Source organism: Arachis hypogaea, chromosome 6 (genome assembly GCF_003086295.3).
Source record: "Arachis hypogaea cultivar Tifrunner chromosome 6, arahy.Tifrunner.gnm2.J5K5, whole genome shotgun sequence".
NCBI classification, from domain to species: Eukaryota; Viridiplantae; Streptophyta; class Magnoliopsida; order Fabales; family Fabaceae; genus Arachis; species Arachis hypogaea.
Genome location: NC_092041.1, coordinates 74388710 through 74460798, shown reverse-complemented (window position 1 = coordinate 74460798; position 72089 = coordinate 74388710). Strand labels below are relative to the sequence as shown.

Here is a 72089-nt window from a genome sequence, read left to right as displayed (position 1 = left end):
AATTATTTAATATAATTAATTAAAATTTTATATAATTATTTATTTAAATAATAACTTGCCTCAAAGTCCCTGTTCAGAGGACCTGGTTCCTCTAGAAATTCGTGTGGGGACCTTCTCTCCTTTTGCTCCAATGGCTAGGACCTCCTTGTATCAGTAAAGGTAAAATTGGGACTCATGCATTGGACTTGCTCTAAGCACTCCTCTACAACCATGATTCTGCTACTATAATATTTTTCTGTATTTTTGTACTTCCACTGTCCTTTCTGTAATACTTTGATTTTAGAAGAAGAAAACAAGCACTATACCATCCTTATGCTTAGTCATTGTTGCAAAGGAAAACTTTAAATTTTGGAAGCATTACAACTATACAAAAAGAAGTAATTGGCAAAATCGAGGATAAAGAGTGAGAGCACTAAATCTGAATTTTTATAACATTCTTATTATATTTATCTTCTCTCTCATATTGTTGTATTGAATACTTAGCTTTTTAAGTTTATATTTATTTATTTTTAATAAAAAGACATATATTTAGAAATATTAGTAAAAGTCATTGAGAGAAAAGACAAAGAAAAATACTTAAAAAAAAGTTATTGAATATGTCAAACTCTTTTTATATTTTTTCTGTTTCGTGTCATGAATTTGAGAGGTTCTCCTTGTTAAGTTGGGAGAGCATTTAATATTGAAGTCTAGGCTAAAAAATTCGACCAAAACAAGCAAGTTTAGTTAAAATTTGTATGTTTTTTGATAGGATTAGGAAGAATTATAAAAAATTGGTATTTATAATTTTTGAAAATTATAATAAAAATTCTATTATTATTATAGTAGAAAATAAATATAAGTTACATTATAATAAATGGTTGAATCAAAATATATAGGGATACAAATTTCTCTTCTTTATTCTATTTTAATTTGTGACATTATGCGACAAAATTAAATTGTTTCTTGTATAATAATTTTAACCGACACTGCAGCAACTAGATTTCAAATATTATTTTAATGACTGAGTTTAAATGATATAAAAAATGGCCCTATATTCAATCCATTTTTTCTATAATTCATTGAGAACCTTCAAAAATAAAACATAAAAATAAAAAAATAGAACACCAACATAAAATTACATAAAATCAAATTTAGAAACTACGAAACATCGCCAAAACCAGACCATAGTTCTCACCTCATTTGTCATCTGTTTAATTCTTTCATTCCACCCCCTGATTAGTCGCATCTTTCATTCCTTTATTTGTAGGTGCACCTCCTTATATTCAACCTTCCAATTGGAAGCTCCAATACCATCTCTTCAGTAAATACCTTTATTAAACTATTTAGTTCTTTTTTGTCCTAATATTCTTCCAACGAATCACGTATATCACCACTCGAATTCCACACTAACACAACTTATATTCTTATTAAGATTTAGGAAAAGTATAGGTAAATAATGAAAATATTAAATAATATAAATAATAGATATATCGGATATTCATTTTATTAGTGTACGGATATTTATTTTAATATTAAAATTTAAAAGATTAATTTAGAAGTGTAGTGTGTTTTTATTTAATTGGTGGTTGTTCATATTGTTTAATAAAGTCATTGTCCTTGTAGTATTCTCCATATTTAATATGTGATTTTGAGTTGTTGGAAACCAAGAAAAAAGGGGAGGAAGAGAGATTAAGTTGTTGGTGTTGGTGTTCAATAATAGGGCAAAAAGAGGAATGAAACAATATCAAAAGTTAAAAAAAATATGAGTTCTTTTATAATTTTAATAAATAGGACATGGGGTACTTTTAATATTTATTTTAGAAGGTTAATGTTTAAATTCGTTTATGAAGGATAAGTGGTTTTTTAAATTGGTTCTTAAAAGATTTTGTCAATCATATTTAAAGGTAGAAAGAAGTAAGATCAGACTAAATTGTATCTTTTAATAAAACAGACTTGTAATGTAGTTAATTAATTTGAATTAGACATGCAATTTTTTATAAATTTATTTTTAAGTATTAAATTTAGTCTATTGTTAAATTTGGTATGATCTAAAGTCTATTAAGAGATTTGACATTTTTTTATAAAAATAATTTTTTTAAAAATATTATTTTAAATATATATCTTTTAATAAAAAAGTTACTTATGTATAACATACCAAATTTAATGTTTACAAGAATATTTAAACATTTAAAATATTTAGAACGTGCAATAGTATTTATAATAAAATATAATAAAATTAAAAGTTTTAATAAATTTTTAATCATAACAAAATTATTTACATAATTATTTATATTTTAATATATACATACAGGTCTAACAAGTTTATAAGATTAATTTGTGAGTTTGATTTTAGTCTATTAACAAGTTTAATTTTTTAAAATAATTTGGGTCTAAATTTTTTTATGATAAGTTAGACCAAATATAAATAAAGTTGTAGATTTATCAAAATTCACAAACTACCTGATTTATTTTTATTCATAGTCATATTAGTTCTTTAAAAATATAACAATAAGCTAAATTAGTGATTTTATTATTTAAATAATAATATGCTACCATAAATGACATAAGTTAATATCATGTGTCATATTTTAATTTTTTGTGATATAACAAGTTAATATCATGTGTTATATTTTAATTTTTTGTGACCAATCAATTTATTAATTTGTCATGTCATCATATCATGTAATATATTTTTTTAATTTTTTATGGTATCATTCAATTTAATAGACAAAAAATTAATTCGTTGTGAATTAAAATTCCTTTTAAAAATTTGTCGATAGCTTTACGTAATATAATATTTAACGTGAGTATGAATGGCAAAATGGACTAAGTCCGCTTGGCCAACAGGCCAAAACCTTAAAAAGACAGTTTGGATTAAGATTCTGAACCCATTAAGTCTAGCGGGGTTTTTTGTTCGGCCCATTATTTTAGACACAAATCCGAATCCTTAGTCATCTTACATTCTTATGAGTTATTGATCGTCGCATAGACATTGTTGCTCTCCGAATGTCACAACAACAATGCTCCTTACTTCCCTGATAACTTACTTGATCGAGGAAGACGTGTGGATAATTATTTATTAATTTTGGTCGAATGAAGACGATGAGTGGGGTCAGAGTTGTCTACTGACTAGTGTACTTTAGAGGATACTCGATAGTGGCTTTAATTAGTTTGGTCTTATTGGCCGATTTTCTACTTAATGGACCACTTTCCAATCCTATTATCATCATCATTGATCCAAAGTAAATAGCGTTACTCTCTATACCATACTCTCGTCGGATACAACCACCAACAACAAGAACCATCAAAATGAGTAGTAGCAGCAGTGAAGAAGAAAAAGAACAAGAACTGCAACAGCACTTCACCATTCGTGCCGTTGGCGGCACCGAATACAGCTGGTGCAAGGCAGTTCCCGGCGGCACCGGAATAACCGTCCTCGGCCTCCTCCTCTCTAAACCACCACACATTCCCAAACTCCAAACCGTACTCCGCAACCTCCAAAGTAACCATCCTATCCTTCGCTCAACAATCCACTTCGACTCCAACGCCAATTCCTACCACTTCCGAACTCCCCCAACCTCCAATATTCAAATCCACTGCCTCGATCTTCAATCCACCTCCGCAATCCTCGGCTGTAGTTCCGGCGACGGAGATACTGACTTCCACCTGATTCTGGAGCACGAGCTGAACCTGAACAAGTGGCGCGATCCTAGTGGCGATGGCTACGGCGTACTGTGCGTGAGTGTGTACGCGATAAGCGAGAGGCGATGGGGAGTGTTTTTGCGGCTGCACACGTCGGGATGCGACCGCGCGGCGGCGGTGACTCTGCTGAGCGAGCTGCTGGTGAAGGTTGGATGCGTCGGAGAGAGTAACGGAGAGGCAGAGGAGAAGGGAATGGGAATGGCGATTGAGGATCTGATACCGGTAGAGAAGAGGAACAAGCCGTTTTGGGCGCGTGGTTTGGACATGCTTGGTTACTCACTGAATTCATTCAGGCTTGGGAATTTGGAATTCGTGGATGCGGACTCGCCTCGGAGCTCCAAGGTTGTGAGGTTGCAATTGGACGCTCACCACACGCGCCAGCTTGTGGCTGTAAGTACCACACTTGTTTTTTTGTGTGAATATTATTGGTTTCGTTGCTAGTTGATTAATAGACAATCAGGTGATTCAGTGATTGATTATGTACCTCTTAATCCATTTTAGAGTAACTAGTGCCTGTGCTGCAAAGTTTTTCCTGCAAAAATAAAATAAAAGAACAAAAGGCAATAACAAAAATAAAATTAAAAAGAAAAAGAAAAAAATGAATAGGTTGTTCAAAAAGCAAAAATTATAATAAAGTACATATTATAGCATCTATAACTATAGTGATTACAGTGACTTCTTAATTTCAGCAAAAAAAGTGAATTTTTTAATTGTTAAAATTGTTTAGCTACTGCAACTACCATATCCATAGGCAACACAGATTCCATGTTAGAGTAAATAGATCTGCTTCAGTATTGTTTGTTCATAGGTACAAAAAAATGTAATATAACGGCCTAAATGGAAAGTATTTTCTTCGAAAAAGAAAAAAAACAAAGAAAGTTGGGTATTAGTGAAAAAGTTTAAAATGGAAAAATAAAAATTGTGTACTAGGTATGTATATATATAGTACGGATGATTAGATTAGATCAGTTTTGTCACACCTTGGATATCTAATGTCAAACAATATGGCTACTAATCTCTCGTGTAGGCCCTTTGATAAGTGGGATAATTGGATTGGAATTTTAGGTTTTTTCCTTCCTTTTTCTTTTCATATCCAATTCGAAAAAACATTTGGTTATGGAAGATAAGTTATTTTCGTGACACACTCTAAATTATCGTACATAGTAATAGAAATCCCCTTTAAGTGCATATATCTAGGTTTTAATTTTGTTTTTTATTTTTTAATCTTACGCTCATATAAACATAAGTTATGCATTTATTTCTGCTTTGATTTTATAAAGAGAATAAAGGGGGAAGAAAATTCTTGCTTCAGGGACGAGTTAGTTACTTCTTTTGTCTCCTTTCGTAACGTCGCTTAATTTTATTAGAAAAGAAAAACTGAAAAAGTGAACCACTAAAGGCAGTACGGGTTGGTATGGCTAACTTTGTTTTGATTGGAGAGTGCAATATTTTAGGATACGGCTTGCCTAACTGATAACGCTATCCAGATCCAAGTATGGCAAGATGTATTGGAGATAAGATAATAATACTCACGATGGAGACAAGTGTGAGGAACTTTGGGAATCTCCATTTTATTCTGGAATCTGGAGAAATTATTCCTTAGAAATTATTGGACGTGTATACCAATCCAACTGTCTTGCCATTTGGATGTGTTATAAATTGAAAAAGTCTAGGGGTCAGTAACTTTATTAAATTCTGGTCAGTATGTAAAGAGCAAATGAAAAGTTAAGGTATGGTGTGTTAGAGAACCACTTTCAAAAGAACTCAGTGCATGTGAATTGGTGTATATTCTATCCAAAATTTTATAGTTATGGCTTCTGGCTTTGGATTCCAATAACAAAGGAGAGACTCGTTCTGCAAGTCATGCTATGATAAATAAGGATTTTCTGTCTGACATTAAATTGATATACTAGTACTCATGCTCTTTAATCGACTACTTGATAATTTGATCAAAACTTTTCATAAATTATTCATATTTGCTGTATGGACTAAGATCGATGTTAAGATCAACGAATATCAGCTGCATTATTTTATTAAATTCTTTTCTATCACAGAGGATTCATGCATTTGTGAGCTCCTTGGCTTAATATCAGAAAATAGAAAAGATTTGATAGAGAATAGAATGGTGTGTGTAATAGTTGATACATATTTCTTCAGTATACGATGATCTGCTTCTTAGGCTACCAAGGATTTATATTCTGATTGGTATGAAGTATAATTGATAATTTGACATTCTGACTATGATTTGGTAAGGTCATGATGATTCAAAATATTACAATTAATTTTGCAAGATCATGTAGGAATGCAAATCAAGAGAAATTAAACTTTGTGGGGCACTTGCAGCAGCTGGAATGATTGCTGCCCGGGCCTCCAAAAAGCTACCCAGTTATCAAAAGGAGAAGTATGGTGTAGTAACACTCATTGATTGCCGCTCTCTTCTTGATCCAGTCCTTTCCAGCAACCATCTTGGTAATCTGCACTTTTCCGAATGTGTGTTTTGTTTTCATATGTTCTTGCTACCTCTAGACTTCTACATCTGGTTTAAAGAAAAGATTTTTTACTCTAATGGAAAAAAAAAAAGACAATTGTAGATGCACAGGAGGAGATAGTCTCATTTTAACGAAACAAAGACGATTGGTATATCATTGATTAATAAGACCAATTCTAGTTAATAAAGTAGATCATTGATTGGAGCTTGCTTCTTTTTGACATGAAAACTTTCTATTCCAAATTATTCGCTTCCGTCTGATATTAATAAGAGCTCTTATGCGTTCTATATTGGAATAATCCAGTTTTCTGTGGTCAGAATAATTTGCTTTAGTTGCTTTGTTATAATTATAACAGGTTCAGTTTTTGGGTTCAGGATTTTATCATTCTGCAATATTGAACACACATGATGTATGTGGAGAAACCCTATGGGATCTAGCAAAGAGAAGTTACATGGCCTTTGCAAATGCTATGAATTGCAACAAGCATTTCTCAGACATGTCTGACCTGAACTACCTAATGTGCAAGGCGATCGAGAACCCTGGTTTGACGCCATCATCATCAATGAGAACTGCTTTGATTTCAGTTTTTGAGGATCCTATCATTGATGAATCAGATAACATTCATAAAGAGATTGGATTAGAGGACTATGTGGGTTGTGCTTCTGCTCATGGTGTTGGCCCATCGATAGCCATATTCGACACCATAAGGAATGGGAAGTTGGATTGTGCTTGTGTATACCCATCACCCCTTCATTCTAGGGAGCAGGTGCAAGAACTAGTGGATCATATGAAGAAAATCCTTGTGGACGCATGTAACATTTAAGGTAAATCAAATTGAACAATAATCGGCTACTGAGCAAAGTTGAAAGCTGAAACATATCAGAGAAAAGTGGCAGGTGGAGAATATTATAAGGCTGAAATAAATTTTCATATTATTCGATCAAGGATGCTTTGGTACCATTTATCATTTCTAATTTTCGTTGCACTATAAGAGTAGACGGATTTTTTTTAAATAAATAAAATAAATGTTTTAATTACCTGGAGCATTTATACCGAAAAGTATCGTATCTTTTATCTTGTTTGCAGTGTACACGAAATAAGATAACATAAACAAGATAAGGCTGACGGAGGAAAAATGTCGTTAAAGATTTTTAAAAAAATATTGCGTTGCAAGTATAGTTCTAAACCGACAATTAAACCTTAATCAATATTTAAATTTTTTGTCACTTAAGCAAACCTAATAAAATTAACCGAATTATTTAAATCTCGGGTCGTCTTTTAAGGAATTGTAGGGAAATATACTTATAATTGATTATAGAAAAGTATATTTTTGAGTTTTTGAAATAAGAAAAAAATAACGTAAATAACAAGGAAGTAAAATAACAACTAAGAAAAGTTCTAACAAGGATTGAGAATTAGAATTCCTATCTTTATTGTCATTATCAATTGTGATGGTAATTATTTTTTGCTTTCATTTAGTTAACCTCTATCAATGAAGGAAAATCAAGTAAGCAAAATCAACTTAAGTTCACAAGTCCTAATCAAATATTAGATTTAGTGAAGCCTAAGCCAACTAACAATTCTCAATCACCAGTCAACAAAAGAGTTTTGATAACTCAAGAGTCTCTAATTAATCAATCCAAGTTAAGAACATGAAAATCTAATTAAAAATCCAACCAAGCGTTTTATCAAACACTTGGAAGGCATAAAGTAGAAACATAGGCTGCATTTGTTTCTAAGAACAGGACAGGACAAGACACTGAGAACAGGACAGGACAAGACATTGATGGACAGAGACACAAAATTTTGTGTTCTTGTATTCTATTTGGTGATAAACTAGAACAAATTATGAAAATTCAATTTATTCTCATTTTTTTTCATTCAAAAAGTTTGAGATGAAAAATATAACAATAAAAAATATAATTGTTAAAAATTAACAAGAATAATGAAAGAAAAAATAAAAAATAAGTTGTGTCCCTTGTTAGTGTCTCTGTGTCTTTCCTGTCAGGATGGATACGAAATACACTAATTCAGTGTCTCTGGACACATTGTCTATGTCCATGTCTCCTCTGCCAAACATGATTTTGTGTCTCAGCGTCCCTGTCTCAGTGTCCTGTCTCTGTAAACAAACGTAGCCATAGATAATTGATAAGACATAAGAAATTCTAAGACTACAAAAGAAAGGAAATAACAATGACAAAGCAATTGAACAACAAGAAACATGAAACATAAATTGTATTAATGAAAGTTAAGAGTAACACATGAGTTCATAAACTAAATTAGCAAAATAAAAGAATCAATAAGAGAAGTATATAAACTAAAGTAATAGAACAAATAAAAGTAGAAGAAACCTAAATTAAAGCAAGGTAGAAATATGAAATTGAGAAGAAATAAACCTAAAAATACTAAAACCTAGAGAGAGGAGAGAGCCTCTCTCTCTAGAAAACTACATCTAAACTTAACTAATGTGAATGAAAGCGTGTATGAGTGATCCCCCACTCTGCAGCCTCTAATCTGTGTTTTCGAGCTTGAAACTGGGCCAAAAACAGCCCAGAAATTGCCCCCAGCGTTTTCTGATATCTGTATCATGTAACGCTTTGCCACGCGTACGCGTTGCCCACACGTACGTGTCGCTTGACAAAATTTAGGTCACGCGTACACGTCATGTCACGCTTACGCGTCGCTCGTCTGCTGCACTGATCACGCGTACGTGTCGCTATCAGCTTCTCAAAACTCCACTTTCTTGTGTTCCTTCCACTTTTGCATTCTTCCTTTCTATCCTCTAAGCCATTCCTATCCTATAAAATCTGAAAACACTTAACACACATATCACGGCATCGAATGGTAATAAGAGAGGATTAAAATTAGCAAATTTAAGGTCAAAGAAGCATGTTGTCAATCATATCACAAAATTAGAAAGAAAAATGCAAAACATGCGAATTATATGAATAAGTGTGAGAATAATGGATAAAATCCGCTCAATTCAATACAAAATAAATCGTAAAATAGCGGTTTATCAATCTTCCTACACTTAAATTTTAGCATGTCCTCATGCTAAGTGTAAGAACCGCAATTAATCGAACCGATTAATTCAGTGGTTATGTTACCCAAATTTGATTCTAAAAAGTTAGAGTGAGAATTCAAGGTTTTAAACATTATTTTTGGACTCAGTAGGTCTTTCCGAGTCAGAAAATGTGTTTACTGCGAAAAACCGTAAAAAACTGTGAACCGACATTTGAACCGATTAAACCGGTTCAAATCTATTCAGTGCTGCGCGAGAACAAGTAGAAACAGTAAAAAACTTTAGAAAAACAGTAGAAATTGAAAACCGGGCATTAATTTTAAAGGTCTGACCCGAAGTTGGGCCAAATGGGCTAAAAATACTAACAGATTGAATCGGGCCCAAGTTGGGCCCAAGTCCAACATATATAAAGGTTCATTTAATGAACTCTAGCCTCATAAACACACACACACTTCAGAATTGAAAGAGGGAGAGAAGAAAAGGTGGAACCCTAATCACCTCAATATTCTCAAGCTCATATATTGAGTTCTAGAGCTCTGATTTGCGTGCCGTTAGTGGCTATGCGTTTCTTGTGAAGAGATCTACAAAACCCATCCAAGAAACTCTAGAGGTAAGCTCAAAATCTCCTCAGTTCCTCTCTCCAAAATTTTGGGTACCTAGGGTTTATGGCTAAGTGAGTTTTTGTGATTCTTGATGAATATGTTCACTATAATCCTTGCTTAGCTTTGGGTTTTGACATCCAAATCTGTTGGGAGAGGTAAGAGGCTTTGAACTCTTGTGAACTTTTGATTTATGTTGATCCCTAGGTTCATTTGTGGTGATTTATGTGTATATAGCTTGATTTTTGTGAGTTTGGAACTTGTTGGAGCTATATTGGTGGTTGGATTGTGGTTGAAAGCTCAATTGGTTCATATTGGGAATCGGCCAAGGTATGATTTCGGTTTCCTCTATGTAGTATATAATATTCATGGACACTTAGGGTAGTGACCTATAAGATATGATTGGATTTGAATGGTTGATGAGTTGTTGGATGTTGTTGTATATTGATATTTGATGAAATGATGAATTTTGATTGATAATGATGATTGGTAGTAAAAAGATGAGAATGAATGATTTATGAAGTTGAGCAGTGGATTATGTTGATAAATGTGATTTTGATGTTGAATGATTGGTAATATAGTTGAAAACTTGTTAATGAAGTTTGACATATGAGATATGTTGATGTTGATGTGGTGGATGAGGAAAAATTTGGTAATTGTGGTGTAATATGATAAAGAGGGTTGATTATGATGAGAGGGGGAGTTTGAACTGGGTTGGTTTGGTTTTGGTTGTGTTTTGCAAAGCAATTGTGAAAATTGTGATTTTGGGTAAAAGTGAAATTTTAGTGAACTTTGTCTGATCATAACTTTTGGCCTGGTTTTCAAAATTGGTTGAAAATGGTTTGAAATTAAAGATCTTTGAAAACCCTTTAAATCAATATAAAGTTTGTAAAATTCGGAATTTTGTAGAGGAAGTTATGATCAATAAAAAATTTATGTTGAAAATTGGAAATTTTGCAAAGATACAGAATTCTGAGTTTTCTGTTATGTGTGCACTACCACACTCTGCAAAAAATTGAGACCTGTGCGCACGCACATATCTGTGCGTTTGCACACGCAGATGCAGGCATCCTTCTTGCAGTGCTGGCACTGCCTGTGCGCGCGCACACCAAAGGAAAAATTGCAACCTGTGCATACGCACAGACCTGTGCGCACGCACACGTTGGTGAGGCCAGTCTGTTAGAGGCGCTCGCACAGGTTGTGCGAGTGGACAGACCCTTTTATATTTTAACACCTGTGCGTACACACACTTCTAAAAATTTCATGGGCGTGCGCACGCACACCTCTGTGCGGACACACACACCCTGTTTCTCAAATTTTGCTTTGTTTTCAACTATTTCACATTCCCCGATGAGGTTGTAAGCTTCTATGTCATCTTTTTAAGAATTTTGGGCATATTTTTGGGTGTTCAAATATGGGAAATGGTTTAAGGGTTTTAGAGACTATTATTTGAAAAAAGTCAGCAAACGGAGTAATAGGTTTCTGTTATACTGGGAAAGTTGATGATGTGTGATGAATAGTTGATGAATGAGATGTGAAAGCAAGGAAATGAAATGTGAAAGAACAGTGGTTGAAAGGAGTCGAGGACTCTGAATGAAGTGATGGATCCATCTTGTACTAAAAATGTTTTCGAAAACCACTGTATCACTTTTATTGAGATTATGAAACGCTATGCGCCCGGTAGGGGCCGAGGTTGGATCCCGCCTATCGAGGTAGCGGCGGTGGCATAAGGGCGGTGGTTTGTCCCTCTTGCGCTTAGATGTGAGGTCGGTGGCAATAGATCCCGCTCGCATCCCTTCGGATCATCAGAGCGTACAGGCGCAAAACCCTGGATAGTGATCTGAGCACTATATCTCGGGGGTTCCCACACCATGAATCCGAAGGGCAACATCTCTATGGAGATGTGTCAGGTTGGCAGTTGAACCGACAATGTGATATTACAGCCAGTAGGACAGGCATTCATCATATGGATTTTCTACGTCTTTGTATGCTTTGTCGACTTGATATTATTTTCACTATTTGTATAACATGTCTAATTGCTACTTGTTTTAATTGCTGTATATGCTTCTACTTGTGCCTTACTTGCATTGTATATATTTGTGCTTTGATGGAGCTAAGGAGGTTTGGAAGGTGGTGATGATGGGATTGAATGGCGGATCGGTTGGTGAAGGATGTGTGATGAGCGGATAATTTATACGCTTTTTGGCATTGTTTTTAGATAGTTTTTAGTATGATTTAGTTAGTTTTTAGTATATTTTATTAGTTTTTAAGAAAAATTCACATTTTAGGACTTTACTATAAGTTTGTGTGTTTTTCTATGATTTCAGGTATTTTCTGGCTGAAATTGAGGGACCTGAGCAAAAATCTGATTCAGGGGTTGAAGAAGGACTGCTGATGCTGTTGGATTCTGACCTCCCTGCACTCTAAATGGAATTTTTGGAGCTACAAAAGTCCAAATAGCGCTCTCTCAATTGCATTGGAAAGTAGACATCCAGGCTTTCCAGCAATATATAATAGTCCATAGTTTGTCCAAGTTTAGACGACAAAAACTGGCGTTCAACGCCAGCTTTCTGCCCTATTATGGCGTTAAACGCCAGAAACAAGTTACAAACCAGAGTTAAATGCCAAAAGCAGGTTACAAACTAGCGTTTAACTCCAAGAATAGCCTATGCACGTGAAAGCTTCAATGCTCAGCCCCAGCACACACCAAGTTGGACCCAGAAGTGGATTTCTGCACTATCTATCTTAGTTTACTCATTTTCTGTAAACCTAGGTTACTAGTTGAGTATAAAAACTACTTTTAGAGATTTATTTTGTACCTCATGATATTTTACATCTAAAATTGTACCTTTGACGGCATGAGTCTCTAAACCCCATGGTTGGGGGTGAGGAGCTCTGCAGCGTCTCGATGAATTAATGCAAGTATTTCTGTTTTCTATTCAATCTCGCTTGTTTCTATTCTAAGATGTTCATTCGCACTTCAACATGATGAATGTGATGATCCGTGACACTCATCACCATTCTCAACCTACAAACACATGCCTGACAACCACTTCCGTTCTACCTTAGATTGAATGGATGTCTCTTGGGTTCCTGGCTCACGAGTTTGATTGCCTCTCTTGACAATAGAGCATTCAGATCCGTGAGATCAGAGTCTTCGTGGTATAAGCTAGAATAAATTAGCAGCATTCCTGAGATCCGGAAAGTCTAAACATTGTCTGTGGTATTCCGATTAGGATCCGGGAAGGGATGACTGTGACGAGCTTCAAACTCATGAATGCTGGGCATGGTGATAGACGCAAAAGGATCAATGGATCCTATTCCAATATTGGTGAGAACCAACAGATGATTAGCCATGTACACGGACCCTTTTCACTGAGAGGACGGCTGGTAGCCATTGACAATGGTGATCCACCAACATACAACTTGCCATGGAAGGAGACCTGTGTGCGTGAAGAAGACAGTAGGAAAGCAGAAATTCAAAGGACAAAGCATCTCCAAAACTCCAACCCATTCTCTATTACTGCGTAACAAGTATTCATTTCATGCTCTTTTACTTTTTACAATTAAAACTAAAGAACCCTATTGATATCCTGAATAAGAATAATAAGATAACCATAGCTTGCTTCAAGCCGGCAATCTCCGTGGGATCGACCCTTACTCACGTAAGGTATTACTTAGACGACCCAGTGCACTTGCTGGTTAGTTGTGCGGAATTACATTGTGTGAGTGTAATTTTCATGCACCAAGTTTTTGGCACCGTTGCCGGGGATTGTTCGAGTTTGAACAACTGACGGTTTATTTTGTTACTTAGATTAGAAAAAATTTGTCTTTTTTGTTTAGAGTCTATTACTTTCTTTTCAAAAAATGTTTTTTCTTCAAAAATATTATTTTTCTTTATTAATTGTTAGTTTCTCATTGAGTCTAGTTGCATGTTTTAAGTTTGGTGTCCTTTGTGTTTTTGTCATCTAAAAAATAGTTTTTATCTGTTCAATCCTTGCATTTGTTGAATATGTCTATTTTCTTGGGAATAGTTGCCCCTTTGAGTCTTCCTTTCTAAAATATTTTTAAAAATAATTTTTATTTGATTAGATCTTGTGCCAAATTTTAAGTTTGGTGTTCTCTTGTTAATTTTTCTTTAGTTTTCGAAAATTTTATTTTGGTTTTCTAAAAATTTTAAGTTTGGTGTTCTTTCTTTTTGTTCTTGTTGTTCTTGTGAGTCTTCAAAGTGTTCTTGAGTCTTCTTTGTGTCTTGATCTTAAAATTTTTAAGTTTGGTGTGCCTTGGTGTTTTTCCTCCAAAATTTTCGAAAACAAGGAGCACTGGATCTAAAAATTTTAAGTCTTGTGTCTTTTGTGTGTTTTTCTCTTTCATAATAAAATTTAAAAATAAAAAATATCTTTTCCTTTAATTTCTCATAATTTTCGAATCCCTTGGGTTGACTTGGTCAAAATTTTTCAAATTATATCCTTTTAAGATTTTTAAAATCATATCTTTTTCAAAAACATCCTAACTACTTTCTCTCTCCTCACTATTTCGAAAATCCTCATAAAATATTTTCAAATATTTTTTTATTTATTTTAGTTTTTTTATTTATTTTTATTTTATTATTTCGGAAAAATATATAAATAAATAAATAAATAAATAAATAAATAAATAAATAAATAAATAAATAAATAAATATAAAATAAAATTTTTATCTACATCATCTCCCTTACTCTATCATCGGCCTAAGTGGAAATGAATAGTCCAGAAGGACTCTGGGGTCATATGCTAACCCCACTACTACTTCATATGGGAGTAGTATCTGTATACCCTCCGTCGGAGTTAGTAGTTTTGAGTTGAATCCTCAGTTCATTATCATGGTGCAGCAAAATTGCCAGTATTCCAGTCTTCCACAGGAAGAACCTACTGAGTTTCTGGTACAGTTCTTACAAATTACTGACACAGTACATGATAAGGAAGTAGATCATGATGTCTACAGATTATTACTGTTTCCATTTGCTGTAAAAGACCAAGCTAAGATGTGGTTAAATAACCAACCTAGAGCTTGCATAAAAACATGGAAACAGTTGTCAGACAAATTCCTGAATCAATATTTCCCTCCTAAGAGGATGACACAGCTAAGGCTGGACATCCAAGGCTTTAAACAAGAGGATAATGAATCCCTTTACAACGCCTGTGAGAGGTATAGAGAGATGCTAAGGAAATGCCCCTCTAAAATATTTTTTAGAATGAGTGCAGTTAGACATCTTCTACTACGGGATTACAATAAAAGCTCAGATATCTCTAGATCACTCAACTGGTTGATCTATACATATGAGAAAAACAATTGAAGAGGCTCAAGAGCTCATTGATACAGCTACTAGAAATCAGCATCTGTACTTAAGTAGTGAGTCATCTATAAAAGAAGAGGCTAAGGCAGTGTCCACTGAACTTAGTCCTCTAGAACAAGTTGCGGAAATCAACCAACATTTATGTTATCTGATAGAACAGTTGGCAGAATTTAAAGAGATATTGCAAGACATTAAGGATACTAACAGGAACATGGAAGCACAACTTGACCAGACAAGATAGCAGTTATCAAAACAGATAACAGAAGAGTGCCAAGCAGTTCAATTAAGGAGTGGAAAAACACTGAATACTTCAGCTTAAAGCAGCAGAAAGCCAAGAAAAGAACAAATAATAGAGGATGAGCAAACTGTTATCCAAAATCCCTCTGAGAACAGTAAGAGCCCAGAGAGGAATGAGTCTGGCATTCAAACACCAGAAAAGGGTGAAAAACTGGCGTTAAATGCCCAGTGGACGCCCATTTCTGGCATTCAAATGCCAGAAAAGGGAGAAAAATTGGCGTTAAACACCCAAACCATGTTCAGTTCTAGCGTTCAAATGCCAGAAAAGGGAGGGAATCTAGCGTGAAACGCCAATTCAGCCCCCAATCCTGGCGTTCAAACGCCTATGAGGGGTCAGACACTTGCAAGTGTTGATAATAACTCCCTCAAGAAGGCTTCTCAACCTACCTCTGTAGGAAATAAACCTGCAGCAACCAAGGTTGAAGAATACAAAGCCAAAATACCTTATCCTCAGAAACTCCGCCAAGCGGAACAAGATAAACAATTTGCCCGCTTTACAGACTATCTCAGGACTCTTGAAATCAAGATTTTGTTTGCAGAGGCACTTGAGCAAATACCTTCTTATGCTAAGTTCATGAAAGAGATCTTAAGTCATAAGAAGGATTGGAGAGAAACTGAAAAAGTTTTTCTCACTGAAGAATGCAGTACAATCATTTGAAAGAGCTCACCAGAGAAGCTTAAGGATCCTGTAAGCTTTATGATACCATGCACATTAGAGGGAACCTGTACCAAGACAGCTTTATGTGATCTTGGGGCAAGTATCAACCTAATCCCTGCATCCACTATCAGAAAGCTTGGCTTGAGTGAAGAGGTCAAACCAACCAGGATATGTCTTCAACTTGCTGATGGCTCCATTAAATACCCATCGGGCGTAATTGAAGACATGATTGTCACAGTTGGGCCATTTGCCTTTCCCACTGATTTTGTAGTGCTGGAAATGGAGGAGCACAAGAGTGCAACTCTCATTCTAGGAAGACCTTTCCTAGTAACTGGACGAACACTCATTGACATCCAAAAAGGGAAAGTAACCCTGAGAGTCAATGAGGATGAGTTTAGGCTGAATGTTATTGAAGCAATGAAGCACCCAGACACATCAAAAGACTGCATGCGTGTTGATATTATTGTTTCCTTGGTACAGAAGATCAATATGGCTGAGAGTCTCGAATCAGAGCTAGAGGATATCTTTAAAGATGTTCAGCTTGATCTGGAGAAACCAAAGGAAATAAAAGAATCTCTAAAAATTCCTCAGGAAGAGGAGAAACCTCCTAAACCCGAGCTCAAACCACTACCACCATCCCTAAAATATGCTTTTCTGGGAGAAGGTGAAACTTTTCCTGTAATCATAAGCTCTGCCTTAGAGCCACAGGAAGAGAAAGCACTAATTAAGGTGCTAAGGACACACAACACAGCTCTTGGGTGGTCTATTAGTGATCTCAAGGGCATTAGCCCAGGCAGATGCATGCACAAGATCCTACTGGAGGATAATGCCAAACCAGTGGTTCAACCACAAAGGCGGATGAATCCAGCCATGAAGGAGGTGGTGCAGAAAAAAGTCACTAAATTACTAGAGGCTGGAATTATTTATCCCATTTCTGATAGCCCCTGGGTGAGCCCTGTCCAAGTTATACTCAAAAAGGGAGGCATGACAGTGGTTCATAATGAAAAAAATGAGCTGGTTCCTACAAGAACAGTTACAGGGTGGCGTATGTGTATTGACTACAAAAGACTCAATACAGCCACCAGAAAGGATCATTTTCCTTTACCCTTCATAGACTAAATACTAGAAAGGCTAGCAGGTCATGACTATTACTGCTTTTTGGATGGCTACTCAGGCTACAACCAGATTGTAGTAGATCTCAAAAATAAAGAGAAAACAACATTCACATGTCCATCTGGAGTATTTGCCTACAGAAGGATGCCATTTGGTCTGTATAATGCACCAACAACCTTTCAGAGATACATGCTCTCTATTTTCTCTGATATGGTGGAAAAATTTCTGGAAGTCTTCATGGACGACTTCTCAGTATTTGGAGATTCATTCAGCTCCTGTCTTGACCATCTAGCATTTGTTCTGAAAAGGTGCCAAGAGACCAACCTGGTTTTAAACTGGGAGAAATGTCACTTTATGGTGACTGAAGGAATTGTCCTTGGGTACAAAATTTCGAACAAAGGCATAGAGGTGGATCAAGCTAAGGTGGAGGTAATCGAAAAATTACCAACACCCACCAATGTTAAGGCAATCAGAAGTTTTCTAGGACATGCAGGATTCTACAGGAGGTTTATAAAGAATTTTTCAAAAATCACAAAACCTTTGAGTAACCTGCTAGCTGTTGATACACCATTTGTCTTTGACACAGAGTGTTTGCATGCCTTTGAGACTCTCAAGGCTAAGCTGGTTACAGCGCCTGTCATTTCTGCACCGGACTGGACATTACCATTTGAACTGATGTGTGATGCCAGTGACCATGCTATTGGTGCAGTATTGGGACAGAGGCATGACAAGTTTCTGCATGTTATTTACTATGCCAGCCGTGTTCTAAATAACGTGTAGAAAAATTACACAACCACAGAAAAGGAATTGCTTGCAGTGGTTTATGCCATTGACAAGTTCAGATCCTATTTGGTAGGATCAAAAGTGATTGTGTACACTGACCATGCTGCTCTTAAATATCTACTTACAAAGTAGGATTCAAAACCCAGGCTCATAAGATGGGTGTTGCTTCTGCAAGAGTTTGATATAGAAATAAGAGACAGAAAAGGGACATAGAATCAAGTAGCAGATCACCTGTCCCGGACAGAACCAGTAGAAGAGATGTCTCTACCCCTCACTAAGATCTCTGAAACTTTTCCGGATGAGCAACTATTTGCCATTTAGGAGGTGCCATGGTTTGCAAACATCGCAAACTATAAAGCTGCAAGATTCATTCCCAAGGAGTTCAGCAGGCAGCAAAAGAAAAACTACTTTCTGATGCGAAGTACTACTTGTGGGATGAACCATATCTCTTCAAGAGATGCGCAGACGGACTAATCTGTAGGTGTGTGCCTAGAGATGAGGCGCAGAAGATCCTATGGCATTGCCATGGATCACAATATGGAGGACATTTCGGAGGTGAGTGAACGGCCACCAAAGTCCTCCAATGTGGCTTCTACTGGCCTACAATCTATAGAAACTCCCGAGAGTTTGTACGTAACTGTGATTGTTGCCAGAGAGCTGGTAATCTGCCTCATGGTTATGCTATGTCTCAACAAGGGATCTTAGAGATTGAGTTGTTTGATGTATGGGGTATTGACTTCATGGGGCCTTTCCCACCATCATACTCAAACACTTACATTCTGGTAGCAGTTGACTATGTATCTAAATGGGTGGAGGCAATTGCAACACCCACTAATGATTCTAAGATAATACTGAAGTTCCTCCAAAAACATATCTTTAATAGATTTGGTGTCCCTAGAGCACTAATCAGTAATGGAGGCACTCATTTCTTTAATAAATAGCTTTATACTGCCATGGTCCGATATGGGATTAGCCACAAGGTGGCAACTCCATATCATCCATAGACCAATGGGCAAGCTGAAGTCTCTAATAGAGAACTAAAAAGAATCCTAGAACGGACTGTAATTGCCCGTAGAAAGGATTAGGCAAAGAGCTTGGATGATGCTCTATGGGCATACAGAACAAAATTCAAGACTCCTATAGGAACCTCTCCATACCAGCTTGTGTATGGGAAGGCCTGTCACCTTCCCATGGAACTGGAGCATAAAGCCTACTGGGCAACTAGATTCCTAAACCTTAATACCAAATTAGCTGGAGAGAAAAGATTGCTCCAGTTGAATGAGCTAGAGGAATTCAGACTCAATGCTTTTGAAAATGCCAAAATTTACAAGGAGAAAGCAAAAAGATGGCATGATAAGAACTTGTCATACAGAGTCTTTGAGCCAGGACAAAAGGTTCTGCTGTTTAACTCTAGGCTCAGGCTATTCCCTGGGAAACTAAAATCCCGGTGGAGAGGACCATATGTGATTACAGGTTTGTCACTATATGGATATGTAGAGCTCCAGGATATTGACTCTGACAAAAAGTTCATTGTTAATGGACAGAGAGTTAAGCATTATCTTAAAAGCAATGTCGAGCAAGAATGCTCAAAACTGAGACTAGATTAAAGCTCAGTAAAAGTCCAGCTAAAGACAGTAAAGAAGCGCTTATTGGGAGGCAACCCAATCTTATTTATCTATGTTAATCACTTTCTCATTTCATTTTCCATTGTTATTTTATGTTTTCTTTAGGTTGATGATTATGTGGAGTCACAAAAACAACTGTAAAAATCAAAGAAAAATAAAAAACAGCATTAAAAAATAGCACACCCTGGAGGAGAAACTTATTGGCGTTTAAACACCAGTAAGGATAGTAGAATGGGCGTTTAACACCTAGTCTGGCACCATTCTGGGTGTTAAACGCCAGAAACAGGCTACAATCTGGCGTTAAATGCCAGAAACAGGTTGCAGCCTGGCGTTTAACGCCAGGAAAGGAATAAAAGCTGGCGTTTAACGCCAGAAATAAGCAGCAGTCTGGTGTTAAACGCTAGGATTGCACATTAAGGGCATTTTTTCACGCTTAAATGGAGCAGGGATGAGAAGTCCTTGACCCCTTAGGATCTTTAGACCCCACAGGATCCCCACCAATCTCAACTTATTCTCTCTCCCTCCATCTCCTCCATTCTCTTGTTCTTCCCCTTCTTTCTTTCTTTTTTTGCTCGGGGACGAGCAAACCTTTTAAGTTTGGTGTGGTAAAAGCATTGCTTTTTGTTTTTTCATAATTATTTATGGCACCTAAGGCCGGAGAAACCTCTAGAAAGAGGAAAGGGAAGGCAAAAGCTTCCACCTCCGAGTCATGGGAGATGGAAAGATTCATCTCAAAGGTCCATCAAGACCACTTCTATGAAGTTGTGGCCAAGAAAAAGGTGATCCCTATGCAATTCAGCTGGAATTGTCATAGAGGAAGACATCCTCATTAAAGAGGACAAGCCCATCACTAAGAAAAGGATGGAGCAAACAAGAGAGCCCACTCATGGACCTCAATAAGAGCATGAGGAATTCCCTCATCAAGAAATCCCTAAGATGCCTCAAGAGATACATTTTTCTCCACACAACTATTGGGAGCAACTAAGGATAGGAGCACCAAAATCACTAGGGATAGAGCAACAAAGGCAAGGAAGAGACATAGAGGAGCTCAAAAGCACCATTGGTTCTTCAAGAGGAAGACGCCACCCTCACTAAGGTAAACTCATTCCTCAATCTCCTTGTCTATTTATTTTTCTGTTTTCAGTTTTGAGCTTTATGTTTGGCTATGTTTTGTGTCTTCACTACATGATCATTAGTGTCTAGTGTCTATGTCTTAAAACTATGAATAATTCCATGAATCCTTCACATCTCTTAAATGAAAAATGTGCTTAATTACAAAAGAACAAGAAGTACTTGGATTTAAAATTTTATCTTGAAATTAGTTTAATTATTTTGATGTGGTGGCAATAATCTTTGTTTTCTGAATGAATGCTTGAACAATGCATATTTTTTATAGTGAAATTTATGAATGTTAAAATTGTTGGCTCTTGAAAGAATGATGAACAAAGAGAAATGTTATTGATAATCTGAAAAATCATGAAATTGATTCTTGAAGCAAGAAAAAGCAGTAAAAAAAAAAGAAAAAAAAGTAGCAAAAAAAAAAGAAAGAAAAAGAAAAAGCAAGCAGAAAAAGCAGAAAAAGGATCCAAGGCTTTGAGCATTAATGGATAGGAGGGCCCAAGGAAATAAAATCCAGGCCTAAGCGGCTAAACCAAGCTGTCCTTAACCATGTGCTTGTGGCATGTAGGTCCAAGTGAAAAGCTTGAGACTGAGTGGTTAAAGTGGTAATCCAAAGCAAAAAGAGTGTGCTTAAGAGCTCTGAACACCTCTAACTGGGAACTTTAGCAAAGCTGAGTCACAATCTGAAAAGGTTTACCCAGTTATGTGTCTATGACATTTATGTATCCGGTGGTAATACTGGAAAACAAAGTGCTTAGGGCCACGGCCAAGACTCATAAAGTAGCTGTGTTCAAGAATCAACATACTTAACTAGGAGAATCAATAACACTATCTAAAATTCTGAGTTCCTATAGAGGCCAATCATTCTAAATTTCAAAGGATAAAGTGAGACGCCAAAACTGTTTAGAAACAAAAATCTACTAGCCCCGCTCATCTAATTGGGACTAAATTTCATTGATATTGTGAGATTCATTGTATATTCTCTTCTTTTTATCCTATTTGATTTTTAGTTGCTTGGGGACAAGCAACAATTTAAGTTTGGTGTTGTGATGAGCGGATAATTTATATGCTTTTTGGTATTGTTTTTAAATAGTTTTTAGTACGATTTAGTTAGTTTTTAGTATATTTTTATTAGTTTTTAAGCAAAATTCATATTTCTGGATTTTACTATGAGTTTGTGTGTTTTTCTGTGATTTTAGGTATTTTCTGGCTGAAATTGAGGGACTTGAGCAAAAATCTGATTCAGAGGCTGAAGAAGGACTGCTGATGCTATTGGATTCTGACCTCCCTGCACTCAAAATGGAATTTTTGGAGCTACATGAGTCCAAATGACGCGCTCTTAATTGCGTTGGAAATTAGACATCCAGGGCTTTCCAGAAATATATAATAGTTCATACTTTGCCCAAGTTTAGATGATGAAAACTGGCGTTCAACACCAGCTTTTTGCCCTATTCTGGCGTTAAACGCCAGAAACAAGTTACAAACCAGAGTTAAATGCCAAAAACATGTTACAAACTGGCGTTTAACTCCAAGAATAGCCTAAGCACGTGAAAGCTTCAATTCTCAGCCCCAGCACACACCAAGTGAGCCCCAGAAGTGGATTTCTGCACTATCTATCTTAGTTTACTCATTTTCTGTAAACCTAGGTTAGTAGTTGATTATAAAAACTACTTTTAGAGATTTATTTTGTACCTCATGACATTTTTCATCTGAAATTGTACCTTTGACGGCATGAGTCTCTAAACCCCATGGTTGGGGGTGAGGAGCTCTGCAGCGTCTCGATGAATTAACGCAAGTATTTCTGTTTTCTATTCAATCTCGCTTGTTTCTATTCTAAGATGTTCATTCGCACTTCAACATGATGAATGTGATGATCCGTGACACTCATCACCATTATCAACCTACGAATGCGTGCCTGACAACCACTTTGATTCTACCTTAGATTGAATGGATGTCTCTTGAGTTCCTGGCTCACGAGTTTGACTGCCTCTCCTGACAACAGAGCATTCAGATCCATGAGATCAGAGTCTTCGTGGTATAAGCTAGAATCAATTGGCAGCGTTCTTGAAATCTGGAAAGTCTAAACCTTGTCTGTGGTATTCTGAGTAGGATCCGGGAAGGGATGACTGTAACGAGCTTCAAACTCATGAATGCTAGGTGTGGTGACAGACGCAAAAGGATCAATGGATCCTATTCCAACATTAGTGAGAACCAACAGATGATTAGCCATGTACATAGACCGTTTTCACTGAGAGGACGGCTGGTAGCCATTGACAACGGTGATCCACCAACATACAGCTTGCCATGGAAGGAGACCTATGTGCGTGAAGAAGAAGACAGTAGGAAAGCAGAAATTCAAAGGACAAAGCATCTCCAAAACTCCAACCCGTTCTCCATTACTGCGTAACAAGTATTCATTTTATGCTCTTTTACTTTTTACAATTAAAACTAAAGAACCCTATTGATATCCTGACTAAGAATAATAAGATAACCATAGCTTGCTTCAAGCCGGCAATCTCCGTGGGATCGACCCTTACTCACGTAAGCTATTACTTGGACGACCCAGTGCACTTGCTGGTTAGTTGTGCGGAATTACATAGTGTGAGTGTAATTTTCATGCACCACTGTAGGATAGCGGTGTTTGATTAGAGTAGAAATTCCCTTAGATAGATGACCCTGTTATGGTACTACGGCTTAAGTTGTATTAAGGAATTACATATTATGTTGTTTTGGTTAAGTATGCTTTAAGTTGAATTCTTGCGATGGATATGGAGTTTAGGATTGCCTTTGGCGTCCCGGGGTCTTATATCTTACATCACTGGGCACTGTTACCATACTGAGAACCTCCGATTCTCATACCATATCTTTGTTGTGTTTTTCAGATGCAGTTTACAATCCACCTCGGTGAGTTGTCTGATTGGTGACAGGAGCGGAGGATCTGGACTATCTTTTGGAGTCTTTTGCTTTATTATATATATATCTGTCTCTCACTTTTGTATTTTTCTTTGGCCTAGAGGCTTGTATTGAGAGAACAAAACTTGTATAAGCTATTTTTACTGTCTAGTTTCTTACATGGTCTGTACATGGCTAGCCGGCTTAAACTCCACAAGTCTTGGCTAGTGTCATATGACATTACACTATTATACTATGATGTTGTGTTACTCAATACCTGCTTCTTGTGCTTTAAGTTTGAATCATTGCTAGTATGTTTTGTGCTTTTCATATCCTATTTTTGAGCTATATTCTTCATCGGGCTTCTAGATAATATTAATTCCTTCTATATAATATATGTATATGCTTAGAACTGTCATAACCTTTGATTAAACTTTGCTTTACGATGCGAGGTAAGGCTTAGGTTAATTAGGGTGTTACACTAAGCTCAAGAGAACCATAAGAATGAAGACGGATGGTAGAATTTATGAAATGCAACCCATTTATATGAATGCAACTAAATGCAAAAATACTTCTACCTACTTAGTTAAAAGTAAATAAATCTTCAAGAACAAACATAAACCGGATTTCACTAATTCAAATCTCAAAATGAAGTATAAATAGACTTGCAAGAAGAAAGCTCGTGAAAGCCGGGAACAAAGAATCAAGTATCGAACCCTCACTGGAAGTGTATACACTCTAATCACTCAAGAGTTTAAGGTTCGATTCTCTCAATCTTCTACTAAGCATGCTTTCTAAGGCTTGCTCTTCTTCTACTAATCAACAAAAATTTAATGCACAAATACACATATCAAGAGGTCTTTTCAAGGGTTGTAATGGGGTTAGGGTCAAGGTAGGATTGTATTTGGTTAAGTGGAGAAAAATCTGAATCCTTGATTAACCTAAACTTCCCACCTAACTTAAGACAATCCATATAATCAGAATATAAAATCTAACTATCCATTAACTGTGTTTACTACATATTCATGCCCCCAAATTTGAGTACAGTACATATGCATTGCTACCATCATTTACTTTGGGGCATTTTTTCCCCTTTTTATTTATTTGCTCTTTTCCTTTTCTTTTTCTCTTTTTTTTTCTTTGTATTTTTTTCTATTTTTTCTTTTTTATTTTTCTTTTCCTTTGTGTTTCTCAATGCATATGATTAAGCTATTGAATGCATAAACATGTCCTCAACATTCTTTGCACATTTTTTGCAAAAGGTATACAACACCCAATTCTCAAACCAAACGTTTCCAAACCCAATTTTCTCACACTTAATTCATGAGCACTCTCACTAGTCTAAGCTAACCAATGATTCAAATTAAGGACATTATTATTTTTCGCTTAGAGTTAGTGATGAGCTAAAGTAAAGAATAAATAGGATTAAAAAGGCTCAACATTGGTTTGCAAGGGATAATGAAAGGATAAGGCCATATGGGTATGTAAGCTTAGTGAAACAAGGCCTCAATCACATAAGTGCATGTATACATCAAACAATGAAAATATAGAATTAAGCAAGACAAATATCACAATTTTCGAGAGAACACACACCAAAATAGAATATTGGTTGATAAAATGAAACCAATCAAATAGGCTCAAAATCTCACTAGTTTTGTGTTTTGGAGCTCTAAAACCATGTTCCAAATTAAATATCTTCAAACAAGTTTAACAAAAGTTTTACTTCAAATTAGTGAAATGATCTAAAAAGTTATTGAAAAAGAAAATATTACTTCAACTAGGTATGACTTAAATACAGGCAATCAACTACGCATGCAATACATTATGCAATGCAACAACTAACTAACAAAGAAAATTAAACATTGGTGTTGGAAAAAAAGTAACTAACCCACGGAAGTCGGTATCGACCTCTCCACACTTAAAGATTGCACCGTCCTCGGTGCATGCAAAGATGTGCAAGTGGACGGGGGTTGTGAGCTACAACTGCTGCATTTTCTCCAAAGAATGTGCAGAGGGACTTGTTTGTCGCCTTATTCGAAAGCTTTTCCATTTCCTTCCTCGGTGGCCATCTTGAAAGAAGAGAAAAAGGAAGAAGAATAATCCACAAACAAAAATATGCAAACAAATAAAATCTAGGTGGGCTAATGCCAAAGAATAATGAGGTTCTCAACGACATGGTAGCTACAACATGCAAGTGAGAAAACAATATAGGTGAATGATATATCAATTAGCACTTGATGCAAGAGGAAAGTCGAAGCATAAGTAAATGAAAAGAATACTCGGAAGCATCAAGTTCAAACAAGAATTGACACAAACAAGATTAGTGATAAGCATGAGAGTAGTGGGTCCCATAATAACTTAATGAAAATGAAGCACAAAAACAATGAATAAAGAGTCAGAAATGACTAAAGTACCAATCTTGTGTGTGTGGCACAAGGTGCAAATAGTAAGTAAGAAAGAATGGGTTGTGAAAGACAATATAAGTTCATGTCAATGCACAAGGAATACAAGACTCATCACAGAAGCAGCATTGACCTATAAATAATATTACCCAATCAATATCAAACAAGTTAAGATGCACCAAAACAATGCAAGAAATATTCAGCAGATGAGTAAGTAAATTTGATACCAATGGAAAAAATGGCAACTTAGAAAAGAAAATAAAAACATGCACAAAGTTACAATGAAATGAATGACTGTATGTAAATGCAATGAAGAAAAGAAGATGAAAGAGAATAAGGAGAAGAAGAAAGTAAGAAAGGAGGAGGAGAGAATAGGAAAGGAAAGAAGAAAGAAGAAGAAAGGAATCTGCGAAGCAAACGCGACGTGCGCGCATGCATCACGCGTACGCGTGGATGCCCCACAAATGAAAAATGAAGTGTGAGCATCGGTCACGCGTACGCATGACAACTGTTCATGCCAGACGCACAGTTGCAGCACACCTCCAACCCAATTCTCTGTCCAATTACCAAATTATGCCGATTTTCATTCCACGCATATGCGTCGCTAACGCTTACTCGGGTATTGTCAAAATTGCATATGACGCGTACGCGTGGGTCACGCGTATGCGTGGGGTGAGCTGTGCGCCAGGCACCCCTCCTGCACAGTTCCAGCGTAACCCTCTGTCCATTTTTTCAAGAGTGCAAACCTACACATGACGCGTGCACGTCATTGACGCTTACACGTCGTATGCACGTTTTTTTTAATAAACAAACAAGCTACGAAATTAATGCCAACATTATTAAACAAGTAAAACCACAACTTAAGCTGAGTAAACCTAACTAAAATTAAAACTTCAACTTATTACCAATATAAATAAAAGATAAAATAGGAAAAGTTTACCATGGTGGGGGTGTCTCCTGATGAGTTTGGAAAACTTTAAATTAATATGATGATCAAACATTGTTAAAAAGGATTAACTACAAAATTGTTAACTTAATTTTATTGTAATGATAAATTGGTTGTTTAACAATTTTGTTTTGTGTAGATTTGGTGACTGGGCCAAAAATTAAACAAGCCCAATGTGATGATAATATTCAGCCTTGGGCAAAAATTCTATATGATATGTGGCTGTAATATTTATTTGGTTAGCAAGATAAATGGGCCAAGGAACAATTGAGAAGCCCAAAATAATTTCCTCTTGACCCAACATCTTCATGGGTCCAAAATTAGAAGAAGGAAGAATGAAATGGAACATGGTGGAGTTCGGTTACCTACTTCCACTAAGGAATGGAATTCAATTCAATTAACTTGGTTTAATTGCATTGGTAATAGGAAAGAGAAAGTTAAGATTGATTTGATTGCTTTTATTGCCTCACATGTTACTATACATAGGGGATGGGTAATGGATTTTAATTGATTTTAATTTCACTCATTACTTCCAAAGTTTTCTCTTTCTTTTCACTCTTCTCTCTTGTTTTTGTGTGTCACTTCCATCAGAGATGAAGATGGAAGAAGCTATCAGAAGTAGAAGCAGAGAAGCTATGTACAAGCAAGAGGCCAAGGTGATGATGGTCCTTGCAAAAAGAAGATCTACAGTATGACGTGGCTGAGATCTTTTCCACTAAAGGTAAGAAGTGGAGAAGAAGCTTCAAGATTTCTATGCCAAAAGTGGTAGAAATCCGATTCAGTCAGAGAAGAAGATCCCTTAGGTGAAGATCGTTTCTACTTTTTGTTCATCCATCACAGAAGGTAGCTGTTGTAGCTACGTGAAGGAAGAAGCAAAAATGAAACAGAAGGAGCTGTCAATGATCAAGTGTTCATCAAGGGTCAGAAATCCTTCTTGGGGACCAAGTCAATATGGAAGGCTCAGATTGATGAAGCTTGATAAGAAGGGATGAGAGAGAGGTACATGCATGTTGGTTTTGCTTTTGGTTTCCCTCTCTCTTCTCTCTGTTTGAACCCACTTTGATATTGAAGAAGAAGAAGTTGACTCGGTTGAACCGTTTCAACCTTGGAAGCTTCCTCTTCTATAATAAGGGTGAACGGCCAAGGATTGATACAAGGAGAGAAAGCATAGAGTTCTCATAGCTACTCGAAGCTTACAGAAGTTCTTCTCCTTCAATGTGTTTTATTTTGTATTTTCTTTAGTTTCGTCTATCTGAGTCTCATGGTGAAAAAGGCAAACAGTGTGAGGTTTGTAAGAAAAAGCCAGTGAGAGGGAAAAGGCAGAGTGTACAAAATTAAAGAAAAAGCCATAGATGTTCTAGAGGTCCTTTGTACGTCTGTGTTGTGTATCATGATTCTGTGAGAATTTCCTTGCAAGTTGGGTTAGCACTTAGCAGTTGAAAGCTTGGTAGGTAACCAAGTCAAGTTCAGTTTTGGGGATAGATTCTGGACTTGTCCCGGATAGGAAGGGTAGTTCCTAGGAGAATTGGTGTTTGTAATCAAGATGATTATAGTGAAATTCTATCATTGTTGTGATGGAGACTGGATGTAGGCTGCATTGCACTTAGCAGCTGAACTAGGATACTTCTTGGTGTGATTCTCTCTCTCTCTTCTACTCCATTTCCGTTTCTATTGCGTAGGAGACAAAATTAAAAATGATCTCCTAACTGGTTACGAGACAAAAAGAAAATGTCTCTTGACTAATTACGAGACAAAAAGAAGAAAAATCTCCTAAAGCTATTTCGAAGGGCAGAAAGTAACACTCAGCAAATAAGGGGCTAAGATTCAACCCCCTTCTCTTAGCCATTGATTACCATCAATTGGTATCAGAGTTTGGTCTCAAAGAGATCAAGTTTTGCAGCTTGGAGACAAGATCCTGATGGCAGATAACAGTGGCTCAAACCTGGTGGCCTACACTTTGACAAAAGGGCAGTCAAGCAACAGACCTCCACTCTTTAATGGAAACAACTACACTTATTGGAAGGAAATAATGAAGATCATTGTTCAATCAGTAGATTATAGACTCTGGAAGATAATTTTGGAAGGTCCTCAATTTCCAACCACTACAGGAGCTAATGGTGTGGTTTCTCTCAAGAATGAAGCCAGCTAGACAGAAGAAGACAGAAAAAAGGTGGAGCTTAAAGCCAAAGCTATAAACTTGCTCAACTATGCGATCAGCTTTGAGGAAGACCGACGGGTATCAAGATGCACAACGACAAAGAAAATATGAGACAAACTTCAAATCACTCGTGAAGGTACAACCCTAGTATAGAAGACCAAAATAGACATGCTGAACAGAGAATATGAAATGTTCTCAATGAAGGAAGGAGAATCGATAGATGAACTGTTTAAAAGATTCAACATCATCATCAATGGCTTGGATGCTATAGGGATCATATATCCTGAATCTGTGCTTGTGAGGAAAATTTTGAGAAGTCTCACAAAAGAGTGGGAAACTAAGGCAATAGTGATATCTAAGAGTAGTGGTCTTGATTCTATGACCTATGATGGTTTGAGAGGAAATTTACTTGCTTTTGAAAACACATATTTGAAAAAAGATACAAAAAAGAAAGGAATAGCTCTCAAATCTGTTACTAACCCTCTGGATGATGAATTCAGTAATAACTCATCCAAAAATAATTTTGTTTTGTTTGCTAAGAAATTCAGGAAAATGGTGAAACTGAAGGAAAGAAGCAAAGGGAGTAGCTCAAGAAAACCAAAGAAGGATTTCAGTAAAGTAATCTGCTACAACTACACTAAACTAAAGAAGGAGGATAAGCCAAAGAAGGTAAAGAAGAAAGGACTGGTGGCCTCTTGGGAAGACTTGGAAAATGATTCTGATGAAGATTAAGAATCAGAAACCAAGTCTCAAACTTGCCTTATGACAGATCAAGTAGAACAGGTAGTTTTTCACAAACCTGACACTGAAGACCTTCATCTCATGATAGATCACCTCTCTGAAAAGATTAGATGCTTCTTAAATGAAAACCAAAATCTTGAGTCTCAAATCGAAATTCTTAATGTTGAAAATGATTTTCTTAAAGAAAAATTGTGAGAAGCTGAAACCGTTGTTGATCTTGTGGAAGAAAACAAACGATTGAAAGCTAAAATAAAAGGTTGTAAAAAAATAGCATTCTGTGGTTGCATATCTAAATTGTCTTGAAGAAAATGAGAAGCTGCTCAAAGAGGTAAAAAGACTCAAAGAAGACTTAGCCACCTTTGCACTAAGTTCAGAAAATTTAACTCAACTCTTAGCTAGTCAGAAACCTCTTTATGATAAAGCTGGGTTGGGTTTTCATAAAACTGCGAAATCTATTGAAAAACCTTCTTTTACAAACATGGAATCATCTTCAAATGATGTAAGGTTTCAATACCCAACAAGTTCTGTGAAAATAGCAACTCATAGATTTTGTAGACTATGCAACCGGAATGGACATTTTCCTATTCAATGTTTCTTTGGTGAAAGAATGATTGGAAATAAAGTTTGTAAAATTGTTTGTGACTATAATGGCTTGGGACAAAGAATATGGTTTGACATCAAAGGATCCAAAAAGGTTTGGATACCTAAGGTCACTTGAGCTTGTAGGTTTGCCTAGCATCCAAGCGAAAGGACAACATGTGGTATATGAATAGTGGGTGCTCTAGGCATATGACAGGAAAGGCAACTTTTTTCATCAAGCTTGATGAGTATGATGGAGGGTTTGTTACTTTCGGTGATAATGGAAAAGGAAAAATAGTGGCCATAGGTAAAGTTGGTAAGAGTTTTTCTTCCTTCATAAATGATGTTTTACTTGTTGATGAGTTGAAACACAATTTACTAAGCATTAGCCAATTATGTGATCTTGGTTATGAAGTTATTTTTAGAAAATTGAATTGTTTAGTTATTTGTGAAAAATCTGGAGAAATCTTGTTTGAAGCTAAAAGGTGTAATAATATGTATGGATTGACTCTTGAGGATTTAAAAGATCAAAAAGTGACATGTTTTACATCACTTGAATATGAAAAATGGCTTTGGCATAAGAAATTAGGTCATGCAAGCATGTACCAAATTTCTAAGCTTGTTAGAAGAACTTGGTGAGAGGAATTCCTAACATTAAATTTGATAAGGATATTAATTGTGATGCTTGTCAACTAGGCAAACAAGTAAAATCCTCTTTTAAACCTAAAGATGGAATTTCCACTAAGAGGCCATTAGAAATGTTGCATATTGATCTTTTTGGTCCAACTAGAACTCAAAGTTTAGGAGGTAAACAATATGGTTTGGTGGTGGTGGACGATTACTCTAGATTCAGTTGGGTTCTCTTCTTAGCTCATAAGAATGATGCTTTCCATGCTTTTTCAACTCTTTGTAAAAAGATTCAAAATGAAAAGGATTTGAAAATTGTCCACTTGAGAAGTAATCATGGAAAAGAATTTGAAAATCAAGATTTTGAAAAATTCTGTGATGATTTTGGCATTGCACATAACTTTTCATGTCCTAGGACTCCTCAAAAAATGGGAAAGGAATAGAAGCCTTCAAGAAATGACTAGGGCTATGCTTTGTGAAAATGATATTCCAAAAATTTTGTGGGTTGAAGCTGTAAACACAGCTTGTTACATTTTGAATAGAACCATCATTAGAAAGGGTTTAAAGAAAACTCCTTATGAGCTATGGAAAGGAACCCCACCTAATCTTAAGTATTTCCACATTTTTGGATGCAAATGCTTTGTACTTAACAATAAAGAAAATCTTGAAAAATTTGATCCAAAATCCTATGAAGGAATGTTTTTTGGATACTCCACCACTAGCAAAGCATTTAGAATTTACCTCAAGGAAGATAGAACCATAGAGGAATCCATACATATGTCCTTTTGTGATACTAATTCAATTCCCAGTTTCCTTTTAGATGATGATGCAGGAAGTGAAGCTGATATGAACCATCAACCAAGTCAACAAAATTCCAAAACTGTCCCAAGCGAAGAACCTGTCCGTTCAGAAATGTCTCATTAGGATAGAGGAGACATTTCAGTTTTGTCTCCTGAACGAGCCAGAGAATCCAGAACAGAATAGTCTGCTAAAGGTCATCAAGGTAGAATCTTACCTCAAAGGCCAAGAGAATGTAAGTTTTTGAAGGGTTACCCTCATGATTTTGTCATTAGTGATCCTTCCCAAGGCGTAACCACTAGATCCTTAAGCAAGAAGCAATCAGAACCTGGTAATGTTGCCTTCTTGTCCCAATTGGAACCTCTCAACGTAAAGCAAGCTCTTGAAGACCCCTCATGGGTCAAAGCCATGGAGGAGGAGCTAGCTCAATTTGAAAAGAATGAGGTTTGGACACTTGTACCAAATTCAAATGGTAAGAAGGTAACCGGTACAAAGTGGATCTTTAAAAATAAATTGGGTGAGGATAGTACTGTTGTTCGTAACAAGGCTAGATTAGTGGCCCAATGTTACGATCAAGAGGAAGGTATTGATTTTGATGAGTCTTTTGTCTCGGTAGCTAGAATGGAAGCAATTAGGTTGCTTCTTGCCTATGCTGCCCATAAGGGTATTAGAATGTTCCAAATGGATGTAAATGTGCTTTCCTTAATGGCTTTATAGATAGAGAAGTATTTGTGGCACAACCCCCCAGTTTTGAAAATCAAGAATTTCCAAATCATGATTTTAAACTCTCAAAGGCTCTTTATGGCCTTAGACAAGCTCCAAGAGCTTGGTATGAAAGGCTTAATGCCTTCTTGCTAGAAAATAAATTTCAAAGGGGTACCACCGATACTACTTTGTTTATAAAAGAATCTAATGATGATGTTTTACTTGTTCAAGTTTATGTGGATGACATAGTGTTTGATTCAGCCAATGAAACCTTGTGTGAAGAGTTTGGAAAACTTATGACTAGAGAGTTTGAAATGAGTTTAATGGGAGAATTAATCTTCTTTCTTAGTCTCCAAATTAAACAAACTCCTAGTGGTATTTTTATTCACCAAGGTAAATATGCAAAAGAATTAATCAAGAAATTTGGCCTTGAAATTTCCAAACCAATGGGAACACCTATGCATTCAAATACTAAACTTGAAAAGGATGAAAATGGCAAAGATGTGGATGAAACATGGTATAAAGGAATGATATGTTTTTTCATGTTTCTTACATCCTCTAGGCCAAATATTGTTCAAAGTGTGGGTGTATGTTCTAGGTTTCAATCTCACCCAAAAGAATCCCATCTTTTGGCCGTCAAAAGAATCATTTAGATATATTAAGGGAATTTGTGATTTTGGCTTATGGTATCCTAGACTAATGATTTCTGTGCAGTAGGATTTTGTGATGCAGATTATGCGGGAGATTGGGTGGATAGAAGAAGCACATCCGGAATGTGTTTCTTCCTTGGAAGCTCACTAAACATGTGGTCTAGCAAGAAATAAGCCACTATTGCTCTATCCACGGCTGAAGCTAAATACATATATGCCTCTGCTTGTTGTTCTCAATTAATTTGGTTAGAAACACAATTAGAGGATTATAAATTGAAAATTAATAGCATACCTTTATTTTTTGATAATATGAGTGCAATTAACATTTCTAAAAATCCTGTTCTGCACTCTAAAACTAAGCACATTGAAGTTAGATATTATTTTATTAGAGAACATGTGCAAAAAGGTACTATTGATATTCAATTTGTGAAATCCGAAGAACAACTTGCTGATATATTCACTAAACCTTTGTGTGAAGATAGGTTCTGTTCATTAAGGAACAGTTTGGGAATGTTAAATTTGAGCTCTGTTGAAAAATTGTGATTTTAATAATTCTGTTTGTTTTTATCTCGTAGGAAGCAAGGAGGCAAATCTGGGTATGTGATGAACAAGCTATAAAGCAAGGGGGAGACTGAACATTGGTGTTTTTAAACTTGAGCCCAACCAAACTCTTTTGACCCACTCCATGACTCTGGCCTATTTAAGTTCTTCATCACACTTTTTTAAAATAATTTATGGAGGTTATCACATCATATCTTTATAGGGGGAGTTAATGTCAAATCAAAATCCTTTCCTCTACTCTCTCCCTTGATTCAAGGAAAAGATCTTTCAGTTACTTTTTTAATTTTAAAATTTTCTTGATGGATAACCGTTTCATCAAATACCCATTATTCTAATAATCATCTCTCCACTAAGCATTTAATGCGATTGTAACCTCTCTCCACATTCCAATCCCTTTGGTCATCTCTTCATCTTCTTACTCTCTACTTTTTCCACTTACAACATAAGAAAGAAGTTGGCTACTAGAAGAAGCAACCGAACCCTTTCTTTCAAAATTCCTCCATCCTCCTCTACTCCCTAGACTCACACCCATATTCATATACATTCTGCTTTATCTTCATCCCCTTCTTCACACTCAACTGCATCAATGAGAAAGAAAGTGATTCATCAACGTATCTCTCCTTGCAAGAAGGTTGAAAAAGAGAAAAAGCCTATGTTCGAAGAAGAAGAAGCGTCACAATCCTCTCCACCTCCTTCACCTCCACAGCGATCAACTCCTCATCCTTCTGGCCGAACCGCTCAGCGCTCAAAGGGTTAGTCCCAGATAGAAAGGGTAGTTCCTAGGGAGAATTGGTGTTTGTAATCAAGATGATTATAGTGAAATTCCATCATTGTTGTAATGGAGACTAGATGTAGGCTGCATTGCAGTTAGCAGCTGAATCAGGATACTTCTTGGTGTGGTTCTCTCTCTCTCTTCTACTCCATTTCTATTTCTATTGCGTAGGAGACAAAATTGAAAATTATCTCCTAACTGGTTACGAGACAAAAAGAAAATGTCTTTTGACTAGTTACGAGACAAAAAGAAAAAAATCTCCTGAAGCTATTTCGAAAGGCAGAAAGTACCACTCAGCAAAAAAGGGGTTAAAGATTCAACCCCCTTCTCTTAGCCACTGATTACCATCATCTCCCACCTAGCACTTTTAGTTAAAGTCCTTAAGTTGGACATTTGGTGAGCTCCTTGTCATGGTGGCTTGTGCTTGAACTCATCTTGAACTTCACCAATGCTTGGATTTCCAATAAGCTCCAACATTTCCAAGTGAATTCACCAAGCCTCGAGGAAGTTCTTCACAAGCTTTGAGCTCCCAAAGTTAATTCTCTTGTATGCTTGGATCCCAAATCTTGTTTCTACACCCGTCTTTAAGTGGATCAGCATTGTTCCAATCGGGTGGCAAGCAATCTGAATTCTCAATGAGGTACCAAACTCTTCTCTTAGACCTAACCAAGTGATCACCGGTCCAACCCTTGCATCTAGCTCTTGAAATATCAAACTTGATGAGTCTTGATTTGCAACTCCAACCACTAAACATCCTTCTCTTACGCTTTATTCCATAAAGCCTCCTAAGTTGGCCATCCGTTTGAAGGATACCATACTCAAGTAGGACAATAAAACTAATGGAAATCAGTTTTACCCACTCAAATGAAGGAGTAGATGGCAGCCTAGGTAGAGAAATCTCCAACGATCTTGACAAAGCATATTCAACTCCCGTCCAACCTTGCCAAAGGGCTTCCACCTCAATGTTGCTTTCAATTTCATCGGGAGAAGGCTCTTCTAACTCAAGGAGTTCTTTTGTGGATGCGGATTCATCACTAGGAGGGCTTGATTCATGATTATCATCACTAAAGGAGCTTGCCTCTTAATCTATTCTGTCTAATTCTACATAGGAAATATACCTTGGAGGTTGTGCGCTAGCCTCCTCAACATCACTTTCAAGCTTCTTGGAGGAATACTCTACAACTCTGGATTCCCATGGAGGTTCAACATTTCCTAAGTCTTCAACCACTTCTTCCTCTTCAACTATTATGGCTTTCTCCAATTTTTCTAGTACAAAATCACATTTCTCATTTTCCACAAGAGTTTCTAACTTCTCCTTCATACTACGCTCCTCATTAGATTCTTCACATGCGGTCATGGGAGTACCTTGAGTGTTAAAATGCAGTGAAGCTAAATTACCTACTACCTCAGTTAAGGTAGCTATGAACTCTAGTGTCGTCTGCTGCATCTCTCTTTGCTCTTAAAGTAGAAAAGTGAAAAAAATCATCTATTAGGACTTGGGGTGGGTAGGAGGGCTCATTATATGAGAGAAATGGCTCACAATAGGAAGGTGGTTCATCATGGTAAGGATGTGGCAGTTTAACACTCTCCATCATTTCTACTTGTTGCACAACATACTCAAGTCCCTTATCCTCAAGTTGAGATTTGTTAGCCATGAGAGCTTCATGTGCTTTTTGGCTTTCCTCTCGCTCTATTTGATGGATGGTTGCTTGAAGTCGATCCATGGCTTCCTTCAAATGATCCCATGGCTCTTGTTCCGCTTGGCTATCATAATTAGGATCATATGGCTCTTGGAATGATGGATATGGACATGGTGTATATGGAGGTGGTGGTTCTTGGGAGTAATTGTGTTGGAATTGGGGTGGCTCTATGAGTGGTTCATATAGCTCATAAGGTGGTTGGTATGGTGGATATGGGTTAGGATCATATGAGGGTGTTTGGTAAAACGGGGCTTGTGAGTATGGTGGTTGAGGGCTATATTGAGGAAGGGGTTCACAGGTATATGGTGGAGGTTGTTGATTGTCACAAAGAGGTCCACCATAACCATTATCTTGGTATGCATCATAGAATGGTTGTTGCTCATAGCACATTAGAGGGGGTTGTTGCCAAGAGGGTTGATCAAATTCTTGAAGCTCCTCCCATCTTTGATTGTTTCATCCTTGATGCAAGCCTTCATTGTAATCTCCACTTCCTACAACATAATTGTAACCAAACTCATAGAAAAAAAAAAGTGAGAACTCATGGTAACAAAAGAAAACAAAAACAAAAAATAATAAGAAATAATGAAAATAAACTCCTAAAACTAGAAACAACTAACAAAGAAACGAAGAGACAAACATATTTACAATATTCATAATAACCAATAATAAGGCACACATTTGCAATTCCCCGGCAATGGCGCCAAAAATTTGATGGAGGAAAAATGTCGGTAAATATTTTCACAAAAAAATTACGTTGCAAGTATAGTTCTAAACCAACAATTAAACCTCAATCAATATTTAAATTGTTTGTCACTTAAGCAAACCTAATAAAATTAACCGAATTATTTAAACCTCGGGTCGTCTCTCAAGGAATTGCAGGGAAGTGTACTTATAATTAGTTATGGAAAAGTATATTTTTGGGTTTTTGAAATAAGGAACAAGTAACGTAAATAATAAGGAAGTAAAATAACAACTAAGAAAAGTTCTAACAAGGATTGAGAATTAGAATTCCTATCCTTATTATCATCATCAATTGTGATGGTAATTGCCTTTTGCTCTCACTTAGTTAACCTCTAACAATGAAGGAAAGTCAAGTGAGCAAAATCAACTTAAGTTCACAAGTCCTAATCAAAGATTAGATTTAGTGAAGCCTAAGCCAACTAGCAATTCTCAATCACCAATCAACAAAAGAGTTTTGATAACTCAAGAATCTCTAATTAATCAATCCAAGTTAAGAACATGAAAATCTAATTAAAAATCCAACCAAGCATTTTATCAAACACTTGGAAGGCGTAAAGTAGAAACATAGAAAATTGACAAGACATAAGAAATTCTAAGACTACCAAAGCAAGGAAATAACAATAACAAAACAATTGAACAATAAGAAACATGAAACATAAATTGCATTAATGAAAGTTGAGAGTAACACATGAGTTCATAAACTAAATTAACAAAATAAAGGAATCAATAAGAGAAGTATATTAACTAAAGTAATAGAACAAATAAAAGTAGAAGAAGTCTAAATTAAAGCAAGGTAGAAATCTGAAATTGAGAAGAAATAAACCTAAAAATCCTAAAACCTAGAGAGAAGAGAGAGCTTATCTCTATAGAAAACTACATCTAAACCTAACTAATATGAATGAAAGTGTGTATGAGTGATCCCCCACTCTGCAGCCTCTAATATGTGTTTTTGGGCTTGGAACTGGGCCAAAAATAGCCCAGAAATTGCCCCCAATATTTTCTGATATCTGTAGCACGTGACGTTTTGCCCACGCGTATGCGTCGCTTGACAAAATCTTGGTCACGCATACGCGTCGCTGCCAGCTTCTCAAAACTCCACTTTCTTGTGTTCCTTCCACTTTTGCATGCTTTCTTTCCATCCTCTAAGCCATTCCTTCCCTATAAAACCTAAAAACACTTAACACACATATCACGGCATAGAATGGTAATAAGAGAGGATTAAAATTAGCAAATTTAAGGCCAAAGAAGTATGTTGTCAATTGTCACAGCCCAAAATGAACCATGACTGGCGCTCAGGAAAAAGAGTTTCCTAGCAAGTCTAACAGATTTGAATATAAGATAAATAAAAAGATTACAAATAATTTTTGATAAATTTACACTTTCTAGAATGAATAATTACATAATTTAACAAAAATAAAATAAATAAATATAGATGGATCCTGCCTGTGACATATGGAGCAGATGACGTCTAAGAACTCAACAAGGAATAGAACCCATTGCAGATCATTACTCTTGAATAGAAAGGCTCACATAATCAAATACTTATTCCTGAAAAATATTTTTTAAAAAGGGGTGAGTTTTGCAACTCAGTGATTAGACAGTACATCTATAATTCACATGAGACCATCTAAACATTATTATGAAAATAATTTTAGTTAGAAAATAATAATTTATATGAATAAGTGAATCAATAAGGGAGTTCTCATACAGAAATCAAATCAAATAGTCCATACTTGGGGTGGCTCCACCTCTAAGGGTAGCCCTTTCCTCTAGTGTGTCCGTACCGAATAACAGATCCAATGTGTGGCCTACACGTTAGGCTAGAAATGCCCCTGCTAGCTGAGGTCTGAGCCAGATGCATCTAGGTTAACGTCATAACCGCCGTTAGCTACGGTTTTCTAATACGAGCCTCCCAAACCAATTCAAAACATATAATTTCAAATACAACCAATCTTTGATCTTTCAAATATATATAGTATCAAATCAAACTAAATAATACTTTCTTATCAAAAATCCTTTTCAATCATATGAAATGTCAAATATACTTTACAAATTCATGGTATATGAGTGATTATTCACAATACTTTAATGTTTCAAAAGCACGTATTCAATAAAATCAAATATTCTAAAATAATACAAAACTTCATCAAACATGTATATAGTCTCATGTGCAGATTAAAAATTCGAATTTCACAAAAGTAATATTTAGTTCTAATAAATCCAGTATTAAAATCAAGTTTAAATCCTTTGTTAATAACTTGTAAGTATAGTCATAAATTCAAGCAGCATATATCAAAATAATTATAGATGTAAAGCCAAATAATTATAAATGTAAAGCCTACTCACAACTTAGTCTCAAAGGACTGAAGATACCAAACCCAGGGCACCAAACTAAAGGGTACAGAAGAGCAAAAAAATTTGGACGGAGGCAGCAGCAGCAGCTCCAATAGGCAAGCAAAACAGCGAACAAAGGCACAACAGGACAGAAGTGACGAACGGCTAAAAGCAGAGCAACGACGACAACATCAACAACTGTGGTAAAACAGTAGCAGAAACGGAAACAAAACAGAACAACCACTAACCAGGCTAGAACGGTGGTGAAACAGAACTGACAGAAGTGTGAAACCCTTCCTACGACGTTTTCAAAGGGCAAAGATAATGGCGAAACCAGTGGAGGAAGAATGGAGGATAGAGCACGGCCGGATAGGACAGCAGCTTTTCGACGAGTTCTCCTCCGGCAGCGACCCAGCAGCTCAGCGACGAGCTCCTTCAGTGACGACGGCAACCACCGCGATAGCCCCAACAGCGACAGTAGCGTCACTACTCTCTCTCCCTACTCGATCTCTCTTTCCTCTGGTGTGCAACGGTGGCTTGGCGAATTCGGCGGTGACGCAGCAGAGCGTGGTGGCGGCGACGGCTATGCGACGACAACTTGGCAAGTGCGGTGACGGCGGTGACGAGGCCCACTAGCCCCGCTGCATCTTCTCCTTTCTTTCTCTCTCTCAGATATCACTCTCTCAGATATCCCTCTCTTCTCTTTTTCCTTCACTGGTCTCCCTTCACCTCTGCTCTCACCCTTTCCTTATTCCCATCTTCCTTTCTTCTTTTTTTTTCTTTCATTCCCAGCTGCTACTGTTAGGGGTGTGTGTGTTGCTAAAAAAGAAAGGGAGCTAGGGTTTCTTTGGGGTAAAGGGATAATTGGGTGTTAATTAGGGTTAAGGTTTGGTAAAAGAAATAAGGGTAGTATAGGAATTTTGATAAAATTGGAGGGTTAGGTAGTAATCAAAGAAATCAAATGTAAAAGGTTTTAAAAAAAATTCAGGACATTACATTCTACCCTCCTTACAAAAATTTTTGTTCTCGAAAATTGATATAAGATGGAAAAGATCTATACCAGCTTTACTTTTGCACACCTTAAAAAAAAACAAATAGTTTTAGCATATACAATTTCAAATACCATATGGCATGAATATAAGAAAAAAAATGTGAATAGAAATAGAAGCCAGAAAATAGGCCTGATGCAAAAGATTACAAGGTTTTATCACACTATTAAACATGAGAAGAAGTATAAAGTGATGCAAACGTTACAAAATAGGTTTGTGTCAAAAAGACGTGGTTAATATTCACACACACCCTTGTTCCCTTGATAAGAAACACATATAGCGCTCTTCAACTTTTACTAAAATCTCCTTAACTTTCTCCTCAAATAACTCCCACTTCATAATTTCCTTATTCTGTTGCACATATATAATATATCCATGGTAGCAGCCGGTCTCACATCAAGATTTGGGATTTCAACTTTCCAAACTTCTGCATAACTTATCTTCACAATTTCTTGTAACGTTGCACACTTACAAATTTCACATTCCGCGTCCATAATTCATGTTCCATAGAACTAACGTATCGCTGGCTATATCTAGTAATCGCACGTAACATCGAAACAAGTTCGAATTTACTCAATGGGATACAAAACTAGGAAGAGAACAAACATCACGGACAGTGTTCGAAAGAATTTAGAAGGATGCGTAGGATCGCAACTAAGCAAGGATATATAGAAACAGTGAAACATGCCAAAAAGAAAATCAATCGCATCTTAGCAAGGAATAAAAATCTAAATCAAGAAACTTCGATAGAACTATAAAGAAAAAGATGGTGTATAAAGTCAAAACAAATTTATGTTGAATCAAAGAAGTACGGAGTTCACAATAAATGGCCACTAAAGTCAACGGTAATATTCACAAAGATTTAAGAGAATGATTAGGAACACAATCAAATAGGACATCCATCAACAATGGATAAAACTAAGAGAGAATCATTAAAAGCATAAATGCTGTCACGTCAAATAAATTTAAGTTGAAACAAAAGATGCAGGGTTTATAAATTGAAGATTAATAGGGGTTAGGGTAAAGGGTTTTTTTTCCTCAAGAATTTTAGAGGATACCTAGGTGCACAATCACGCAAGGATATGCATGAGCAAATAGAATGTGGTTGAAAGAGAATCGAGTTGTATTCGAAGGAAAAAAAATTTCCAGAGTGAAGGTCTCCTATAAGTTAATACAGGAATAAGTGGTGCATTGCAAATAAGCAGGCTCAAACAACATAAGGAAGTTACTTGAGCCATATAAGGAAGTGCAGGCAAGATCTAGGGCTATCTTATAAAAAATTCAAAGAATGATTAGAGACAAGATCAGGCAGAAGAAGAATAAAATCAAAACTTTTTCAAAGAAAAATCCGGAACAAGAACTCTAGGAGAATACTACAAGACATGATGTATCACAACAAAGCAAGTTCAGATTTACATCAAGTTGTTACATAGTTCATGTAGAGAAAAGCAAAGTCAACATCTATGTTGTCGATAATCTATAGGATGGCCAGCAGCACGATCAGACCGAGATATGTTTAAGGGATGAAGAAAAAGAATCAAATCGCATTTCAATAAGAATTAAAATAAGGAACTTCCGATATGAAAGAAGAATGAAGGATATGTCAAATCACGCGGCACGATTAAAGCACATACTTCGACACAAAGTAACTCGAAAAGAATACCTAACATTCTCAAACTTAACGATTACCATTACTTAAATAAAAGGAAAGGAGTTTAAAGAACTATTTCTCACATGTTATAATTTCTAGCCTTATATGCACCATGCTCAATAACCACACCACAAGATGTGACAACGCTAGATATTTTAACTCATGTCGTGTTCAAGTACTAAGCCAAACACATTACTATCAGATTATATTCCAAAAAAAAATTATTCAGAAAACACATCTCAAGAAAAAAATAGCTTGCACTGCTGAAACAATAGAACGACATCAACAAAAGAGGTCAATTATATAACTAGTAAAAATAGCATACAACTACTATAATAATTTTCAAGAGAAAGTCAGAAAATACAAATAAAAATATGATCTTACTTCAAAACCTCCTGATTTTTCACATTAGAACTACCATGTTTACAAACATAGTCAATTCAGATGATGAGATTCGTTATATGCACATCGATTAAAAACATATTCCATGTAGATTGCATATACTATCATCCACATGGTCTACAAAATCAAATGAGCAAAATAGATAAAATTTTTAGAGCTAATATAATTATAAATAATTCTGTTAATTCGATTAATGAGTGCTTGGCAACTTGAAGATTGAACCATTTAATTTATTTACGGAATGTCTTCTTAAAAATCATCTTATGTAATGATAAGTTTAAAATAGCAGGAAAGAATTAAAATCAAATAAATCATTCTACTTTAAATCAACTTGGACAAGATTAGGCAATCCACAAAGCTGTTATAGTCTACATGTAGTTGTACATACAATTGTTTTCAAACTCAACTTGTCAAATTTTAACCACATCAAATACTTTTGTTCATAAATTAAAGAGACATAATTAGATGAGAGAGGGAAGGAATTTAAGATATAAATAGAATGAAGTCCTAACTAAATTAAGGTACAATTATCTGATTCTCTTTTAAGTGTTTTGAATTAGATGCGACAATTACAAACCAAGGTTCAAAAGCAAAAATGACAGATCAATAGTTGAATTCATTAAACAACATATTCTATAGCAATAGCAAATCAAGTGCCAAACTGACCCATTTATACTCCTCTTATGTATTATGTTTACATTGATTATATTGTCCAAACATGGAAAAAATGTAATAAGACTTGATAATTTTTTTCAATTATTGACAATTCTGAATTCTCATTAATGTCCAAATTCAGTACAACAGCTGATCAAAGGAAAGCAATAAATTTAAAGGGAAATAACAGGTAACAATAAAGCAAATACTTTTACTCAGCGCACATACCAAAGTTGATAGGACAGCAGCTTTTCGACGAGTTCTCCTCCGGCGGCGACCCAGCAGCTCAGCGACAGCTCCTTCAGTGACGACGGCAACCACCGCGACAGTCCCAACAGCGACGGTAGCATCACTGCTCTCTCTCTGCTCGATCTCTCTTTCCTCTGGTGTGCAATGGCGGCTTGGTGAATTCGGCGGTGACGCGGCAGAGCGTGGTGGCGGCGACGGCTATGCGACGACAACTTGGCAAGTGCAGTGACGGCGGCGACGAGGCCCACCAGCGCCGCTTCATATTCTCCTTTCTCTCTCTCTCTCTCAGATATCACTCTCTCAGATCTCCCTCTCTTCTCTTTTTCCTTCACTGGTCTCCCTTCACCTCTGCTCTCACCCTTTCCTTCTTCCCCTCTTCCTTTCTTCTTTTTTTTCTTTCATTCCCAGCTGCTACTGTTAGGGGTGTGTGTGTTGCTGAAAAAGAAAGTGGGCTAGGGTTTCTTTGGGGTAAAGGGATAATTGGGTGTTAATTAGGGTTAAGGTTTGGTAAAAGAAATAAGGGTAGTATAGGAATTTTGATAAAATTGGAGGGTTGGATAGTAATCAAAGAAATCAAATGTAAAAGGTTTTAAAAAAAAATTCATGACATTACATCAATCATATCACAAAATTAGGAAGGAAAATGTAAAACATGTGAATTATATGAATAAGTGTGAGAACAATGGATAAAATCCACTCAATTCAATACAAAATAAATCGTAAAATAGCAGTTTATCAAAGGCATATGACGACGTGGCCGTATCACGTTTATACATGTGTTGTGTAATGCTTTTATCTCGTTTACAGTGTAAACGAGATACGTGTTATCTTATTTCATTACATTGTAACCGAGATAAAAGATGCGGATGCCTATATATCTGTGCAATTGCATATTACTTCGCCATCTAGGCCTTCCTACATGAGGGTTTGAAGTGATAACTCCACCTAACTGCACCTTGTAGGATTGAGATGCTGACAGACAGATTTGATTGTATCAACGGGAGGATGACACGGCAGATGAGACTGCTGTCCAATTGTCGATGGTCCTGCGATATTGTGGGTGCCAAACACGTGTGCCTTCCTCCCACTCTACGCAGCTCCCTAGCGAAATAGAATAACAATGGTAAATAGGTTCAACAAGCATAACAATGACAACTGAAAATATAGAACACAATGAATCTTTAACTTACTAGTATCCAAGATTCTGTCGGAGAGCAACACGGAGATTTCAAGGGTAGTCTGTTACATGTCGGCAACGCACATGGTACTTTAATCAATCTGACTCCACCATTCGGTATTCAGCACTTCTGCAAATACTGTAATTCTTCATACCCTGTATTACTACATCTCTGCTTTTGAATTTATGGCCAACCCTAAACTTCACACCACCGTCCAAGTTGTAATCTTCCTCATCCGTTTGGAAAATGGGTTTTTCTCATGCATCGCGTCCAGATCCAATGTATCGTAGTAACTAGGTACAGATGACAAGGCTGGAATTGGGTGTGAGGGAGGCAGAAGATATCTATGTGATGCCTTAACTGAGGTCTCTGGTACAAACTCTTCCTCGTCATCATCCTCGAAGGAACTGCTCTCGTTGCTATCCGTAACATACTCCTCGTCGACCTCCATGTTTTTCATTGGACTACCAACATGAATCGATGGTGGTGCGAGAGGTGGGTCATCCTGGACGAAGTCTGACAACCCAGATCCACCACCATTGACGTTGCTAACCTCTGCAGAAAGCTCCATCACTTGCTCCGCCATGATTCTTCCATGGATGTCAAACATCAGGCGCACATGTTTGTCTTCATAGAGCCAAAACAGACGAAACCGAAAAACACCATTTTTCATTTGTGCTAGCAACCTATACCCCACCCTTCCGATCTCTTTTCTCCCGCTACTACTGACGCTACCCAATATCAGACTCTTCAATTCTGCCAATGAACTTACTGGCCAGGTACACAACAGAATGGGATTCTCACACTTAAATGTCACCCTATTATCACTATTTCTCATACGATAATTAGGATACACACTTACAACCAAGTATTCATTATTATTAGACATTTTGGCTTATTTTCGGAAGTAATAGGTAGAAAAGAAGTAGTGAAATGTTTATGAAGAATACAAAATATTGCACATCCTTTTATAGCTGCTAGAAATTTGTCTAAAATCTTGTTTACAGTATAAATGTCATAATTACTCTCTTATATATCTCGTTTACAGTGTAAACGATATATACGCTTTGTTTTTTCTTGGCCTTATCTTATTTAAAGTTTAAACGAGATATGTGTTATCTTATTTCGTTTATACTGTAAACGAGATAAGAGATGCGATGCATTTCGATAAAAAAGCTCCAAATTATATATTTCGATAATTAAATATGTATTTTATTTATTTAAAAAAATTCAAAAATAGATTCATCATCCTTTTTTTTCATTGATATATACTGTTTTTTTGGAACGAATGATTTTTTTATATTTTTTATATAAAAAACATAAAAATAAAAATTGTCAAACCAATTCGTAATTAATTTTTTTTGCCAATATTAGTCGATTTTTTTAAAATTATTTTGTTTATTTTAATTTCTAAATTTCAAATTATAAATTTTTAATTTTCAATTTTCAATTGACTAAATGATTAATATTGAGTAACTAAAAGTTATTTCTTGTATATTTCTTTTTTATATATTAATTGATTGGGAGTTAATGACTAATCACTAGTTTAAAGATTTGTCTATAATGAAAAAAAGTATAAAATGGTTTTTTAAAGACTAGAGAAAATATGTCATTTTTGTGGCTGTGATGATTTTCTATACTATTTTTTTATATTGTATGGATGATTTCTAAGTTAGTAAAATTATAATAAATAAATTAAAAGATGACCCAATTATACTAATAATTTTAAGGCGTAAATTTAGAGAAAGAAAAAGGTGGATTTTTTGAGATAAACATATATTTAGTAAAATTAATCAATTTCTCCTATAGCAAATAAATTCAAACTAACTCAAAGTTTGAAATGCATATATGATTGTGCTCTATGGTGTCGGTGTTTTTGTCAATGAAGAACCATTATGTTTTTTTCTACTATTTTTTCTAGGGTTTTATTGATTGTTTATACGTTGGGCTGGGATTTAGGGGTGTTCTATTTTTTATGAATAGAATAGGAAATGATGTTGATAGGGTTAGTACTATGCAATTTTAAACTATTTTTTTAGGTTTTGGTTTTCATTTATGAAGTATACAAAAAATAGTGTATAATGCATGATATTTGTCTCTAACTCATGATGTTAATGATACATAATTTTATTCTAAGGCTATATGCTCTCTTTTGTGATTGTGTAGATGACTGAAATTGATATCATGATACATCATGGAGGTAGTTTCTAGAAAAATCAAGACAAAGACGAGAAAAATCGTGTCATTATTCCTATGCTCTCTTGGGTCAGAAAGGTCTTTGATTGAAGAAGAAAAATTGGATTCAATGAACATGCCAAGATATGGTGCAACACCAGAAAAAGTGATACAAGTAATTGAGTCAAAATGGTCTTTTACTCTTCAAAAGCTTGAAGCTATCAATAACCCTTTGGATGAGGGTTTGAACAAGAACAATGGCAATAATGATATAGATATAAGTGCTGATTTCATAGCTAAACATGTAAGGGCCACTTGTGAATCGATGATAAAAGAAGAGTTTGGTGAATAGATAATTGATGAGTTATTCTTTAGATATAAAAAGAGGCTTGTGATGAAGTTGGAAGAAGAAAAGCTAGAGTACACTATATTGTTAGTCATGAAGTGACATAAATTGTTGAACAATGGGACTGCTAAGTATTGTAATAAACTACACAAGATGTTTAAGTTCTTGATATCTATAAAATGTCAATAGGATAGTAAAATTCATAATGATCTAATCAATTCACTTTTGTTGATGATATTCTAATAAGTTTTGCTTGTTTGAGTTGTGTGATTATTTCTAATTTTTCTGTAAAACAACTAAAATTTTTCTAATGTTCAAACTCTCTTTTTCATCTCAATAAACTTTCACATAATAGAAAATATCCAAGCAAAGATTCATAACTCAAGTAATAAAAAGCAAAAAGTATCCAGAAACAAGAAAGACATATACAAACAAAAATATAATTTTATGCAGTTCCATTCCTATAGAATCTTTCAATCACATTTGCATTTGGTTACACTCCAAAAAGAAAATGAGAAAAGGACATGAGAATCAGTTTAAGGATATTGTTAATAGAAAATATTTGAACAAAGAAAACAATAAGCACTTATAATTAATAATTAAGAACTTGGGATTGAGAAGAAGATTGAGGAGGTATAAGAGCCACACGGATTTGTGGTTTAACAACATGAAGCAATCCAGTGGCCAACTTTTTAGTCAAGTCTTCCACTTGCTACTTCATCACATCTCTCCTAATTTCCATGTCAGCAGCATATCTACTCGCACAGTACACTCCGATGACCGTCGCTGCCATTCTGTAAACATTGGTAGTTACCAGCCAAAGTGGCATGGAAAGAATGGTAGCAAGAGGTCCACCTATAGTTTCTTGCTCGACAACTAGGAGACCAATTTTGCAGACCATCGCAGAGCTGGATAGTAGCCACACTCACACCATTTTGGCATCCTCGCACTTCTGTTTTGGCTTTGCAATTTGTCCTAGTTATTGCTCAAAGAAGAGCAAAGAGAGCTTACAGCTGTGGTGTTTTCACCATCCATCATGGTGCTTCAACCAATAGCAAGGGTGACTAAGCTTTAACAAGGAGAAGAACAAGAAGAAGAAGATAAAGAGGACTAAAAAGACAAGAGGAAGGAAAATGGAGGTCGAAAAAGGACCTAAGTTAGATAAATAATGAGAGAAAATTAGGGTTTTAGGAATCAAATTGGTTACAAATACAACCCTCGCTATGTCAGCTAGCCGTTGCAGCGACTAACGTGGCACGGAGGGTGCCACTTCAGCACTCTGTTTACTCAGTCATCGTCGGAAAAAGTTGAGAGACTACATTGGTGTTCGGACCTGAATCTGGAAGACCATTATAGATAATTTTAAATTTCGAAGACCAAGGTGGATAATCACATAAATCTCAATAATCATTATAGGAATTTACTCTACTAAGGGTCCATTTGGAAAACTTCAAAAGTAATTTTTTTGAGCTTTTGACTTATGAAAAGTAATAGTATTAATATCTGGTGCAATTTTCAAAATCAAATTGCTTCTTTCTAAGAAGCTATTTAGGAACTTATAGAGAAGTTAAAATAATGACTTTTCTCATAATACTACTACTTTTTATCATATTTCTATAGAATAAATACTTTTAAAATTAAAAATTCAAATACAAAATAATTTATTTATAAATTATTTTTAATAAAATAATTTATTATTTAAATTACTTTTTAAAAATAAATTAATTAAATTGTTCATCCTGGACTAAATACTATCTGGTGGGAGAGACTTCAACATACATATGTAATCTAGCTCATTTAAAGATTTTGGACCCTTTGATCAATTAATAATACTACCAAAAAAATTGTCGAGTGTCGCAAAAAAAGGTAGCTAGGATGCATATATATATATATATATATGTATATTTGTGACCGAGTTACTGAGCTGCTGACTAGGGTTTGTGGCGGCTACGGTAACTTGCGCGCTCTCTCAATGCGTTAGCTACAACACATTACACAATATCCGCATTTTCGTTATAATAGCAACTTGTTCTATTTGCAGAATAATCTTTTGTGGCGGCACCTCAAACACCAAACCTCTGCGGCTCTGCTCCTTACAATGAGGTACTATTCCAATCCAATCGATATTCTTATTTCATTGTTTAGTGACTATTAATCAGTGTTTAATTTAATGTGTGTAATTATTACATTTCAGTAAGCTACAGAGTGATGCACTGAGAGAGGCCATATCTCAGCTCGTTGCGAATGCGAACGAGAAGAAGCGCAAATTCACTGAGACAGTTGAACTTCAGATCGGTTTGAAGAACTATGACCCTCAGAAAGACAAGCGTTTCAGCGGTTCCGTTAAGCTGCCTCATATTCCTCGCCCCAAGATGAAGATCTGCATGCTTGGTGACGCTCAGCACGTCGAAGAGGTTAAATATTGTCATAATAATCGTTTCGTGTGCTGTGTTGTCAATTGTTACTCATCGTTAGGTAAAGATAGTGTTATAGGTTAGTTATTGTGATTTTGAAATTTGATGCATTTGTGTTGTAACACATAGGCTGAAAAAATTGGGCTGGATTGGATGGATGTCGAGGCACTGAAAAAGCTTAATAAGAACAAGAAACTTGTGAAGAAGCTTGCTAAGAAGTATCATGCTTTTCTAGCTTCTGAAGCTGTCATCAAGCAAATTCCTCGCCTCTTAGGCCCTGGTTTGAACAAGGCAGGCAAGTAACTTCACTTGTTATGATATTGGTTCTATTGATTGTTTCTCTCTATGAAACCTTGTTTCAGTGGGCATGTAAAATTTGTTATTCTTTTGAACCATTGCCTGATTTTCTATTATCTATTTTGAGGTTTTGGAAGAACATCTTGATTGTGTGGAAATCATAGCTAAGAAGCTGATGAAAATGTTTTCAACACCATAGATTCTCTTTCATAGAGGTCCTTAACTGAGTCATTTACTTCATGCCTCTTTGAGTAGCACAATAATATACCATTTCATATGTGGTTGGGAGGTGGACATCAATTGGAACCAAATTAACTTTTGGGATCTTTTGAGAGAGGCCTGCTGAAGGGACTCAAGTCTCGTATTGATTGTCCCTCACGCAGCCATCATTGGTTATAATATGTTGCTTAGTATATAAATAATTTGCATCATGCCATCATTGCCTGCTTTTCTATTATCTTCTGTGTGATTTAGGAAGACAACGAAAACGTTTCTAGCACCATAGATTATCCTGTAGTTACGTTCATAACCAGGTCGTGTAATCTATGCCTCTTTGAGTAGCCCTATGAAAATTACGAATTCCATATGCGGCTTAGTTAGGGGGCAAACATCAACGGGAACCAAATTAACTTTTGGTATCCTTTGAGAAAGACCTTTTGAAGGGACTCTTCAATCTAATATTTATTGTCCATCAAGCAGTCGTTCACATTTTCTTCTGCCTACAAGGCTCAATAGATTGAAAATTATTCTTTCATTTTCAGATTATGATATATAACTATTTGCATCATGCATCATTGCCAGCTTTTCTATTATCTGCTGTGTGATTTAGGAATAACATCTTGATTATGCGGAAATCAGAGCTAGGAAGCTGATAAAAAAGTTTTCAACACTGTAGATTCTCTTGTGACTTTCATGGAATGTATGCCTCTTTGAGTAGCCTTATGAAAATAATCAGTTTCATATTTGGCTTAGTTAGGGGGCGGACATCAATCGGAACCAAATTAGCTTTTGGGGTCCTTTGAGAGAGGCCTCTTGAAGGGACTCTCTAGTCTCATATTGATTATCACTCAAGGAGCCTTTCACATTTTGTCTAACTTTTTTATTCAAGTGTACATTGGATTGAAAATTTTTGCAGTTTCATATTTTAATTTATTGCTTAGTATAGGACTATTCACTTCATTGCCTGCTTTTCTATTATCTGCTTTGGGGTTTAGGAAGACCTACTATTTTCTGCCGATGGAAAAAGTTTTCAGCAATATAATTCTCTTATAGCGAAGTTTTTAACCAAGTAATGTAACCTATGCCTCTTTGAGTAGCCCTATGAAAATAATCAATTTCATATGTGGTTTAGTTAGGGGGCAGACAGCAATTGGAACCCAATTAACTTTGGGATCCTTTGAGAGAGGCCTTTTGAAGGGACTCTGCAATCTCATTGATTGTTCCTCAAGCAGCCTTTCACATTTTCCCAACCTTTTTTATTTTTAACAAGGCTACAATGGATTGAAATTTCATTTTTGTGGTTTCGGATGATAATATGTTGCTCTGTATATGATCGGTTGATTATATGAACCCACCAATGCAGGTAAGTTTCCAACATTAGTGACACATCAGGAATCCTTAGAGTCAAAAGTTAATGAAACAAAAGCAATGGTGAAGTTTCAACTTAAGAAAGTTCTTTGCATGGGTGTTGCTGTTGGAAATTGCTCAATGGATGAGAAACAGATATTCCAGAATGTACAACTCAGCGTCAATTTCCTTGTTTCATTATTGAAGAAAAACTGGCAAAATGTAAGTTTGACTGTTTGAGGCCTTATATGAGTATCGGTATTAAGGTTCTCAATATTGGAGCATTAAGTTTGAGAGTCTTTTGACTTTTTGGTTTAAGTATACAAAATTTTGGATCTTATTTGAAACTGTTTGTTCCCTCCAAGATAAGATATAGGCAAGCTAATTAATCTCAGCGTGAGATGTGTTTATTTCATGATGTGATATTCTATTATATTAACAAGCATGAATATATTTGAAATTGTTCTATTACTGCCAGTTGATGTGTTCATAAAAAGACTTATTACACATATCTTTTAAGTGATGTCTTTGTACCCAAATGCTGGCAGGGTGATGTTGAATAGGCACTAACTTAGTTTGGCCAATAGGATACCTCTCATTTTCAACGTTTTGATTTGAAAAAGAATGCTGTTTTTGTTTCATGTTATTTTATTCTTTTAATTTTTTGTTAACCGTCTTTTCATTTATGTTTTGTTTGTTGAAATAGGTGAGATGCTTGTACCTCAAGAGTACAATGGGGAGTGCAATCCGCGTATTTTAGATTGTTTAGATGGGTAGTTTGCATTGGCTAAGCCTCATGAGTTCTGGACATGTTAACATGTTAACGGGATGTTATTGCTGACAGTTAATGCCCCCATTTTTTTTGGCATTCTTAAGATTCTTTGATATCAATTGTTTTATGATAATCCTTGTTTTCTATGTCATTAATGACTGGCCACAAAAGATTCATAGATGTATTTGGTTATTTTAATTTTATTCCGTGTTAGTCCGCGGTAGCTTTTTATTTTTATGATAGGTTTCTCTTAGAAGTGGAAGAAATAAAGCGAGTAAATCTCCGCAGTGGTTCTCGAGATTCTCGAGATTAACGCCGTGCACCAAAATTGTTTTTAAGTTTTCAATTGCACCAATTATGATTCTGAGATTGGAAAAATTGTATCATAGTAGTTCTTGACTCGTTTTTCGTTGTAGACCTTTGGTGACATGTGTCACCTCATGGGTTTGACCACGTGTAACGGTACGATGACATGTTTGTTAATGACACGTGGTATGTTAATGTGGATGGGTATGCCACGTGTCATCTACTATGTCGTCGTTACATGTGCACCAAATTGGTTTTTTACTTTGCATCAAATGACTCATTTTAGTCTTTAAAATTGAATGTCGTGTACCAAATTAGTCCCTTCATCAGTTTTTTCTCATTTTTTTATAAATTTAAAATTCTCAATTTTTTTATACACTAATTTTAATTATATATTTTATTATACATAATTTATAATAAATTTTTTAATTAATAATGTTAACTTGTATCATTAGAGTACATGTTAACTAAAACCAAAACTTTATTATTGTCTCTTGTGTTTATTTATATCTCTTGTGTTAATAAAGAATGTAAGTTAGGAATTCTTGATTAATAGTGTAATATATGAAAAGGCCGCTTAACTAAGTTATAGATAAAATGAATTATTATAATTGAGAGTATAAATCTATCTTATTAATTTAGTGAGAAGTTAAGTATATAAAAAATCGGACATTCTTAAAATGAATGGGAGTAATGAATTTATATTAGTTAATAAGTGTCTTATCAAGTATTCCTAAAATATTTATTAGTGTTAAATATTAAAAAAATTGTATTAAGGAATATTATTATACTCTTAACTTGCACTCTTTATTAAATCAATATCAATATGTCACATAATTCTTTTAACAAAATATTGTAGAAAAAAATTGTATAATTAAAATTAATATTTTAAAAATATTTTATAAAAACACTTGTATTTAAATAATTTGTGAAAAGATAAAATTAAAATTAGTGTATTCAAATATATAATGAGAATTTTAAATTTATAAAAAAATGAAAAAAAACTGATGAATGGATTAATTTTGTGCACGACATTTAATTTCAAGAACTAAAATGAGTCATTTGATGCAAAGTAAGAGGACCAATTTGGTGCACATGTAACGATGACATAGTGGATGACACGTGGACAAATAGCATTGCGACACGTGGCATAATCTGACACGTGGCAAAATAACATTGTGTCACATGGCATACACATCCACGTCAGCATACCACGTGTCGTTGACCGACATATCAGCATGTTGTTACGTGTGGCCAAACCATGAGGTAGCACGTGTCACCAAAGGTCCACGTCATCAAGTCATGTCAACGCGTCGTTAATGAAAAACGGGTTAGGAACTACTGTGGTGCAATTTTTTCAATCTCACGGGCGTAATTGGTGTACGTCGTCAATCTCGGGACCACTATGAGAATTTACTCGAAATAAAGCACATACGAAATTTGAAAGCGCAAGACAGGCAACCAAAAAAGAAAAATAGCAGGGCTAACTAGTGCCCCTTGATCCGGGAGTTCCTAGACAATCCTATGCAAGTATAGGGCAGATATGAGCGGTTGGCAACTTGGCATGTCAAAGATGTGAGTTCCGAGAGGTAGCACTTGGTCCTTCCTTGCTAGAGTATCAGCTGGGAAGTTGGCTTCCCGAAGTGTGTGCACCACCCATTCTGTATGCTATAGGCGACTCGAGAGGATTCTGATATCTTCCCTCCTTTATGAACCGAATTGCCATAGACGAGTCCGTCGCAATAATAAGCTGTTGATAACCACTAGCCGTAGCTATATGGAGGCCTTTGACGATGCCCCAGAGGTCAGCATGCATTATGGTGCAGCTTCCAAGATTGCAGGAAAAGTTCTTCATGAATCTTCCAAGAAGGGGGAACCCGGGAAATTAAAGGCTCCCGCTCCAGGTTCTGTTTCCCAGTTGGCTTCATTTTGTTCATCACATTCGCTATTTCAGCACTATGGATTCTAATGGACGTCACCACTGCACTCGGGTGAGTGAGTTTTTTCCTCCAAAAATGAGTTTATTTCACAATACCAAAGAGATGATATCGCCACTTCAAACAGACATGGCTAGTCCAGTTTCCCAGCAAGATTATTACATAACCATTCATTGAGGCCGAGACTGAAGAACTCTTTGACATGGTCTTGCTGTGGAAGGTGGTGGCAGACCGTCTTAGCAAAATGGCACTCTTTGAGGACGTGGAGAACTGTTTCATCCATATCCTCACATCTGGTAGGCGTTTAGACTCGTATTCATTGCATATAAATTAATTAAAGTAATTTTTCAACAGAAAATATATGATAAATCTGTTATAGATTTACTAAAAAAAAATTATTAATAGTAACATTAGAGGGATATATTAATTATATCCTTTAATTAAGTTTTTGGATAAAACTTCTGTCATCAAGATATTGGAGCTGGAAAGGAAAATGAATAATACATCTAGTAGATCACTTTAGTTTTATTAGTTACTCCATTCTAGTAGACCACTTTTATTAGTTACTCCAGCCACCATTTGTTTGTTTTCCTAATTCTTTTAGTCCCATTAGATGTCACACATTGATTTAAAACCTTTAATTTCTTTTCTTTTTCCCTTACTAATTCTTAACTCATATTCCTAATTTTTCTTCCTTACCAAAATTTCAACTCTAATACCTGATTTATTAAATTAACCAAAATATAAAGATATCTCTCAAATTTAACTCCACAAAAGTTATTCTCTAATTATATATGATTTATTCTTTCGAATTTAGAGTTTAAAATTTAATGTTAGATTTTAGGATTTAGAATTTAGAATTTGTGATTTAGAGTTTATAAATTTAGAACATAATGTAGGGTTTGATTCATATTTAATAATTTATTTATTTTATTTTAAGGATCTATTTTTATTTATCAGAATCAATCTAATTTTTTATTTTGAGAATTAAATTTTGATATTTTAAATTTGTTAGATTTTAGGTTAGTAAGAGTATATATAATTTTTATTATTTTAATATTTTGAGGACTAACAATAAACAAGATTTTTTATGACCGGAGGTGGCTAATCAACAAATGTCATATATTCATATTGTTAATTTATGAAAGAAAAATTGTAGAGGGCTATTTAAATTTTTTTGTTTTTGGTCATTAGTTAACCGTTAATATTTAAAAGTATGTGATAAAGTATGTTGTTGGATTATTAAATTAAAAAACATTTAGTTAATAGATAAGTGATGGTCAATAATAATAAATTTTTAACTAACTTAGGTTGGTCGAATAGTCAGCTCACTCATCTACTTAATTAAGTATCGAAGTTCGAATCCTGCTTTATTCATATAGCAACTTATTGGCCAACAAAATTCATAACAAATTAACCCTTAAATAAAATTTAAATTTACGACAGATTAATTTTTAGATAGTTGAATTAAAAAATACTGTAAACAACCAACAAAGATATTTTAATGGCCTCTTAACATTTTTTTTTATGAAATAACTAGCATCGCCAACTTGCCAGCTAAATTATCTCCAATCTATCTACCGAAAGAAGATAATCTCCCATCTAGTTGTTATTATTTTTAGTTTAGATTAGTACCATTATGATACAAAGATATTACTATGATACCAGGATATTATCATTATAAGAATTTTATAGGATCCTTTTCAAATTAAAATCCTAAAAACATTATGATTAGGAAAATATTTATGGTTTGTAGAAAAGAACAAGGTCGTAAAAAGTGTGTCTCAGTAATTTGAAAGAACAATACCTTTCAAATACTAATTTGCAAGTAATTATAATATTTTTTTCGATTAATTCAATTTAAAAATGTAACATTTGGATTATAATTTTCATATGTATGAAATGCATTTTTTTATTTGGACAATTTTTATGTTACCAATTTAAATTTTATGTTATTATTTAATATTTTGTTATTATAATTTATAAAATAAATTTTCTTTTGCATGAATCTTATTCGCAATATATATTTTTTATGTTTTTCTTGCTTTTTACTCAATAAAATTCGATAGAGATGTTCATGGATCGGATCTGATCCGCATATATATCTATGATATTTATCTGAATTCGATCTGAAAATTGCGGATATGGATCCGATCCGCATACTTATAGGATCGGATTGCGGATTTTATGTAGATATTCGTATATCTGATCCGCATATCCGCAAATTTACAAAAATAAATAAATAAATAATTAAATATTTTTCTTATGTTTGATTTCAACTAATAAGTATCATATATATTGTATGACCTTGCTTAGTGATGAAGAGTGGAAAGGTGTGCGCTTTTCATGTTCTTGATGACTATGCTGGAGTTGACATAGAGAGTCTTATGTTGTATTTTTTCTTTTAGGTGTTGATCGTTTAGTTGTCTTTTAAGTTTGTTCCACTCTATTGTGTTGAGCTCCTTTATTTCAAAAGTATCATATATATTGTATTATTTTAATTTTATTATTTAAGAAAAGTATGTTTAATATTATTTAAAGAGTAAACATATTTAAAAGAATAAACAAAAAAAAATTTTATTAATAATTTTTTAATAAAAATAAGCTTTTAAAAATATTTTTGTGTTTTACGGATATGTGCAGATTGGATTAGATCAGATCCAAACTTAAAAATTGCGGATATTAAATCTAATTTAATCCAATAATTTTAGTGCAGATCAGATCGAAATTTAGGTCATATCCAATTCCATCCGATCATTCACCTCTAAAATTCGATGTGTTGTATTTTTGGTTAATTGTGCATAAATTATGATAAGATATTGAGTCTTTGTTTTTTGTATCAGTGAATTTTATATACAACTTTGAAATTTCACATTATCTTGCCACAATTTATATATTAAAAGACAATTTTAGATTTGTGAGTAAATTATGATAGTGAATTACGATTTGTGTTCTTGTAAAGTACATTACTCTACCATAATTATGTATTAAAAGATAATATAATATTTTTAGTAAATTATGATAGAGTAACATGATTTATCAACAAATAGTAACTTTTACCATCTTGTAAAATAATTTATATAAATTATAAAAAATGACATATATGTAATAAATTTCAATTTAAGACAATCTATTAAATATTATTTTATTTTATTTAATTTTGGTATAAAAGCCATCTTTCATAAGACGTGTGACTATGTTTTCCTATCACAAACATTCGCATTTCTGAGGATTACTAAGGACTTTCAAAAAAATTATAAAAGGAACTTGTTCTGATGTGCTTATTTTTTTACTAATCAACTTTAATAAGTAAAAATTATTTAGAATCATATATCATCCTATATTATACACTACAATAGTAAACACTGGACATATTTCAAATTTCAATAAATCTTATGCAACCAAAGAGAAAATAATTAAATTAATTCTTCAATTTTTTCGTGATGATCATATTAGTAGTCTTTTAATTTTTCAATTGATCAAATTAATTCTTTAGTTTTTGCTAACCATTATTAATAATTTAAATAACAGAAGGACTAATTTGATTGACGATTTAAAATTAAAAGACTAATTTAATTAATTTAAAAATAAAAAGATTCATTAGTTCACCACAGAAAAATTTAAAAATCAATTTAACTATTATCTCGATAATTAAATCTTATTAAATTTTATCATGTCTTAACCAAATCATCTCTTATTTATATATATATATATATATATATATATATATATATATATATATATATATATATAAAAGTTTTTTGGTAACCAAGATAATGGTGTTTAAAGGTGGTCAAAAATTGACTCATAAATTAAAAATTGACATGTGGAATGATTGAATATAGTGAGAAATATTTTAAGAATATGTTTTTGTGAATTATATTAAAAATGAGAAAAACTAAGTTATAAAAGAAATATAAATACATAAAAGGAAAAAAAGGATAAAAAAACTATGAAGTTAATAAAAATGGGATTTATTTAAATAAGTTAAATAAATATTTTATTTATTAGAATAAATAATTATAAAAATTATTACAAAAATATGTCTCTCAATCTTATCTCGTTTATTTACACTGTAAACAATATAATTATGAATATATTTCATTTATATTGTAAACGATATATATGAGATTTAAAAAAATACACGTATTTTGTTTATCGTGTAAACAAGATACATTTAAAATGATTCATTTATTGTGTAAACAAGATATGTGTATTTGTAAATATAAAAATATAATTTTTGAAAATAATAAAAAATATTAATAATTTAAATTAGACCAAACTCTTAAAATGAAATGTTTCAAATAATAGAGAAAATAGGCGGTTTCAAATAATAGAGAAGATGAACAGTTTCAAAATAACAAATAAGATAATTAAATGGGTTGATTTCTAAGAAAATAATGTGTTGATTTTAAATGGACAATTTAAAATTACGTGATAGATCCAGTAGCCCATTAATTAATTAGTTAGTTTAAACCGTCTATCTTCTTTGTTATTTTGAAATTGTACATCTTTTCTATTATTTGAAACCACCTATTTTCTCTATTATTTGAAACGTTTCATTTTAAGAGTTTGGTCTCATTTAAATTATTAATATTTTTTATTATTTTTAAAATTTATATTTTTATATTTACAAAGAGATAATTATAAATGTATCTTGTTTATACTATAAACAAGATAGGTGTATTTTTTCAAACTCCATATATCTAGTTTACAGTGTAAACAAAATATATTCATAATTATATCGTTTCCCGTGTAAATAAACGAGATAAGATCGAGAAATATATTTTTGTAATAATTTTTATAATTATTTATTTTAATAAATAAAATATTTATTTAATTTATTTAAATAAAAAATCTCATTTTTATTACTTCACATCTTTTTTTTATCTTTTTTCCTTATATATATATATATATATATATATATATATATATATATATATATTATAACTTAACTTTTTCTATTTTTACTATAATTCATAAAAGCATATTCTTAAAATGTTTTTCACTATATTCAATCATTCCACATGTCAATTTTCAATTTGTGGGTCAATCTTTGGCCACCTTTAGACACCATCACTACAAGAAAACCGGCAGATAGCGGTGGTTATTTAATAGCGGTTATATTAAACCGCTGCTAAATACAATATGCTAGCAGTTCTTGTGGCGGTTTTAACAGACGCTACCAAATGAGCATATTTTGCAGCATTTCTCTGGTAACCGCTGCAAAATGTACCATTTTGTAGCGATTTTTGTAGCGGTTTGAGCGGACGCTGCAAAATAATCTCATTTTGCAGCGATTTTTCTATAACCCCTGCTAAATGTCCATAATGTTGAGAACATCGATATTCGTTTTGCAGCGGTTTTTTTTGAACCGCTGCAATATTTTAGTTAACTTGAATTTTTTTTTTGTATAAATATTATTGCCTTCTTATAATTGTTCTAATCGTCGCTATTTTTTTTAATGAAAAAATAAGGTTCAAACACTTCAACTTAATTAATGCATTAAATAAATTTTCAATTTGTGTTACATAAAAAATAATTCATTACTTAAAAACAAATTTAAACATGAATAGCTAAAACCGAATTTACGAATCATGTTTTCTCTTGTAGTATCAGGCATTTTGAGTTTGTATTTAACCATAACTGGTAACATAAAAATCAAGTAAACGTCCGAATTCACTAACTCAAAACAAAGTTTAATAGAGCATAAAAATCAGAGTTACTAAAGTAGACAAACAAGTTTTGAGTCAAAATTTCTCATTAACATCGTATTGACCTGGCCAGAAATACTCTGTCAAAAAAGCGCTGCACGAACGTGATAACGGATCTGATAAGTCATCTCCAAACCATGGCAGCTTGTTCAGATCGAAACCCCTTTTTGCAGCATGTACGACATCTTCTTTGTGTTGGGTGTTTAGGGTTTCATTGTCTTTTTCTGGAACCCTATTAAGCTCAACATCCCTGGAGATGTCATATCCACCAGAGGAGATAACATCTAAATCATCTTCTGAATCAGTGTCTGCTCCATCTAGAGTGTCAGCAACTATTTCGCCTGAATATTCAGGTGACACTGAATATATGAACATGCAACCAACAACATATAAATCTAGTTAAAAGATAATGATAACTTCCAAGTCATTCTAGTTATTAAGGAAAGAAAATTTCGGAATTATGGGAAGAGGACTTTCAAAATTAACAAATACAAAATTAACTATTACCGTCTCCTTCGTCAGTAGTTTGGACAGATTTCTTGGAAAGAAGCTCTCTAATAGCACGTTCTATATACTTCAATTCCTTTTTTGAAGCAATCTCCAACTCAACACCATGCGAGTTATTAATGCGCATCTGCACCATAATAAAATGTATAGTTGATGGTCTAATTTGTAAAATATATTGTGTCTTTGTAATTCACTTTTTGCGCTAGAAATTTATTTCCAACTTTAATTTAGCAAGTATGTCTTCAGATGTTCTACCAGCTACAAATGTCACCAAAACATAGCCAAATTTCTCCTCGTACCTTGATCCCCATTCATGAAGTTCCTACAAATTTTAGCATTAACGGAACAACTATAACTGGTTAAATGTCATAAGCATATAGCAACTTAAAAAACTTATTTTTCAAATAATGTTTAACTCAAGTGTTTAAGGGTACGACTAATGAACATACCTGCACAGTAGCTTCGTTCGCCATTTCCAAGTATTCATTAGAACAAGATCGACCTGATAAAGCCTCCAACCAAGACCTAACATTCAACTTACGGGACCATATGTCTCTGGCAACCGTAATTGCATGTTCCAATGAAGAGAATGGAGAGGCCATAGCCATTTTGTTGGCGAATGTTGTGTCTGCACAGCATGATGAGAAATCCTCCGTTTTCATTTCTCCTGTTACAACACCATTTTATATTAACTATATTTGTCAATGATAACAATATTGTAATTCAAGATAATTTACTCGATGTCATAATTTTCTTTATTGGATGTTAAGATCAATAACAATGATGATGAGAAGAACAGATCCTTGACAACTAAATTTTAAAAGCAAAAATCATTGGAAGAAATGAGGAACTGATGGTATTCATGAAAATCAACTTGAAATGAAAACTTAATTCAAATACGAAAACACAGATAGTAATATAACCAACAAATTGCGTACATCATAAACACTGTTAAACTTATCAAACACACACGGATTTAGTCTAAAAATGTTGCACATGTTTTGCCATATTTACACTATGCCACATAATCTATGTTATCAGAACCATCTGCTACTGGGTCTTCTATATCATCTTCCCTTGTCAACTGTAAATCACTGATGTCACCTGCTGCTGACATGTTCAACCCGGACTGAGGAGAAAAAGTAGCTTCAACATCCTCATTCTCTCCTCCCATGTCATACAAGTCTCGTGGTTTTACATGAACCACTACACTCCATTCTTGCTCTACTTCATCGTGTACATAGTACACGAGCCAAGCTTCTGATGCCAATATGTACGGTTCATCCTCTTCTCGATCACCGGTGTGAATTGGACGAGCAAAATTAACGCTGGTAAGGCCCAGATGGTCTTCTTTAATTCCTCTGCTCGTAGTTGTATCAGCCCAAATACATTTGAACAAAACCACTGTGAAATGGCAGCTGTAGTTCAATTCGACGATGTCCACAATTTTTCCATAATATGGAACACTACCAACAGCCACTCTGTTGTCACGCATGCTGGCATAACTTCTTGTATTGGATGAGACATAAACTCTACTATTTTGTGTTTTCAGCCCGTCTTTCTTTGTGATAGTTTTAAACTTGTACCCATTGACGTTGTATGTCCCAAACCGTCTTGCCTGAAGCATGGGACCACATGCCAGCAACTTCATTTCTTTGGAATGTACGGTACTGTCCATTGGAACCTAGCACCATAAAATGGAGTTTGTTCGTATTAAAAATTGAAATTTACAAGAAGTAATTCTAGGGCACAAATAAGTTGGTCAGCTTAAATTTCTACGAACCTCACGCTTGAACCGGTGAGGAAATTCTGCATGCACAACACGGTCTATCCTAGAGTGTGACCTTGTTTGATCCCGTAATTTTTGCTTGGTTTCTGACCTAAATTTACTTTACGACATAACAAGAAATTAGTCCAACGACTAAGTGTCTGAAATTGGTTATAATCGTGCTTAATGATATGATGTGCATACTTACTCAATAAATGGAGCGACAGCCTCGCAATTGACTAGCACATGACGATGTGCCTGATCTCTTTCCATTGGGATCAGTGCAAAATGTGATACAGCCCCTGAAGCTTTTCCAATTTCAAGGAACATAGTACATCATGTATTGTTTGTAATATCAACAGGTCGATCATCAACTCGCGCTGGACAGTTGATTATAGTCTCAGTATTATCCAAATATCTGGAGCAGAATGTCAAAATCTCTTCGGATAAATAGCCCTCAGCAATTGAGCCTTCAGCTTGTGCCCTGTTACGCACATATTGCTTCAATCATCCCAAGTACCTTTTACATAAATACGACATAACATTTAGTATATATGTAACAAAATTGGAAACAGAATTCTTAAATGCGTTTATTAGCACGCTAACCTTTCTATTGGATACATCCACCGATAATGTACCGGGTCACCAAGTTTTAGTTCATCAACCAGGTGCATCGTAAGGTGAACTATGACAGTGAAGAAGGATGGAGGAAATATCATTTCTATCTGACACAGAGTTTGCACAACATGATCCTGAAGGGCACCAAGCTGCATAGGATTTACAGCTTTTCTACAGAGTTCTCGAAAAAATGAGGACAGAGAAGCAATCACATTCGATACCGGACTTGGCAATGCATTCTTCACCAAAATTGGAAGTAATTGTTCCATTAGAATGTGGCAGTCGTAACTCTTCAACCCATACAACTTGCGCTGCCGGATGTCAACACAACGAGCAATATTGCTCGAGTAACCATCTGGAAAGACCACGTTCTGTAGAGTCTTCAGGAATACATCCTTCTGTGGATTCGACATTGTGAAGATTGCTGAAGAATATTTACCACCTTCGTTCGGCCACAATTCAGGCCTAATGCCCATGCTTTGTAAATCTTTGCGAGCTTTAAGATTATCTTTTGATTTGACGCTGTCGCTTAAAATAGTGTAGACCAGATTGTCACAAATGTTCTTCTCTATGTGCATCACGTCAAGGTTATGACGCAGCATGTGATCCTTCCAGTACGGGAGTTCAAAGAACACACTCCTCTTTTTCCAAACCGAGTCATCTTGATCTTCATCTTCACCAATGCGTCTTCTTTTGGCTGTCAGAGTTGGGTTCTTCCCAAACGATAGTTGCAAGTTAGACTGCTGCCTTAAGACATTTATTCTAGAATACTTCATCGGTGGATCTCTGCTTTCAACTTGTCCGTCAAATCTAGTTCGGTCTACTCTATATTTATGGCCCTGGTTCAAGAAGCGGCGATGGCCCGTGTAACACCATTTTCGACTAAATGTTAGTCGCTGAGCCTTAGCGTCCATGTTACATGTGGGACAAGCTAACCCATTGTACGTGTTCCACCCAGATAAATTTTCCAACCCTGGAAAATCGCTAACAGGCCACATTAGCGCCGCACGCATCTTGAAAGTGGTCCCCTTATTAGCATCATAAGTTTCAACGCCATCCCAGAGTTGCTTCAACTCATCCACCAGGGGCTCCAAATAAACATCAATGTTGTTACCCGGCATTTTAGGACCGAGAATAATCATAGATAGTATAAAAGATGTCTGTTTCATGCATAGCCAAGGAGGAAGATTGTACAGAATAAGAATCACAGGCCAAATGGAATACGTGGTACTCATATTTCTGAAAGGATTAAAACCGTCACTTGCTAAGGCTAAGCGAACACTGCGAGCATCGTTGGAAAAGTCAGGATACTTTGCATCAAAGTCTTTCCATGCTTCAGCGTCCCTTGGATGCCTCAAGTATCCATCGTTATTGTCTGCCTCTTTATGCCATAACATGTCAGATGAAGTTTTGCTACACATGAATAACCGTTGCAGTCGTGGTATAAGAGGAAAGTAACGGAGAGTCTTCTCTGGGAGAGGCTTTCCATTTTTTCTGACAAGTATTTTTAGTTTCGTAACGGAACCCTTTCGCGTCTTCTGCTTCCATCGTGAAGTCCCACACTGCTTGCATTTCGTCGCGTTCTCATCCTCACCCCGATACAACATGCAATCATTCGAGCATGCATCTACCTTTTTGTACTCAATCCCTAACTTTCGGATAGTTTTCTTGGCTTCATACAAAGTGGAAGGGAATTGGGCTTGCTCAAATGCATCCCGCAATAAGTCCAGAATCATCAACATAGCCTTGTCACTCACACCACACATACACTTAATGTGATAAAGCTTCACTAGGAAAGATAATTTTGAGTATTTCGAGCAGCCGGGATATAACTCTTCCGCTCCATCCGCAAGAAGATCGGCAAAATCCTGTGCATCGCGACTTAGACCATCGTACAAGTACGGCAACTCTATATCATTGTCTTCTACATGATCCGCTGTTGTGGTCTCCTCACTTCCAGTAGGCATTGTGAAGTTAAATGCCTCGTGAACCATTTGAATATATGGATTCACCTCGGGGGTAGGGTTCTCAACTATCGGTGTGCAACTAGAGCTCTCCTCAACTGGTTTCTCACCATGACGCAACCACAAAGTATACCCAGCGGGAAACGACTTCATCAACAGGTGGTCGTATGCATCCTCTCTTGTTTGTATAAATTGAAACCCACATTGAGGGCATGTACACTTTATCATGTTATCCGACGATGCATTCGCAAATGCAAAGTCTAGGAACATATTCAGTCCTTGTCTATATTCTATGCTATCTCGTGGCTTAAGAATCCAGGTTTTGTCCATATATATTATACACCAAATATAGGTATGGTAAAATACGTGTGCAACTACGAACATTTAAATTTATACAAAAATGTGCAGTAAAGGTAGCATATAAAACTAGGGGTGGCAAAGTGGGCCGGCCCGCCCCAACCCGCCCCACCCCGCCTAGACCCGTCCCATAAACGGGGCGGACGGGCCCGCCCAGCCAACTAAAATGGGTTCAAAATGCTAGCCCGCCCCGCTTTATGGGGGATTGGCGGGTTGGCGGGCTAGCCCGCTTGGCTCTTTTTTTTTTTAATATAAAATTCATTAAAATTAACCAAAAAATAATAATTAAAAAATCAAATACAAATAAAAAATAGTCAAATTATAATATAATTTTTTTTACAATTTTTTTTAAATTTTTAACTTTAATTAAATTGTTCAAAATAATATTTGCCAATAGAATCATCTTTATTTTAAAAAATAAGTCAAATAATTTAAGCATATATACGAAATTATAAAATAAAATAAAGAAAGTTAATCACTAAAAGAAGAATAAAAACAAATAAAAAAAGTGTTTAAAAATTCTATAATTATTAATTTCATAATAGTAATCACTCTATTATTTAATTAAAAAAAAGAAAAATAAAAAGTCGTCGCTCCGGCAGACCGGCCCGTCCCACCCCGCCAAAATCCACCACTTTGGCGGTGCGGGTTTGGCGGGTTTTTTTATTCGGCGGGCTTCAAATCCTAGCCCGACCCGCCCTTTTTAGCGGGTTTAGCGGATCGGCCCGACGGGCTCGACCCGTTTTGCCACCCATATATAAAACAAAAGATACACCACATAAATACAGTTATAATAACAACAAAAGATACACCACATAAATACAGTTATAATAACAAAAGATACACCACATAAATACCCGTTTAAGCCAATTACTGTTTGGCAAAAAATAACAACAAGAATTTTTAGATCTAATACTCATTCATATAAGTTTTTTCATGGAGTACCTCACGAAAATCATTAGTCCAACATATGCACATAACTCGTTACGCACCTTATGTCTGTAGGTCAAAGATGCCAAAAAAAGTAGTATAAACTGTGTATCAAATAGAAGCCAAAAGTTAGTAAACGAAAAATTACATTCAAAAAATTATTCTCTTCATCTAGATATTTTCAAAAAATTTTGGCATAAAAAATAGTGTAAGATGATTATTTTCATAAAAAATAATTAAAAATTAAATTATCTTAAATAACATATTTGACGTACAACACACTTAAAAATAGAAAAAAAAATATCAACCATATAAAAGATATGCGGTTTATGGGATTTATTTTTAAGTTAAATAAACTAGACAAAGAGATCAACAATATGTAACATATTTTATACAACACACTTAAGAATAGAAAAAATAAAGATAAACAATATAAAAGATACACAAAAGTAATTTATTATTTTTCACTATATAGAACATGATTAATCGAATAAATATTTACTGAAACCGTAATCCAAATATTTTAAGTATAAAATGTATACAAGAAGTAAATAATTAACCAAAGTTGCTCTAGGCATATTCAAACAGACGTATTTTCTTTTTTATTATTTTATTAAATGAGCAATGGAAATTAAAAAAAATCAAGATTGTTTAAAAACGGAAAGTAAACTATTTAACGGGCCGAGATCCGGTTCGAGCGAACCGAACCGTGATCTGGCCGTCTCATTCAATCAAGGCCTTTCTTTTTCTTTTCAGCCCACATGTAACCCTAAGTGGAGCTACTCCAAGAGAAATGAGGAGAACCAAAGAGAATTGCCACTGCCAGGTAAAGGACTCCGCCAACTCTCCTCCAACGCGTCGGACTTCACCTGCCGCTAGCCATATCCGCGTGCCACCGCCTTTGGTCCTCAAGTCGTTGCCTTGTCCTCCGTCGCACCCATACTTTCCTTCCATTAAGCAGCTGTGGTTGTCACCTTGAAGCAGCCGTCGCTCACCAGATCTGTCGCAAGCTCGGTTCGTTCCTTGGTGTGAAGGTCCTCTGCTACTTCTACTTGCCGTGGTCACGCGGTGGCTCTCCATCCCCTCCATCAACGGTGACATTTGGTCGAGCTTCCATGTAACTTTTTCTATTTACTTAACTGTATTTGCATGCTTGTGTTTAATTGATCTTTGAAGTTGTTTAATTCACCTAATACCCATGCTTTTTAGTTTTAGATTTGATGTGTATGTAATTCTATTTTTAGTGATACCCTAAGTCTGCTTCCTTGATAAAACATGTATGTGATTTGATTTCAATTGAACAAAAGGAAAAAAACACGTTAGGCTTGAGCAGTAAACGAAACGATTTAGTGTGGAGCATAGCAGATATTTTTTAAAACAATACGGAGCTAATAGGATAAAACAACCAATATGGTCATACAAATGAGTAAAATTTGTTTAAAAGATATATTACTGGGATTTTTACTTACTAGAAAAATTTCTTGAAATCGAAAAATTGAGTTTTCAAGCTGGAGAGGAGATTAGGATGTAACACTGAAAAGGGTGGTTACCTGGATGAAAGTGTAGTTGGAAATTGATGATCCTTACATAAGTCTGGTGTTGGTTCCTAGTTTTTCAAAAGAAGAAGAGTGGAGATTTATGAGTTTACCATTATATGGGCTGAAACATGTTAATATATATGTGACTAAACACCTTTAAAATATAACTAATCTTCAAATTTGTTTTAAAGATAACAAATTAAAAATCTATTGTGCCATCATTAACCGGATTTACAGTCACTTATCTAACAGAATGCATTTGTTCAGATACAAATAATTAGGTAAAAGGATAAAGTAATTATTTAAAAGATATACAGTTATTAGAAATATGAACGGAAAACTCAAATCCCATAAGATAAAATTTTAAATTTGAAATCAAATAAGGTTGTTGAGTACACGGCGAAAATCTGTTTGAAACTGAAGTTGTTAGGATTTCAAAATTACTCCCAAAATTTTAGCAGTCACTCTCTAGCGTCTTGTTAACATACTCTGCGTCTCCTTCACCCCGAGGCACTTTATAATTGATATTTCGGATTCTTTTTTCACCACTACTAAGCTTACTCCTCTGCACAGTAATCATGTCTTCTTAATCATTGAGAAGAAGGCTCTTAAACTTAGTTAAAGGGATGAAGTTAATCTTGAATAGTGGTTGTTGGCTCCTTATTTTCTGATCAGTCACCTAAGATCAATGTATTGTACTCCTTTCTTCTTTTTGTGCATTCTTATTTTTTTTATTCCTGGCGTGTGCATCTTTTTGCATTTCATTCTTAGGTTGCTGATGATTTTTCCTATGTAATAGATTTTCTTTTAATTTTGCATTTGGTTTTTGATTTTGTTTTTATTTTTTCTTGCAACGTAGTTCCAAATAAAAAAGAAAAGCATGTAACTTGGACTTGAATCTGAGAAAAAAACATAGTTCCACATACACTTAAAAGGATAGTTCGTTTTTGTTTACTTGTGTTGAGTCGGGTATTAGGTAGAGAAACAGAGTGATAGTAACAAATTGCTGAAAAACTGACAACTTTATTGAGAAATTGCTGAAATTCTTGTGTGGAAATTTACTACTTTATCGAAAAATTGATGAAATTGTTGCTGATACTATGGAGATTGGTTAATCATATTAATCTACTAAGTCGTGTCTGATTTTGCTGCCATGTCATTCTGTGTATCATGTGGATTGTGCGCAAGAATTGCTACTTTGCGTTATTTTTATCAAGCTATCATGCTATTCTTGATGTTTGAATTGCAATTTGTTCGTATATCTGAGAAATTGTTGATATATTGTTGCTGGGATCTCGTGTGTTTAAGATGCATTTTGATCAACTGATTTTGATTTTCATACTTAATTCTTTTTGCGGTTCCATTAATCTGGGTTTGTGTTTATATATTTAGGAACAATATATTATTTTATAATTGCTATTCATTCATCAATTGCCTCCTAGATTTGATTGCTCTTGATTTATCTTTTCATATTCATTTTTTGTTTAAGTGCATTGCTACAATTTAGTTGAGCTTGAGATCTGCAATTTTACTGTTCCCTTTGTAAGTTATGGTCTGCTTGCGTGCTTTTTAAATTTTGACCACGTAAAAATTATAAGCTAATTATAAGATTTGTTATTCTTTGGTTGGATTTGCTTGTTCCTTTGGTTTGGACAGGGAGGATTAACAGGAGCAGACGTTCAACCTGTATTGAATTTGTTTTTTACAATAAAAAAGGCCTATATATACCCGTGATATCGTTCACCAAATCATTGCATTTTTACTTCTCTATACAGTAGCGTTTACCATTTAGTTTGAACCTACCTGCAACACAATGTATATATTATCATATAACATTAAAATATAATAAACAGCACTCATCGATACCTTTGCATAGTCAAACACACATGATTCAATTATTAATTTGTGCAGAAAAGTAAATGGTTTATCCCGCTTCTTCCTGTGACGTAAGAATGATTTGCTGTTTTTTAGATTAGCCATTGTCATTAGATTTAACTAGAACCGAATCTAGTTGTATTGAACTTAAATAGAGTAAGAAGGCTATAGTATTAATTTTACTTTTTAAAAATTGTAGTTTTAAAAATGGAGTTTCTAACAACTAGTTTTAAAAATGGATTATTGCTTAAAAAATCTGAATTTCAAATGAGTTTTTAAAAAAGTATCGGTTAAAACAGGATTTTTGGTTAAAAAACCAGTTCTAATACCCGATTTTAACTTGATATTTAAAAACTTATGTTTCTATTGATGGAGAGCTATGTAATACAGCTGAATTGCTTAGCCTAAAGCGGATATGATATATATATATATATATATATATATATATATATATATATATATATATATATATGTGCCTTATTTTATAGGAAAAAAATGAGTGGTATACGCCTCTAGAAATTAGTTTACGAAACAAGTAATATAGTACAAATTATAGCTTTCAATTAATAAAATTCACTGTTCCTTTTAAAAGTTTAAGAGTAGAATTTTGGAGAAATCTTTATAATTTAAAAGTATATTTAATTTGTATTTTAAGAATATTCATAATTATATGTATGTTGGTTTTATAAAATTTTAATTATAACTAATTTTCATATTTAGATTTATTGTTAATTTATTATATTTTATTTGAATTTAGATTGTATTCTTAAATATTAAATTTTCAAAAATTAAATGAATCTATTCTGCAAAATAAAAAGGCAGACATTAGTTATGAGAAAAATATAAATCCTAAAGTTACAAAAAATTAAGTGATCATAATGGTAGTTATTGGTAATATACATTAAAATTTCTAATAGAGTTTAAAAACATGTAAGAAGATATGTATCTTTCTTGTCAAAAAAATAAATTAAAGTAATATAGCATATATATATATATATATATATATATATATATATATATATATATATATATATATACTCATCTAGAGATCAGTAAATGTAGATTATGTTTACATTGATATACTTGTTTAGGGAAAAGATAATGCGGTAGATGTTTAACACCACCAAATTTGTCTCCTATATTATCACTTTTAATTGTTGAATTACTTAATTAATTTCATGTAGTTATTAATATTCAGACATTAAAATTGTTAAATAGTGTACTATATTGTTTGAAACTTGATTCATGTAATTGATATAATCATTGTGCACTGTTGAGTTTTAAATTGTTGTTCTCTTGCTAATTGTCTAATGACCTTATGTTGTGTAAAGTAATAGTCAAATGCCAAGAAAACCTTGGTACACCGTTAGTACTGTAGCCGGACCTGCAGCTGCCCCCAATTGTCAAACACATGCTACTCCAGTAAGTGATTTACTGCACAACTTAGATCAAATATTCATTTGTCTTTTAGGATAGACTTTTATTCAATATAAGTTGTGGGTATACTGAAATAAATTGGTTGATGTACTAACTTCTTTGTTTTTAGCACACGGATGGAACACATGATACGGGTGCAAATACTTCTTGTGCACAGCAACGTGCTAGAGCGCCTCCACCTCCACATTCCGGCAACGGTGCTCGACAATCCCGTGTAAAGGCTATACCATTTAGACCACTGCGCAATGAAGCACGGCTGGCTCTGTCAAGTGACATTGGGGATGATCGAGCTCCTGCGACAAATAAAAAGCAGCCTGATTTACATGAAGTTGTAGATGACCAATCAGAAGATGAAGACTATGACCCGAAGGTGGATAAGGTCGAGTCGTTCGATGACCATGTGGACGACTTATTTGCTGCACGTGAAGTTGAACGCCAAGGCCATGCCAACGGCAAAAAAGGACACTGATTATTGGGTTGTTGATGTCATAGGTATTATTTTGATGCTTGTCTCTTAGAAAGTGTAATTACTCTTCTCCGTGCATTCTAATTTGCTTACTAAACTAACATTTAAAGTTTGTTCCATCTGCTAGAAAATGGTGTGACTTGTTGTATGGAGCTGACTGTTAAGGAGGCATTGGCACTTCCTCTTGGAAAGAAGATCGTGCTAAACCATAACAGAGAGTTGCAACAAGTTGGTCAGGCAGCGGGCCTATTGAGCGGGTTCTTGGGGACATTGGCGTCTGATTTTCAACAGTTGCCAATTGGTGAAAAAAGTTGGAAGACAATGAGCAAGGCTTCCAAGGAGCATGCCTTTGACCAGTTTAAGGTAATGTTTATTTTTTTAATATAGTAAGGCGTTACCGATGCTTAGTTCTTAAATGCTTTTTTTTTGGTATATCTTAAATTGCAATACATTATTAAATAACTTTAGCCACAATTAATCCGGTCCTTCGTGTATAGCAATGTAAATAATAGTTGTAGTAATAATAACAACAATAATAACAATAATAATGATAAAACTTAGAAACCTGAGGAGAATGTTAAAGCTGCTCCT

At 34.8% G+C, this 72089-nt stretch overlaps 3 protein-coding genes and 3 non-coding genes across 7 annotated transcripts; 5 read left to right on the top strand and 1 right to left on the bottom strand.

Annotated features, from left to right (window-relative positions):
- The first annotated feature begins 2777 nt into the window (after positions 1-2777).
- Positions 2778-7207, top strand: LOC112696716 (uncharacterized). The gene is made up of 3 exons (XM_025749555.3): positions 2778-4071; positions 5982-6150; positions 6545-7207. The coding sequence occupies exons 1-3, from the start codon at positions 3289-3291 to the stop codon at positions 6991-6993; spliced, it is 1401 nt and encodes a 466-aa protein (XP_025605340.1). The 5' UTR covers positions 2778-3288; the 3' UTR covers positions 6994-7207.
- A 41580-nt stretch (positions 7208-48787) lies between these two features.
- LOC112696715 (large ribosomal subunit protein uL1) lies at positions 48788-52232 on the top strand. 2 transcript variants are annotated; one of them, XM_025749554.3, is made up of 6 exons: positions 48788-48984; positions 49074-49135; positions 49227-49446; positions 49576-49741; positions 51326-51531; positions 52016-52232. In XM_025749554.3, the coding sequence occupies exons 2-6, from the start codon at positions 49131-49133 to the stop codon at positions 52067-52069; spliced, it is 651 nt and encodes a 216-aa protein (XP_025605339.1). In that variant the 5' UTR covers positions 48788-48984; positions 49074-49130; the 3' UTR covers positions 52070-52232. The 2 variants fall into 2 exon arrangements, with proteins under 2 accessions (XP_025605339.1, XP_029143375.1); XM_029287542.2 differs by having other exon boundaries at positions 48967-49135.
- LOC112700644 (small nucleolar RNA U19) lies at positions 50329-50454 on the top strand. The gene has a single exon (XR_003153549.1). It is a non-coding gene; the product is annotated as a small nucleolar RNA U19 (small nucleolar RNA).
- On the top strand, positions 50705-50830 carry LOC112700643 (small nucleolar RNA U19). Its single transcript, XR_003153548.1, has one exon. It is a non-coding gene; the product is annotated as a small nucleolar RNA U19 (small nucleolar RNA).
- Positions 51084-51206, top strand: LOC112700642 (small nucleolar RNA U19). The gene has a single exon (XR_003153547.1). It is a non-coding gene; the product is annotated as a small nucleolar RNA U19 (small nucleolar RNA).
- A 10417-nt stretch (positions 52233-62649) lies between the features above and the next one.
- Positions 62650-65225, bottom strand: LOC112805617 (uncharacterized). Its single transcript, XM_025847978.1, has 2 exons — positions 62920-65225; positions 62650-62797 (listed from the first exon to the last, which is right to left on the bottom strand). The coding sequence occupies exons 1-2, from the start codon at positions 65223-65225 to the stop codon at positions 62650-62652; spliced, it is 2454 nt and encodes an 817-aa protein (XP_025703763.1).
- Between the last annotated feature and the right edge of the window lie 6864 nt (positions 65226-72089).

What these genes read in the sequence shown, in the direction of transcription:
- LOC112696716 (XM_025749555.3), top strand. Translation starts at nt 3,289, where the DNA reads ATGAGTAGTAGCAGCAGTGAAGAAGAAAAAGAACAAGAACTGCAACAG. An exon ending in ACACGCGCCAGCTTGTGGCT is followed by an intron (nt 4,072 to 5,981) that starts GTAAGTACCACA and finishes AAGATCATGTAG; the next exon opens with GAATGCAAATCAAGAGAAAT. An exon ending in CCTTTCCAGCAACCATCTTG is followed by an intron (nt 6,151 to 6,544) that starts GTAATCTGCACT and finishes TTTTGGGTTCAG; the next exon opens with GATTTTATCATTCTGCAATA.
- LOC112696715 (XM_025749554.3), top strand. An exon ending in ACGCTCAGCACGTCGAAGAG is followed by an intron (nt 49,447 to 49,575) that starts GTTAAATATTGT and finishes TGTAACACATAG; the next exon opens with GCTGAAAAAATTGGGCTGGA. An exon ending in CCCTGGTTTGAACAAGGCAG is followed by an intron (nt 49,742 to 51,325) that starts GCAAGTAACTTC and finishes CCACCAATGCAG; the next exon opens with GTAAGTTTCCAACATTAGTG.
- LOC112805617 (XM_025847978.1), bottom strand. Translation starts at nt 65,225, where the DNA reads ATGGACAAAACCTGGATTCTTAAGCCACGAGATAGCATAGAATATAGA. An exon ending in TGGATGTATCCAATAGAAAG is followed by an intron (nt 62,798 to 62,919) that starts GTTAGCGTGCTA and finishes TGTGCGTAACAG; the next exon opens with GGCACAAGCTGAAGGCTCAA.